The sequence below is a fragment of the Gymnoscopelus microlampas genome, assembly GCF_963454915.1.
Source record: "Gymnoscopelus microlampas genome assembly, chromosome: 5".
NCBI lineage: Eukaryota > Metazoa > Chordata > Actinopteri > Myctophiformes > Myctophidae > Gymnoscopelus > Gymnoscopelus microlampas.
In genome coordinates this window covers 2,953,092-3,025,180 of record NC_139942.1, presented here as the reverse complement: position 1 = coordinate 3,025,180, position 72,089 = coordinate 2,953,092, and the positions used below count along the sequence as shown (strand labels likewise).

Below are 72,089 nucleotides of genomic sequence, written 5' to 3'. Positions count from 1 at the left end.
TAGAATCGTCTCATGTAAGAATTGTGGTCCAAAAGTAAACAAACTGTCTCGGCGATATTGTCAGGGAGGAGGCGCTGTATCGTTTATGATAGTCAGTCACTCATATTTGATACAGTCTGTTTATGGCGAAAATTTAACTAATTTGGCGGAAGTAACATTAGCGTTTTCTCACCGTCAGTTGATGCTTCATATCCATAAGAGTCAAACCGCCGGGGTCATTTGTTTATTTATGTAACACAGTTCTTATTTGACGCGATATTAAACACGTCTATGGGGTTTCAGAACAGGGGGGAAAAAAAACGCGACCCAGGTAGGATGCGTAAATTACGTTAGACTTTGGTGCTCTATACCCTCTCTCTCTCTCTCTCAACAGCAGCATCTATCTAGAAATGCCCACCATCTCTGTGAGTGTGTCTATCTCCTGCATATCTCTAGGACTATCCAACCGATCGACATCAAACCGGCAACCCGAGGGATAGGCTCTATGCACAGCAGCCATATTATCACTTCCTTCACAGGTGTTACCAATGATACTAATGAAGGCTCTGTTCCATTTAGTCTAGCACAGTGGTTTCCACGACCCCAGACCCACTGGTGTAACAGAGTGTTTCCAGTGAGCCAACAAGCACAATATCAGCACCCTGACTCTGTTTGACCAGAATGGAACAGAGCCTTCATTAGTATCATTGGTAACACCTGTGAATGTCTTCATAATATGGCTGCTGTGAATACAGCCTATTGGGAAGGCGGTTGGATCGGTGGTTGTCCGGAACTCGCAAAACCGAGCCTGTGGATCTGCTACTTGTGACGCTTTTGTGTGACGCTGTAGTATGATCGAGTAGAAAGTTAAAGGAATTCATCCAAAAAAAATATATTTGTTCCCATCGATTAGTCACCCCATGGAGACTTGGGGTGACTAATCGATAGAAAAAAAGTCATTGTGGGGGTGAACTACAGTATCCCTTTAATTTACAAAACAAAAACATAAAAAGTTAAAATATGGAGATTAGGAGGTGTCTGCCCGACAACAACGATTATGATCTAAAATGTGAAATCCAGAGGACAGTTTGCCAGATAGCATGAACCCTAACAAGAGTCAGGCATGCAAACAGGCCAATGGTGAAAAAGGTGACAAGTTTTTTAGGGGTACCAAACACGTTTTTAGGGGTACAAAACCCTTCGTGGTGCCCGGTGCTTGAACCCGGTTTGGTGCCCCCCGCCACCGCTTTGTCAACGGGGGGTATTATAATGTGACTCTTTACCTCCCCCTACAGGCTGGTATTATAATGTGACTCTCTACCTCCCCCTACAGGCTGGTATTATAATGTTACTCTCTACCTCCCCCTACAGGCTGGTATTATAATGTTACTCTCTACCTCCCCTACAGGCTTGTATTATAATGTTACTCTCTACCTCCCCCTACAGGATGGTATTATAATGTTACTCTCTACCTCCCCCTACAGGCTGGTATTATAATGTTACTCTCTACCTCCCCCTACAGGCTGGTATTATAATGTTACTCTCTACCTCCCCTACAGGCTAGTATTATAATGTTACTCTCTACCTCCCCCTACAGGATGGTATTATAATGTTACTCTCTACCTCCCCCTACAGGATGGTATTATAATGTTACTCTCTACCTCCCCCTACAGGCTGGTATTATAATGTGACTCTCTACCTCCCCTTACAGGCTGGTATTATAATGTTACTCTCTACCTCCCCTACAGGCTGGTATTATAATGTTACTCTCCACCTCCCCCTACAGGCTGGTATTATAATGTGACTCTCTACCTCCCCTTACAGGCTGGTATTATAATGTTACTCTCTACCTCCCCCTACAGGATGGTATTATAATGTTACTCTCTACCTCCCCCTACAGGCTGGTATTATAATGTTACTCTCTACCTCCCCTTACAGGCTGGTATTATAATGTTACTCTCTACCTCCCCCTACAGGCTGGTATTATAATGTTACTCTCTACCTCCCCTACAGGCTAGTATTATAATGTTACTCTCTACCTCCCCTACAGGCTAGTATTATAATGTTACTCTCTACCTCCCCTTACAGGCTGGTATTATAATGTGACTATCTACCTCCCCTACAGGCTAGTATTATAATGTTACTCTCTACCTCCCCCTACAGGCTGGTATTATAATGTTACTCTCTACCTCCCCTACAGGCTAGTATTATAATGTTACTCTCTACCTCCCCTTACAGGCTGGTATTATAATGTTACTCTCTACCTCCCCTACAGGCTGGTATTATAATGTTACTCTCCACCTCCCCCTACAGGCTGGTATTATAATATGTTACTCTCTACCTCCCCTACAGGCTGGTAGGGCCTGTAAAAGGCCAATCAAAAAGAGGGCCATCAAATAAAACGATGATTGACCTTAAATATAGTAAACATCCATCATTTACACCTAGCTGTGAAATTGGGAAGCACCTGGGGAAACTATAAACAGGGGTTAAAGCAAAAAAGAATCCCAAGACTGAAATTTGTTTTCAGACCATGTCCCAATATGTGATTTTTGATTTTTAAACATGGCACATGGAATCCTCAAGACTGAAATCAGTCCCCAGGACTGAGAACTTTAATCCCTGTATAAAACATTCATTTACACAACAAACTGTTTTTTGCAGGTCAAAGTAAGATCTACACGTCAGGTAGAATGACTGTATCAAAGCTAATTTACCCAGATCTAAAAATGTATATCATACATGTTGGTGATTTGCCAATGGATAAAACCATGTGAATAATTTAGCAAAGACAATGTCTGAAGAATTATTCTAGCCAATGTGTCTAAAATGGTGGCTGTGGGGTAAAATTAACCAAATGCCCCAGGGTAATTGAGCTGAATATCCTAATATTAATCACTATTCATATTTTATATTATTTCTTTGCTACTCAAATTATAATGGATGACATTTAATTTGGATGAATATCTCATTTAAGATAAGTTTGCAATATTATTATAATAATTGAAAATATTAAAAGGTTCAGAATTACAAAACTTTATGTAAGTAGCATTGTATTGTTTAAAAAAAAACGTTAAGATAATAAATAAGACAATTTGCAAGGGAAATGTGTTATTCAATTATTTTTGATAAGTGAAAACATTATTTGTTCAAGTTGTTCAAGTTTAAACTTTTAAAAACTTTTTAGAAGTTGTATCTTTTTAATATTGTTTTTGTCATAGATGCTTACTCATAGTTTCGATTGATAGAAGACATCCTGAAATAAGGTTAAGTGAAAAGTGGCTCAACTTATCCCATTCTCCCCTAGCTGAGGGGGCTGTTAAATAACAACATTAAATCTACACCGTTTCAAAATCAAAGAATACAGTAAAGGTTTGGCAAAGCCTCGCTGAGCGCGCGTGTACGACACGTATGAGCACACGCGCGCGCGCACGCACGCACGCACACACACACACACACACACACATAAGTTTGTAGCTGCACACACAGACACGACGTAAAATAACAACACACTCACCACTGCAACGGATGGTCTAAAGAACGGTATAGTCCACAGTGCATGGTTTTCACGTTGTTAAAACGTTTAGCGGAGTGACTCATAAACTTTTTATCGATTCAAACATCTTCCACAACACCGCAACGAACCATAACAATGGCCCCTAGCCCAGCTGAGCTAATGCAGCTGTTTCGTCAGCTAACGCAGGCTGCAGCTACAACTTCCTGAAGCGGGTTTTCAAAATAAAACTACCGCTGATTAGTATCATGTATCATGATTAGTCAACTGAAGCTTTATTTTGGCGTTCGTCCACGCGTTCGTCTTCCTATATCCAACCTTTGCCAGTCTATATATGTGACTGGCACAGCCTTTACAATCGACACGACACCCCCCCACCTCCCCACACATTTTCTCAACGGATCTGCACGATTCACACAAATGACCTATTTGGATTCAAAACGGCGAATTTCGCCGAAAAGTGACACTTTTGCATGCATGAAGAGTGAAGGCTTATTACTGAGTAACTGGATTTTAAATCACACACACACACACACACACACACACCATAACAGAAAATCTAACAGAAACAACACATGCATTAGTAATCAATACATTAACCCATTAAGACCTGAGGTGATTCTTTCAAATGTTTTCTAAATCTTAACAGTTTTTTGAAAAGAAATCTAAAAAAAAAATGTTTACGATTTTTCAAAAATAGCAGATCTACAAGCTCATAGCGCGGCACTCGGTGCCGCGCTATGAGCTTGTAGATCTGCTATTTTTGAATAGCCAAAGACATCTAAAGTGACACAGATGCGTTCCAGGTCTTAATGGGTAAATAACAGCCCACAACGGCTTGATTATAGTATATTTCAGTGTGATGAGATGTTGTGAAGAAAGTGATGATTGTGAAGATACAGGAGGAGATGACTGTGGAATTCTCGACTGTGGAATTCTCTGCCCACCTAAAACTAGACACTGATGGCAATGTTCTTAATCCATTAAGACGCATCTGTGTCATTTTAAGATTTCTTTAGCTATCCAAAAAATAACAGCTATACAAATCATGAAAATTTGTGCAAATCTTTCAATATACATATGTTTTTAAAGCGAACATTGTTAACTCCAATCTTTGCTTCTGGGGGGTCCCTGGAACAAAAATATTTTGAGATGGGGGTCCGCGGCCAAATACATATCATCGTGGGGGTCCTTGACATGGGAAGAGTTTGAGCACCATTGATATAGCAACCAAACTACACAAATTATATGTATTTGATTGTTGTTCCAGGGACGACTCCCAGAAGCAAAGATTTGAGTTCAAAATGTTCGCTTTAAAAGAATATATATAATCAAAGATTTGCATTTTTTCCCCTAAAAATAGCAGAGCTATAGCTATAGCTGCAATAGCTGTGCCGCGCTATGAGCTTGTAGATCTGCTATTTTTTTATAGCCAAAGTATAACATAATGGTTATAGCTCAAATCTAAAATGACACAGATGCGTTCCCGGTCTTAATGGGTTAACCTAGGACTCAAATTGTGGTTAATTGTGGCGCTAGAACACTTGAGCGATGCATGTGGTCTGGTCCAATGTTTTTGTGATCTCCACGTCAAATAAAATAAACATTCATGATAAAGATGTAATGGAGATACAGAGGAGATACAACGCTCTTTATCCAGACTGACTTACAGTAAACAAGGTAAACACATACATAGAATGCAGAGAGACAGTGTAGTGCATCAGTGAACTAGGATCGCAGGTAAACCAAGGGTAAGAGTGGCTATTTTTTCCCCAAAATATATATATTTGGAAAAAAATAACAAGTAATGCATCGTATACATCAGTGGTTTTCAATCAATCCATATCAAGGTCCATTATTTATTCGGCATTTGAGCCGCGGAACCACCGTTTGATGAGATTTAGACTCTCAGACCCAAGACGTCGAATATTTTGTTGTCGTTGGATGAGATTTTGTCCACAATTCCATGCTGTATTGATGTTGGTACCAATAGGAGAGATAACAGGCCAACGTTGATCAAAATAACAATTCTTCTACATTCTCTAATTGTGTAGACTTCTTGTAAATTAAGTGACGCAGATGTTTAACAATAATTGAACTCTTGAGGGCGTAAAATGAAACCAAATGGACCGGGTCCATTTGGTTTCCTTTTACGCCCTCAAGAGTTAAAAAATCACACCCGGTATGAAGTGAACGGTGTGGTCATCACAGTGGTCATCACAGTGATGGAAGCTCACTTTAAAAAAAAGTGTTTTTTTTTTAAGTGCAGAGTCCTATTTATAGGTTATTAATTTCATCATGTGTCTCGCTAGCCAATCACAGTGCTGAATAGAGTCAGCCAATCACAGTACAGCTAGGGGTGTACTAATGTAGGGGTGTACTAATGTATGAGCCAATCACAGTACAGCGAAGGGTGTACTAATGAGGTGTCCCAACCCCACTTATAGGGGCGGCTACACCGCCCAAAATCTAATAAGAGTCCATTTGGTCACCACCTCTCCATCATTTAGCTGGGGACCACCTGGAACCCCCTCAGGGACCACTGGTTGAGAACCACTGGTATACATGATATGAGAACATCATTGAACGTTCGACAGTTAATGTCTAATATTTCTACAATTGCTACAAATGGCACCAAAACCTGTATTATCAATATCCAATCATTTGGGCCATTAACAAGATGCTGAAGGATACATTTTGATCTGATAATGGTGTTTTTTAAATATATATTTTGGACAAAATAGCCAATTTCACATCGAGGTGCCCACTCTTCATTATAGTGCCCACTCGTCTTGTATCCAAACCAAGAACCAGCTAATAGCAGTCTGTCTCAGAACAGTGGGACATATTTTCATGGGTCACAAATAAATATCCCTTTAATTTTTCATAAGATTATGTTATAATTTAGCCTATTTTTTCTTTTTTTGGGAGATTTTCTTTTTTTTACAAATTCAAATATTTTTCAAATAATAATTTAATAAATAAAATAAAATAATCTAATAATCAAATAAATTCCTTAAAATTAGAAAACAAAATATTTAAGAAGTAGTACAAATAGCAGATCTGCAAAGTGGTGCGCTGTGAGCTTGTAGATCTGCTATTTTCACTAGTGACCCATATATGGGTTTGGTAGTGTGTGTGTGTGTGTGTGTGTGTGTGTGTGTGTGTGTGTGTGTGTGTGTGTGTGTGTGTGTGTGTGTGTGTGTGTGTGTGTGTGTGTGTGTGTGCGTGTGTGCGTGTGCGTGTGTGTCTGTGTGTCTGTGTGTGGAGACTCACTCACCCCCCGGGAGAGAGACGCTTGGTTACCGGGAGATCAGACTCCTCTAGGCCGGGAGGAGCTCCTCTCCTCCCCGCTCTCCTCTCCGCGTCCACCCGCTATAGCTGCGTTGCCAGATTCTGCGAGAGAAACAAGCAGCCGGGTATGTGAAAACAAGGCCAAAAGAAGCGAGAAGAAGGCTATACGGCTATTTTCAGAAAAATAAAAATAATCTCCTGGGGAAAAAAACAAAATAAGGTCATTTTAACAACACAAATCTTGTATGGGGGTCCCTGCCACAACATCTTTTCAGATTAATCTGGGGGTCCTTAAACATGAAAATGTTTAAGACTCACTGGTTTAACATTAGGAAACAAGCCCAAAATAATCAACTACACTTCAAAAACAAGCCCCAAAAAGCCACAACAACCCGCAAACTATCCAAACATTTAAACAGGAAACTCACCAGAAAAACAAGCCCCAGAAGTCGCTTATAACAAACGGACATGGCAACCCCCCCTGAGCATCAGCTAGCCCGTTAGCATGACATTGAACCTGGGTCTTCAGCCCAGAATCCTCCATCCCTTAGTGATGATCACTGTCTCCATGACAACCAGAGGGTTTGTTTGTTTGTTGACACCGCAGGGTGTTGTTGTTTAGAGGCTGGCTGGATGGATGGAGGTGATTGGTCTGATCACAACATCAACAACCACAGCTGATGGTGTTGTTGTGATGGTGGTGGTGATCTGTGTGGGAGCTAACCAGGCTAACTGTGTTAGCATCCTGTCAGCTGATCAGGGGCGTGGTCATGTGACCTGATGATCCCCACTGTGTTTTTTTTTGCCTAGAAAGAGCAGATCTACAAGCTGATACAGCACAAATTGTGTTAATTTGAGGCAAAAGTACACAAGCCTGTAATGATAATAATAACAATAATAATAATAATAATAATGCTTTATTAATATAAAACAATTATATAATATATAATAATAATAATAATTATTGTTTGTATATGTATTATTCAATCTCTATTATTATTATTATTATTATTATTATTATTATTATTATTATTATTATTATTATTATTATTATTATTATTATTTGTATCAGTGGTGGACAAAGTACTCACACGTATAAGTATCAATATGCAATGTAGAAATACTCTGTTTTAAGTAAAAGTCCAGAATAAAAGAATTACTTGAGTAAAAGTACAAAAGTATTGTTATCAAAATGTACTTAAAGTACCAAAAGTAAAAAGTACTCATTATGCAGAATGTCCCATTTCACAAGTTGTATACAAATCTTTTGAAAATAGCAGATCTACAAAGCTCACAATGCGTTGCATCGCAAGTCGCGACACATTGTGAGCTTGTAGATCTGCTATTTTCAAATGGCCGAAATGTATATAGGGCTGAAGTGATTAATGTGTGTTTTGTAATAATAATCAAAATCTAAGTAACTAGTAACTAAAGTTTTCAAATAATTGTAGTGGAGTAAAAGTACAATATTTGCCTCTGAGATGTAGTGGAGTAGAAGTAAAAGTACAGAAAATTGGAAATACTCCAGTAAAGTAAAAGTACCTCAAAATTGTATTTAAGAACAGTACTTGAGTAAATGTACTTGATTACTTTACAACACTGATTAGTATTGGTATGCATTTGTCTCGATAGATAGACAGACAGACAGACAGACAGACAGACAGAATATATGATGAATTGACCACTTCAGCCCTGTTTCAAACATATAGTGAAAATAGCTGATCTGCAAGCTCACAAAGCAAGACAGTGCAACTGCATTGTGAGCTTGTAGATCTACTATTTTCACTATCTCTGAACATCTCTGCATTTTTTTTAAAACATGCTTTTTTTGTTAAACTAGTTTGAGCTTCTATTAGATAAAAGATTGGCAACTTACAAGTCAGTATAAATTATAGGCCTATACCTCTAAGTTACCTCTAGGTGGCAACATTTGATCATGTCTCATGTTAGTGGTAACAGATGGTTGGTATCAGTGTTGCCAAGTCTGCTGATTTATAAGTCACTTTGGGCTTGTTTTTCTGTAAATATTGGTGGTGGTTGGGGGGGGTCTTGTTTCTTAAGTTTAGTGGCTTATTTGGGCTTGATGTTTAATGTTGTTCAAACCATTGGTTCTCAAACATTTTCATGTCAAGGACCCACACAATGAATATGTATTTGTCCGCGGACCCCCATCTGAAAATATTTTGTGGTAGGGACCACCATACAAGATTTGTGTATTTAAATTGTGTCAAAAACATTCCACATTAAAGAATATATATACATCATGATTGCTTTTTAAGAAAAATAGCAGATCTACAAGCTCACAACGCGCCGTTTAGCGACGCGTTGTGAGCTTGTAGATCTGCTTCAATATAGCATAGCCTACTAACTTTCCAGGAATAGAAAGCCTGCGGTTTCTATTAGCTTGGATGCATCGATGATGTCACTGGTAGGCGGATTTCTGAACTCGCTACAGCTCTCCTCTGAGACAGAAAAATATAATATATAATGAACATAGTGATTGAAACGAAGATTGAAAATGGGTGAGGTCGTCCTTTATATTAAGTAGTTAATGTATGGTTTGTTTTGTAATAATAATCAGTGGTGTAAAGTAACTAAGTACATGTACTTAAGAACAATTTTGAGGCACTTTTACTTTAGTATTTGCAATTGTCTATACTTTTACTTCTACTCCACAACATCTCAGAGGCAAATATTGTACTTTTACTCCACTACGATTATTTGAAAACTTTAGTTACTAGTTACTTTGCAGATATAAATTACTATATTATAAAACATACATTAACCAGCCCTATTTTATACCTAGGCTATTTGAAAATAGTAGATCTACAAGCTCACAACGCGTTGCGAGCTTGTAGATCTGCTATTTTCAAACATTTTAGTACTTTTACTTTTTGTACTTTGAGTATATTTTGATGACAATACTTTTGTACTTTTACTCAAGTAACATTTTGAACACGGGCGTTTTACTTGTAACAGAGTATTTCTGTATTGTGGTATTGCTACTTTAACTTACAGTAAGTAAAATATCTGAGTACTTCTTCCACCACTGGTAATAATCTACATTAAACAAAGTAATGTGTAACTAAAGTTGTCAAATAATTGACAGCATTTGATTCTGTGTCAAAAGATATTTGAATATTTCATTATAATACATTATATACTATATTTAATAAAAACTTTTTTTAGCGGTGGTTTCAAATATGTTTTGACACTGAATCAAATGTTTTAAGGTCATGATTCACCAGGAGCCTGGATGGCTTTGGTTCCAGGCTTAAAGGGATATTTCCCTTTAAAAAACACATTGGGTAATGCTATCGTTTAGTCAGCCTTTTGTGAGCCCCCCAGATAGTTTTTAAGTTGCTTGATTCAGTATTTAGATATTTGATATTCATTTTATCAGACACGCCCCCTTCCTATACAAACCCATTGTAACATCAAACTCCATTTTAACCATGTTTAGATTAATCAAAAACACCTGTCCTTGGTTCTGGTGACTGATATTGTCCTTCTAATGCGTGAGGAGACCATGTTTTTTTCAATTACTTTTTTAATGTATTTTTAATATTGTGTTACTTGAGTACTAAAATGTTTGAGCATGTTTGAAATGTTTGAAAATAGCAGATCTACAAGCTCACAAGAAATACTCTGTTACAAGTAAAAGGCCTGTGCTCATAATCGTCACCTTCTTAAACTAATGGCCTAAGTACATTTTTCAGAAAAAAGAAAAAACTGATAAAGAAAAAAACTTAATCATTTCACCCAAAACGTTTATAACAAATTATGACTATTAACATAAGGTTTTGTAACAACTTTAAATAGGTTTAAATTGGATTAGACTTACTGTAGGCCAAATGATTTACAGATTTTTTCCAGACTTGGGCATTTTTTTTGCCCGAAGTCACAAAACCATGTGACTTAGGCAAAAAAAAAACTATTTTGGCCCAAGTCACACTAGGGAGATAGGCCATTATACTAAAAGGGGAGTGAACAGCATGATCCTTTTCAATTAGGAGATTTTACCAGAGGTGGCCAGTGTCATGAGGAGCTGACTTAGGCAAAAATATAAGTTTCCTCAAAAACATGACTTGACCTCTGAGATGTTTTGGAGTAAAAGTAAAAGTATAGACTATTGGAAATACTCCAGTATTTAGTACAAGTACAAGTACCTCAAAATTGTACTTAAGTACAGTACCTTAGAATATGTACTTAGTTACTTTACACCACTGTATATACTGTATGCACACACTCTCTTTTACTTTATTTGTTTATTTAGACAGGACAGAGCATATTAATGAACGTCACATGAACGTAAATACACCGGATTTAGCAAAGATGCTAATTTTCATGCGCAGTCCTCACACAAAACTAAAATCAGAAAAACAGACAGACAAATGGTGGAATACATTTACATAACATTACATAGCCTAAAAATAAACCTAAAACATGATCACAGCTTTGGTTTTCAAGCAACCATCTTTTCACATTTAATTTAAAAGATGGAAATGTAGCACAATCCCGTATACGTAGAGGAAGGCCATTACAGGGGCGTAGCCACGGGTGGGCATAGGTAGGCCTGGGCCCACCCACCTGGCTGTTGTGCCCACCCAAAAAAAAAAAGAAGAAAACATTTTTTCTGCTTGTGAACTGTGCCTGTGCTCTGTGAGTGGAGGCGGACAGCCGCGGACTGCGGACGCGCGGAGGAGGCGGACAACGGGGCATTATTTGCGACCTGTCAATGTTTTCATGAAAATTAAGGCAAAAATAACAATTAAATAACATAATAAACCCGCAAAAGACCCGCAAATTGCGCAAAAAAAGTAAGATTTTAACCGATAATAACCGAAAAAAATCGCGCGCGCTTCGCGCACTGGCGCGCAGTGCCCACCCACAAATCCCCATGCCCAGCTGCTGCCAACTTTCTGGCTACGCCACTGGGCCATTCCATGCTACACAACCCTGTACTGAGAGGACATTTTGACCGAAAGTTGTTTGCCGGTGCGGCACTTCACAATCTCCTCGAGTGGTTGCTCTGGTACTGATTCCTCTTTCAGGCTTCCTTTTAATGAATTCACTTAGGGGGGGGCGGGCACAGACCATGTAGGGTCTTGTATATGACCCCAACCTGTTTGAAAATGTTGAAATTGTCGAGGCTTAAAAAAAAATGTAGCCTCCTGAGTATGTTACAATGATGATAAGAGTGAGGCTTCCTGTCAAACACTCACGTGTACACACACCCACACGCACACGCACACACGCACGCACACACACACACGCTGCTGGGTCATGTTTGTCATTATCTGGCTCGCCCGAGATGGGACGGGACAGCTAATTGGTCAAAGTCCAATGGATGTCATGAGACTTGAGCGATGCACGTGTGTGTGTGTGTGTGTGTGTGTGTGTGTGTGTGTGTGTGTGTGTGTGTGTGTGTGTGTGTGTGTGTGTGTGTGTGTGTGTGTGTGTGTGTGTGTGGGAGTGGGGGGGGTCATGAGATATGCGTTAGTGGACTCTTAACACACACAGACACACAGACATGCAAATGCAGACACACATACACGCGCGCTCGCGCACACACACACACACACACCCCCAACCTCGTGTGAAAAGGATTGCTCAATAACACACAAACTGCAGAAAGTGTGCCATGCTGAAAAAAGAATGTCGTTCATAAGATATGAAATGTGAACCAAGTTGGATTCGCTGACTCATCCCTGCTTCTGTTCAGACTACAGTTGATTTAGTCGACTAAAATATATTTTTTCATTCATTTTTTTCTCCCACCTCATAGCTGACTTGTAATGCATTCATATCCATGTAAACACTTTTTTAAATATTATGTTGGGTTAGGGCTAGGGTTTCATCTTTCAATCTAATTTTCTATTATAAAAATGTTAAAATTCACTCATTAAATTTCCTATAATGAAGGCAATGGATAATGATGTTATATAGCTATAATATAATAATTAAGAATAATAATTAGAACACACTTCCCAAAAAAATGTATACAAAAAATACATGTTTTCGTTTTTTAACTATTTAACTAAAAATAACTTAATATTATTAAAAAATAGTGACAGGATAGGATAACTCCTTTTAACAGGTCGTTCATGAAAGTCCTTGCGGTCTTGTTTCCAATGAGAACCTGTGAGCAATTAGGGGTTAAGAGTCTTGCTCAGGGACAAATTTCATTTCATCGACACATATGCTGACCTGGCCTGGAATCGAACCTGGGGAGGGCCTCTGGCTCCCTAGGCGGACTCACTAACCACTCAGCTATGGCCGCCCCATAACACTCACATGACACTAGAGTTAGGGTCATTTTTGACCCGTATACCATAGAAGGTAAAAAGTCATTTATTTTTCATAAACTGAAACTTTATTTTACTCCTGATAGCAAATGCTAATTGAGGACAAGTCTCTCTCACTTTCAAACATGTAAACATTGAATATTGACAATTTGGGGGAAATTGAGCCACACTTCTCTTCCGGGTCATTTCGGACCCTAACACCACAAGTGTCACTTTTTTTTATAGAGACCATCAGAATTAATTAAACATTATGATGAATAATTTTGTTGTGTTAAAATGGCTATTTCTGAGGATATCATGGCCTCGTTCGAATAAAGAAATGTGAAGGGTACTTTTTACCTATTTAAACTTGAAAACGGGTAAAAAAGGACCCTAACACAACGGAAGGGCTAGGTGAGACATGACCTTTGACACGATCAAAATAAATGTACTAGACTATACCCGTCGAGGGATATGAGCACCCATGTGCGTCATGGTCCGCTTGTTTCACGGATGTGGCAACACCGGCGCTTGTTTCGCGCACATGATTTGGCAACCCAGGAGCCAGCGAACACAAAAACGCTAATAAACCGCTGACATTTGGGGGAAAGCGAAAAACGTTCCGTGCACATGGTAATGGTCAATGGCTGTGTGCAAATGCAGATCAATTGCTCCAGCCACTGAGGAGAACCAGGCAGAAGAGATTTTGGGCACAGACAGCTACAGACAGATTTGTAGAATAGGCTCTATGCACAGCAGCCATATTGGAAAGAAATTGGGCCTCTTCTTACTTCCTTCACAGGTTTTGCCAATGATGAATGAATGAATGAAAATCTTTATTTTGAACATGTTTTAAAAAAATAATAATAATAATAATGCAATAAATTGCAATACAGCCTCTCAGGCAACAACAAAACTATAATTTCACTGAATGATACTAATGAAGGCTTTTACGATGGTTCTCAAACTTTTAATTTCAAGGACCCCCATAACTCTCAGAGTTACACACCTTTTAAAATGCACAATATCAGCACCCTGACTCTGTTTGACCAGAATGGAACAAAGCCTTCCTTAGTATCATTGGTAACACCTGTGAAGGAAGTAAGAAGAGGCCCAATTTCTCTCCAAAATGGCTGCTGTGCATAGAGCCTATTATAGGATGATTAACATACTCTACCGTACAGATTGAACAAAATTACATTTTATTCATTAAAAAAGTGACATAGTGCCGCTTTAATGTTTCCCTGCCTTGAAGAAACTTGTGAAAGTGCAGAAACCTTATTTGACTCAAAATAGTCATGTACAGTATGATCATTGTTTCTCAAAAGTTTCATGTCAAGGACCCCTAAATGAATATGTATTTGTCCGTGGACCCTAATGTGGAAACATTTTGCTTCAGGTACAAGATTTATTTTAGCTGGGGCATCACATTGAGAACCATTGCAGTAACACACACACACGCACGCACGCACGCACGCACGCACGCAGACAGACAGACACACTGACAGACACACTGACAGACAGACAGACAGACAGACAGACAGGTTACATAACGCATTCACATAGATTGGTCGCTCCACTTCTATCACCTGACCACCAGACAGTTAATATAGGAATTCAAAGGAGTGTGCTACGGTCAGCTATTAGCTCCTTACATAAAAACCAGGCCAAGGACCCCTTAGCAGAGAGAGAGAGAGAGAGAGAGAGAGAGAGAGAGAGAGAGAGAGAGAGAGAGAGAGAGAGAGAGAGAGAACAAGCCAATAGAGTGTTGCTTCAGTCCAGCATCACTTTTGTTGACTAAAAACTGTGACGAAAAATGTTCGCCGACCAGTGGTGGAAGAAGTACTCGGATATTTTACTTAAGTAGAAGTAGCAATACCACAATATAAAAATACTCTGTTACAGGTAAAAGGCCCCTGTGTTCAAAATGTTACTTCAGTAAAAGTACAAAAGTACCAAAAGCAAAAGTACTAAAATGTTTGAAAATAGCAGATCTACAAGCTCACAACGCGTCGCCAATTTTCAGTACTTTTACTTCTACTCCACTACATCTCAGAGGCAAATATTGTACTTTCACTCTACTACAATGATTTGAAAACTTTAGTTAGCCTACTAGTTACTTTGCAGATTTTGATGTTGATTACAAAACATACATTAACCACTTCAGCCCTATACACACATTTCGGCCATTTGAAAATAGTAGATCTACAAGCTCACAATGCTTCGCAGCGCGATGCATTGTGAGCTTGTAGATCTACTCTTTTGAAAATATTTTATACATTTTAAAACTTGTGAAATGGGACATCCTGCGTAATGAGTACTACTTTCTACTTTTGGTACTTTAAGGACATTTTGATACCAGCACTTTTGTACTTTTACTCAAGTTCATTTTGAATTCTTTACTTTTACTCGTAACAGAGTATTTCTACATTGCAGTATTGACTTTTACTTAAAGGAGGAGTTCACCCAAAAAAATATTTATTTTCTATCAATTACACACCCCGTAAAGCCTTGATTTCATGGATTTATTTTTGTTTTTGTGGCATTCCTAAGACAATATAAGGATAAGGATAATTCCTTTTAACAGGTCGTTCATGAAAGTCCTTGCGTCTTGTTTCCAATGAGAACCTGTGAGCAATTAGGGGTTAAGAGTCTTGCTTAGGGACAAATTTCATTTCATCGACACATATGCTGGACTGGCCTGGAATCGAACCTGGGGCAACCAGGGCCTCTGGCTCCCTAGGCGGGCTCACTAACCACTCAGCTATGGCCGCCCCTCAATAATTTGATGACCGAGTGTATTTCCAGTAGGAGACACAAATAATCTACTTTGTGTCTCCTACCGGATACATTAGCCGGTAGGAGATGGGAATCAAATTATTAGTTTAAGAATGCGACAAAAACAAAAAATAATGCATGGATTCAAGGCTTCATAGGGTGTGCAATTGATAGAAAATAAGTCATTTTTTGGGTGAACTCTTCCTTTAAGTTGAACATTTGAGTAGACTTTTTCCACCACTGTTGAGTAGATCAACCCGAGTGGTCTTCTAAACAGAAGGGAGTGATAGATTTGTTTAAATAGAGAGGGAGGAATGAACTAGTTGGATGAGGATAAGCATGGAGCGAGCAGCTTTCATCACACATCATCAGACCAGAGCTATTTAAGTCCAGGTCTGGACTTAACCCCACAGATATTGAATATCTCATTGATCCATCCATGTCGGAAATGTTACAGCTGTAGAAACAAATCTGATAAGATGCTAAAGCAAGCTTTTCTTTCCAGTGCAAATGTAGTCATGAACTGCTTCTAAACAGTTCTTTACTTAAGTAAAAGTATCGATACTGCAATATAGAAGTACTCTGTTACAAGTAAAAGTATGGAATTACAAATGTACTCGAGTAAAAGTATAAAGGTATGGTCATCAAAATGTACTTAAAGTACCAAAAGTAAAAGCACTCATTATGCAGAATGTCCCATTTCAAGTTTTCAAAATGCTCAAAATATTTTGAAAATAGCAGATCTACAAGCTCACAATGCGTCGAATCGCGACGAATTGTGAGCTTGTAGATCGGCTATTTTCAAATGGCCTAAATGTATACTGTATAGGGGCTGAAGTGGTTAATGTATGTTTTGTAATAATAACCAAAGTAACTAGTGACTAAAGTTTACAAATAATTGTAGTGGAGAAGTACAAGTACAATATTTGCCTCTGAGATGTAGCGGACCAAAAAGGCACCGAAGAACCAGTATCCTTTACAATCTGTAGGTAGATGTAACACAGAGGAACAAGGAATCTGTTTACCTTTTGCTCTTATGCTAAAAAAAAATCTATATTTGCAAGAATGTGCTTGTGATATCGGAGGAGCTAATCTCTTTAAAAGGCCACGGCTGTCCCATCTAAAGTCCACTAAATGAAAGACATCAGATTATCATGAATTTAGCAGCCTGGGCTAATTTTACTTACTTATTGTACTTAAACTTTCCAAAATAATTACATATTTGTCAGTTTAAACTAAAATTTTGAGTTCTACAAAAACATTGAGTTCTACAAGCTCACCCCCTTGTTGCAATGTTCTAACACAATATTTGTTCTTTAACTTTTTTTAGCCATGAAAATTATGAATATTTGACTTTCTTTCCTTGTCTTCGTTCTAGACCTTTTTTCACCCAGTTGCGAATGCCTAAGCTGTAATCCTGGGCGCTATACTCTCCCTCTGCCAGCCTGGGGAGAGCCCCGAACTGAGCTCATGCCTCCTTCAATGCATGAGAGGAGTGAGCAGGCCGCTTCTTATCACATGACAGGGGGGGAGATTCCCCGGTAGGACGTAGCGCGTGGAAGGAACACGTTATTCCAACCTAGCATGGCCAGACTAATATCACTGCTTATAACACGGCTTGGTTGAATGCTCGATTCTGATTGGTCGATGAGCTCAATAACGGACCACTGTGTAATCAGAGACTCAGAACACCTGCTCATATCAACCTGCGCTGCTTGGTTTTATGCTTTATCCAACATGACAGTCATGTAAACAAACAAACAATGTAATTTACAACTACACATTGCTCTCAAGAATGTTTTTGAAAACATTTGAAGTGAGAAATAGACGATGCAATGACCGAAAACTTCCTTGTGGCGCAACAACGGGGAATATCAAAACACTCGCCCCAAAACACAGTCGCCCCGGGGCAAATCCGGCGGTATTACAGGCAAATCCAGCGGTATATAGAATGTGGGTGAGTGTGTTTTGGGGCGAGTCTTCCCGTTACCTTATGGAAAACTGTCATTTGTTTTCCGAGGCCCAATACTTATGGAATACTTTCATTGCCGTAAGCAAGGAAATACTTCGTTTTGTTGTTACTTTTGAGTCAATGTATTTATTTTTGTATTAAGTAGCCGTGTAATAAGCGGGATAATGTATGGGGAGTTAGTCATTGTTGAAATTTAAAGCCCTTCAGGCTTTAAATTTGTCGGGCTTTAAATTTCAATAATGACTACCTCCCCATACATTATCCCTTGCGTAGATATTCGTCTGGAATCTCTGTGTGGAACCTGCATTTCCGAGGAGCAAATAAAAAAAATGCCTCTGGTGATAAAACCGCCCCATATTTGCATACTGGGCCCTCATTGGTCCCTCACAACTTCGGAGGGAGAGCTATCCGGTCTCTATTGAGAGGGGCCAGACCTAATCTGCCGAGGGCAATTTATTTCTGCAATGGCAGATTCGTCTCGAACCAGGCTAATTCCAACCAGTTCCTTTCCCCTCCATCAGGCGCCCCGGCTGACCAGGGGGAGGCAGTGTAGAGAACCGGATTGCCGCATGTTTTTTGTGAGGGAACATAGGGCATTGGTTCTCAAAGTGGGGTCCAGGGACCCCCAGGGGTCCTTGAGGGAGTTCCAGGGGGTCCCCAGCCAAATGATGGATAGTTAGGAACCAAATTGACCCTTATGGGTCTGTAACTCTGAGAGTGTACAAATGGAACCAAATGGACCCGTTAGGGTCCATTTGGTTCCATTTGTACACTCTCAGAGTTAAATTAACATTGATTTTACAATTTTAATTGGGGTCCTAGACATAGAAATGCCATTAAATGGGGGTCCGTAGCCTAATGCATGTCAAACTGGGGGCCCTTGAAATTAAAATGGTTGAGAATCACTGCTAGAGCCGTAAAAATCTTCTCTTATGGGGGTCCCTGGCATATCTTTTCAAATGGGGGTCCGCGGGCTAAATAAGTGTCAATTTGGGGGTCCTTAACATGAAAAAGTTTGAGAACTACTGACATAGGGGACACAGGGAGAACATGCACAATTCGTTCTACGTCTATTCTTTTCCCCTTTCTTGAAACTGCAATGACGGGAGATTTTTCCACGAAGAACCCACGTTCTTCTTTTCTTTTTACAACCTGTGATTCGACAATAAAGTTAAAGTTAAAGTGAATTAAACATCATGGTCAGTGTCGGAGGGACATGTGTGTCATTTGATTGTGTGTTTGATGGTTCACATTGGGGACACTTATAACAAATGTTCCTACGTGCGCATGACTCCCACACTACCTCCAGAGCGTGCTCTCAATTACCCACATGTGAGCGTCCATTCAGCTCTGCTACTCAATTCAATAATCCTCACACACACACACGCACGCACACGCACACGCACACGAACACGCGCAGGCATGGGCACGCACGCACGCACACACACACGCGCACGCACGCACGCACGCACGCACGCACGCACGCACACACACACACACACACACACACACACACACACACACACACACACACACACACACACACACACACACACAGTGGTGTAAAGTAACTAAGTACATGTAGTAGTGTAGTGTAGTCACGTAGTGTACTGAAGTACAATTTTCAGGATTTTCAGGACACACACACACACACACCGACAGACAGACAGACAGACAGACAGACAGACGTCAGCTGATAACCACAACGCACCCCACTGTTCTCTCACGCTCACACTATAGAGGTCTATCTAGATATAGTATCTCTGTCTGTCTGTCTGTCTGTCTGTCTGTCTGTCTGTCTGTCTTTCTTGTCTTATTTTGTTTTGTGGTGCTTTGTCTTTTACACCCTTTTTCTCCCCAATTTAGTCGTTATGCCAATTGATTCCTCCCCACACACATTGCTGTGTGTTATCACTGCTGTCAGTATCCTACTGACTCACCCAGGAGGACGTAGAGCCTTCGTCCTATACTCCCCCCTGCCGCCCAACACTCCCTGCTGACTGTAGGTGCCGCCCCCCAGCTCGTATAGGAGTTCATGCACTGACAAAATGTCACCCTCCCTGCCAGCCAGGTGACTTTGATTGGCTCTATTCACAGCAGCCATATTATGAAGACATTCACAGGTGTTACCAATGATACTAATGAAGGCTCTGTTCCATTCTGGTCAAACAGTCAGGGTGCTGATATTGTGCATGTTGACTCACTGGAAACACTCTGTTACACCAGTGGGTCTACAGTTGGGGTCCAGGGACCCTCATGGGCTTCCAAATGGCCCCTTACAGGTGTGTAACTATCAGAGTTATGGGGGTCGTGGAAACCACTGTGCTACACTAAATGGAACAGAGCCTTCATTAGTATCATTGGTAACACCTGTGAAGGAAGTGATAATATGGCTGCTGTGCATAGAGCCTATTGCCGGAGATTACAGTTCACAGACTGACACACACGCAATAGATATGAGATCGTTCTGGACCCTGGCACAGTGACCCGCCCCACTGAGGGGTCCCTACCTGCTCTCATGGACTCCTCCTCCGCACGTGTGGGACTATTTATATCTCTGACCCAGCCTTGAAACATGACTGTCATATTAGCATCATGTGAACCATGGCTAATCTCTGACCCAGTCTAGTGCTACCTTTCACACATACAGAATAGCCATGCTTAGGCAAGAGCTAATGGGGATCCATAGTAAAGTAAAGTAAAAGTAAAGTAATGTAGACATATACACACTGTATTCTAGTTTTGAATTTTTCATTCCTTTTTTGATTTTTATTTCAGTTTTAGTTTTCCATTTCAGTTTGGTTTTGATTAGTGTGTAGGCTAAAGCGGGTTTTGATAGAGTTTTAGTTTAGTTTGTATTAGTTAGTTTTAGTTCTTTCTTCTTGTAATATGTCTTAGTGCAAGATTCAACGAGGTCAGAAAAACTGCAAAAATAGCCGACCTACAAACCCACAACGAGTCACGTTACGACGGGTTGTGAGCTTGTAGATCGGCTTTTTTTTGGGCGATTTTCTCTATGATTTTAGTTTTTCCAATTCTAGTTTTTCTTATTTCGTACGTAAGTTACGCGCACACTCACACACACGCACACACGTGCGCGCGCGGGCGCGCACACACACACACACACACACACACACACACACACACACACACACACACACACACACACACACACACACACACACACACACACACACACACACACACACAGCAGAGCAACCCCCCCCCCCCAGGGGCCAAAAACAACTGGCATGTTAAAGCATTTACAAGAAGCATTTACAAGATGCCATTCAGAAAAGAGGCCACAGTGGGATGATTAATGGTGGAGGGCAGGGGTGCAATGCTCACTGGACGGCCTTGCACGCCGTGTCGGAACCTATTTGACCAGGAGCACACGCAGGCACACGCATAGATTTAAAACTACTTTAAATTCGCACCTCAACAAAGTTTTCAAAGGCTCCCGACTCACACCTAGCGAATTAACATAGGAATAAGCCTAGATGCATATCAATTGTCCATTGTGTGACTTGCAGTGTAGGTGTTAAGCGACGTGCGCGTCACGTCATTGAAATAGAGTGCAAGAACATACCAAATGAGCATTGCATGCCTGGTGGAGGGACAGGGTTAGAGGTGACACACACTAAGCTAACATGGTGGACCAAAGGGGGATACAGTGGGAAGCACGGCCCAAACCTTAAGGGTCCTGGTCCTTGACTTGTCTTATGGGCAGTTGGTGGTTTTAAACGTGCTCTACAAATAAGGTTTGATCTGCGTTGAGTAGAGTCATATGATGTGTTTTATATCTATCCTGAGTGGCGGAACTAGAATGCTGCCCGGTATCAGGTCAGCTTGACATGAACACACTATTATGGGATGTGAAACATTCACTGTAGCGCTGTTATGCTGTCATTATAGCAGTCCTGCAGTGGTGGAAGAGGTACCCAGATATTTTACTTAAAGTAAAAGTAGCAATGCCACAATATAAAAAATACTCTGTTACAAGTAAAAGACCGGTATTCAAAATTTGACTTGAGTAAGCCCCAAAAGTAAAAGTACTCGTTATGCAGAATGTTCCATTTCACAAGTTTTCAGATGTAAAGGCTACAATGTACTAAAGATCCTTAGCCAAAGTTTATATCGGGCTGAAGTGGTTAATGGATGTTTTGTAATAATAATCAAAATTGTAGTGGAGTAAAAGTACAATATTTGCCTCTGAGAGTGGAGTATGAGTTTAAGTATTGAAAATTGGAAATACTCCAGTAAAGTAAATGAAAATACCTCACACATTTGAGTAAATGTACATAGTTACTTCCCACCATTGAATGAAGGCTATAACTGATCAATGATGCAGGGTCCTCCCATAGACATTATAGGGAGACTGGGTCAAAAGTAACACTATGTACATTTTCCTTCTTAATTCATAGACTACTTCAAAAATACTAGTCATCTTTTGATATAAGAAATATATATATATATGCCCTAATTAATAATACCATTATAAGCTTTCACTAATAAGGACAAGAGTAAAATATGACTTTTAATACAATAAGTAACTCACAATCGCCCCCTGTTACTTTTGCCCCCAGCCTACTTATCATCTAAGGCTTTAGTGCATATATCTCAGGGTCCACCTACATACTGTATATATGATATATACAGTATGTAGGTATCGTCTCGGCAGTGGTGTAAAGTAACTAAGTACATTTATTCAAGTACTGTATTTAAGTAGAATTTTGAGGTACTTTTACTTTACGGGAGCATTTCCAATTGTCTATACTTTTACTTCTACTCCACTACATCTCAGAGTCAAATATTGTACTTTTACTCCACTACAATTATTTGAAAACTTTAGTTACTAGTTACTTTGCAGATATGAATAATTATATTATAAAACATACATTAACCACTTTAGCCCTATTTTATACCTAGGCTATTTGTGACGCGTTTTGGGTCAGAGATATAAATAGTCCCACTAGTGTGGAGGGGTCCATGAGAGCAGGCAGGGACTCCTCAGTGGGGCGGGTCACTGTGTCAGGGTCCAGAACTATCTCATATCTGTGCATGTGTGTCAGTCTGTGAACTGTTATCTCATTCAAAGTCACCTGGCAGGGATATGTGCTGGGGGGCGGCACCCTGTCAGTAATTTTACGTTTGGAACTCTAAGTACATTTTGATACCAATACTTTTGTACTTTTACCCAAGTAAATTTTGAATTCCAGAAAAGTATGTCCTTTTTTAATTATTATTTAAAAAAAAAAACATTTAAAAATAGTGAAAATAGCCGATCTACAAGCTCACAACGCATCAGTGTGGGACACTGTTGTATGATGAGGTACTGTATAGGGCATTCATTTATGAGAAACAAAGGTATAAGGATAAATGGTATATCAAATAGTGCACTGTTTCCCAAACAGTGGGTCGTGACCCATTTGTAGGCCGAGGCCCCATTTTTATGGGTCATGAGTATACATATCCTTCTCCAAAGATTGAACATTGTGTAAAAGTTCATTTTCTCCTGTAATATAATTCAAAAGGTGAACATTGCATATATACTAGATTCATTGCGCATACAGTTAAATATTCACAATTTATTTTGTTTTAATCTGGATTTTGATGGCATACAGCACATGAAAAGTGGTAGGTGGAGGGGGTCCCCAGTTCAAACATGATTATTTTTGGGGGGGTCACTAGTTAAAATATGATTATTTTGGCCTGAATAAATTGATAACCTTTGGTGTAGTAAGTATTGGGCTTTAAATGTAATAAGAATACTAAAATATAGTTCAAAATAATAATGATAATACATATAAAATACAACATAAAAAAATTGTTCTCAGAAATACCTGGTGCCCACTGTTCAGGTTACCCCGGGGAGACATCACATTTCTCTTTTGGGATAGGCTACAGCAGTGGATTGTCTTCAAATAAAGGGTGCGAGCATGACTCCAACTCTTTTCAACAATACTAAACTTTCTTACCGGGTGCACGGTCGGGAAAAGTAACTTTACAATAAATCTCAGTAAGAGAATACCAGCACTCATGGAACAGTCTTTTTAAGGCATTTTTATTTATATATAGATTTTTTTAATATATATATTTTAAGCATGGTTACGCGTTTCGGCCTTAAGTCCTCATCAGCGTTGTGTGCTGTGGGCAACGGAAGTGTCCCATTTATAGTGTCCGGGTAAGACAACTTCCCCTGTCCATGTACAGATCAACAACTTCCAACCAATTTGTACACAAAAAGCGCAGTCATAATCCAAATACATAAACCAAATACATAAACAACACATCAACTGGTCATTATGGTCAGTCATTACATTACATTATACACAGAGTCCTTGAAGTCTTCGAATACAATAAGTACAGTTAATCTGAGACTGTTCCAATTAAATGTATGGGTCCAAGTAAAGACAAACATGTTAATTCAGAAAAAGAATGCACAAACGGCTGACAAAAAAAATATTATATAGAAATAACCAATGCAAGCTGTAAAGAACAAGATAACGTGCAAAAGTAGCTCCATTCAGGCTCACTCTTTGATAGGAAGACAGGTTAAGACACATACAAACTAGAAAACATAATATTAGGCCTTTTTAGTGTTTAACTATTAAAAAGGGCATGTCCTGACTCCTATAGAGCCTCTCTTCTCAATGAATACTCAGTTTAAGTCTTAAAAGGTTGTCATTTAATGTACACATTAAAGACAATGGGACAAAAATAGCCTACAAGGTTTGTTAGCTCGGGTCCTCGTCATAATATTTAAACTCACATACATCACAAAAAAAACAATTATTAAATACAAGAAAACACATTTAAAGGTCTTTATAAAAGGCTAATAGTGTCCAATCCTCGGACCTTATTCGTCTTCTTCTCTTTTTGGTAAGGATTAGGCATAATGCCTGGATATTCGAGAGTTCACCCCCTGGAGAGTGTACCAATGGAACCAAATGGACCCTTACGGGTCCATTTGGTTCCATTTGTACACTCTCAGAGTTACACACCCGTAAGGGGCCATTTGGAAGCCCATGAGGGTCCCTGGACCCCAACTGTAGACCCACTGGTGTAGCAGAGTGTTTCCAGTGAGCCAACATGCTAGCCTCGCGTGGCCAGACAATATCACACGACACACTGCGTGGATATTAGTCTGGTCCCTATCAACGATAGATTTTTTTCCAAGGGGCGGTTACAAAAAGAGCCAAATAAGGTGATAAGCCCGCCCACATTTGGGTACTGGGCCTTGATTGGTCCCTCACGACTTCGGAGGGAGAGAAATGAAATCTCTATTGAGGGGGGCCAGACCTAATCTGCCGAGGGCTAAAGTGCGATGCAATTTTGCAAAGGCAGATTCGTCTGGAACCAGGCTACCAACATGCACAATATCAGCACCCTGACTCTGTTTGACCAGAATGGAACAGAGCCTTCATTAGTATCATTGGTAACACCTGTGAATGTCTTCATAATATGGCTGCTGTGAATAGAGCCTATTGGAAATACTCCAGTAAAGTTAAATAATTAGTTAATTTACACCACTGCTTAAAAGAACATACGTTGTCACTGTCACTTCACTGTCATATGCCCCCCCCTCCCCTCCAAAACATGTGGGGGGTCCCGACCCACAGGTTGAGACCCATTGGCGTACATATGATACAGTTTAATTGTATGTTAATGAGTTCAGTCCATTCACTAGCATGCGAACGGAGCGTGATGGGGGGCGGGGTAGGGCGGGAACGGGCGTGACGTCAGAGGGGGTGGCTCGACCAATGGGGAAGGCGTGTTTGACAGTCTGTACAGTAAATATACTATGAGGCTGCTTCCCTTAGTTTAGTCTGTCTCACACTGGCTGCTCAGGCGATCACAAACACACACACACGCGCGCACTGACTAGTGGAATAACACACTGCTAGAAACACACGCGCGCACACACACACACACACGGATCAAACATCAAAACGTTGATTCTTCATATTCGAGTCGAAGAAAACGGATCGTGCATTAGAGAGAGATAGAGAGACATATACTGACTGACAGCGAGAGAGAGAGAGAGAGAGAGAGAGAGAGAGAGAGGAAGAAGAAGAAGGGATCGTCGGGGCCCTGTTATATAGGTTCGTCTCGGCACGATCGCAGCTGCATTCCGACGATCCACCGATTTTATTGACTTATCGATTGGCTGTCTGGTCGATCTACCTACCATATCATAAGATCGAGGGGTCCCGGGGTCGGTCGGTCCCCCCCTTGCTGTGCGTATAGCTATAATAACAGCTGTCCTCCTGTGTGTGTGTGTGCGGAGGGACATGCTCAGTGCAGAATGAGCCAGAAGGAAACACTGGTGCATCTGTTTGCAGGAGGGTGAGTATATAATGGAGCTGTCATTACTTTATATAGATCTGTTTTGATTTGTTAGATCTGCAAACTTGCCTATAGCCTTCTGATCAAAGTATTGATGGGATGTGGAGTTGTCTGTCATGTCTGTCTGTCTACTGTATCTATCTTGGACTTATAATTGTGTGTCCATGCATAGTTTTTAATTTCTCATCTCTGGGACCCCAAACTGCTCTGTAAAGTCCTTAGTGTTGTTGTTAATGTGGGTCCATTTGGTTCCATTAGTACACTCTCAAGAGTTACAGACGCGTAAGGGTCCATTTGGTTCCATTAGTACACTCTCAAGAGTTACAGACGCGTAAGGGTCCATTTGGTTCCATATTTACACTAAGAGTTATAGACCTGTAAGATTCCACTTGGTTCCATGTATACACTCTCAGAGTTACAGACCTGTAACTTTCAGTAAGGGTCCATTTGGTTCCATTTGTACACTCTCAGAGTGATAGACCCGTAAGGGTCCATTTGGTTCCATTTGTACACTCTCAGAGTTACAGACCCGTAAGGGTCCATTTGGTTCCATGTGTACACTCTCAGAGCTACAGAACCGTAAGGGTCCATTTGGTTCCTAACGTAGCTGGGGACCCCCTAGCCGGAACCGCCTGTGTCTCAGCGTATCAGCTGTCAGCTAGCTGTGCCCTGGCTATCCTATCACACGCTCACAAATCTATGAATGAACTGGAAAACGGTGCTGATGACGCATGAGCCATTGTTGTGGGCTCAGACATCTGCTGGGGGGATAGAGTTTACACACGTCTAGTGGTTGAGCTACTGTAGCTTCATGTTTGCATGCTTAGTGGAAAGTGATATGTTTTGTGTTCAAATAAGTGTTAAATAGCTCTATATTGTGATAATAACCGTTGACTGTAGTGCATTTTGATGTCAAGGACCCCCACATTAATATGTATTTGGACCGCAGACCTGAACATATTCACTCCACTATCACAATATAGAGCTTCGACTTTTTTTTAACACAAAACATTTTGTGTTGTGTTAAAAATTAATGAAATTATGAGACAGCCCAGTTATCATATCCAAATACATAATTACGTTTGAGACAAAATGTCATTCAGAGGGAGTAGACCTAAACCTAACTTTAACCACTTAAACCCCAGCAAAATAGCCAACCGACAAGCTCACAACGCGACGCAACGCGTTGTGAGCTTGTCGGTTGGCTATTTTCAGCGAAAGCTTTCCCCTACAATAACAGAAAACAGATAAGACACTGGTATTGAGCCCTGAGGGACCCATTTGGGGTTTTAAGTGGTTAATTGCGGTGCTTTCCTTTTGAAGTGAATGTTATGGCATGAACCAGTTAGACTGCAATTGGATTGTGACAAAGGCGGCCTTTGTCTCCGGTTTCTCTCAGTCTTATCAGCCACTAGCCGGTCTTGTCTCTTTCCTCGACCTATAGCCTCCCGTATTCAAACACATTTATCCGAGCAAATACCAGTACAGCGTTTTCTCGCTCTCCGTATGCTCCAAGCAGGTGCCAGGTACACACCAAGACACATTTCGGTGAAGGTTAGAATGGCGATAAGTCCTTTTAATTAGTTTCCTCACTGATACTGATTCAGCCGCAAGTTAGGGTTAGGGTCAGATATACTCGCTGATACCAGCATTTTAGGCAGTATGGGCAGGTTTTTTTCCGATACTGGTAAATTGGCATTGGAACAACTCTTACTTAAAACAGAGCTGAGACCTCTGGCAGGCTCCCTATAGAAGCCACTAGACACTAGACTACACACACACACACACACACACACACACACACACACACACACACACACACACACACACACACATACACATACACATACAGTACACGCCCACATGGGTGGCAGGCGGCATAGTTAGCTGAAAGTAGGCCAAAGGTCGCGCCTGCCTGTTGGAAGGCAGCTGAACGATGCAGAGATCAACTGCAGCACACACACACACACACACACACACACACACACACACACACACACACACACACACACACACACACACACACAAGCACGCCACATTTACATATCCACCGAACTTGACACAACACGGCTAGTTGGCTGACCATGTGAACCCTAGCACCCTTATTCTATAACCAACCTACACGCTCACGTGTCGAGTTTGTAGATTGGCTATTTTCGGCAAAGAGGTTTGGTGTAGATGGAAAAAAAAGTACTTGCATTGTAAATTGGGTTTAAAGGTAGGATAAGTCATGTTTTTGGGTCAAAACAAAACTTTTTTTTTCTTTTTTTCCCACCACTTATCCTACCACTTCAAATGAACTTTACCACTCTGTCTGAGAGACACTTGCTATGTCTGTGCCATTACATTATATTGTCTCTGTCAGGGGAAACCTCATGTGTTCAAAAACTGTTGCTTTTCAGGATTGAAATTCAAAAGTATCAAAAGTAGCAGATCTACAAGCTCGGGGCGCGCTTCGAGCCGCGTTTCGAGCTTACGGATCTGCAACTTTTGACGCTTTTGTGTGACGGGCTGGTAAATTAATATTCGATATTCGAATATATCCTTGAATATGGGGAAACAAATTATATTCAAATATTAAAATGTGTATTCGATTTTATGTTTATTTGACAGGGACAATACACAAAAACAATGTATCCAGTTATAAAAACAAATCTTTTTTTTTTTATTGGATCCGAGCACTTGATACATTGTTTTTTGTATTGTCCTTGTCAAATAAACATTAAAAGAACAATTAAAAATAAAATAGTAATAATAATAATATTCAAATATATTCGGATATCAGCCAATTTTTAAGACCAATATTCAAATTTCATTTCTGAGGGATGTTAACAGCCCTATGATCAAGTAGGGCGTTCATCTACTATAAAAACACAAAAAAGTTAGAATATTGAGATAAGAGGTTTTTGCCCGACAGCAATATGACAGACAGACAGACAGACAGACAGACAGACAGACAGACAGACGTCAAATTGATCGATATTTATGGTTTATGAAACCACATGCTACCTACAGGCAAGAGTAGAGAGATTAGAGAATAAGCATGTGTGTGCGTGTGTGTGTGTGTGTGTGTGTGTGTGTGTGTTAACGTAATGTAAAACAACTCTGATCTGTAATGTTGGCAGTGTGTTTTGTACACTAAACTAAGCCGGCGCACAGCAGGTTAAATGCTGATGTCATCACGATCTTCCAGTCCACCTGGTTTTGGCACTCCATACGCGACACGTGGCCTTATTTACTGTGTGTGTGTGTGTATGTGTATGTGTGTGCGCGCGCTCGCACGTGATACGGTTCGCAGCGTTCGCAGACAGCGGCGCTCACACAGACGGTGACTGTTGTGACTGAAACGGTCAAAGGTCACGGGGGTCGCATGCTAATGAGCCCGTGTCATTGTCCCTACGTGCGCCGCATGCTCGGTCGCATTGAGCGCAGACGGTCTGTGTGTGAAATCAATAGTTAAGGTTAAGAAAGATGGAAACTTTTTCCGTTTCGGAGTTGGGCTGAAGGTAGAGGCTTGTAGATCAGTGATTCTCAACCTGTGGCTCGTGGGTCCCCAGAGGATTTTAGGGGGGTCCCAGATGATTAGCTTAACCCATTAAGACCTGAGGCGATTCTTAATTTTTTTTTCTAAATCCTAACAGTTTTTTTGAAAAAAATCTGGAAAATATTTTTTCAAGATTTTTCAAAAATAGCAGATCGACAAGCTCATAGTGCGGCACTTGGTGCCACGCTATGAGCATACATACAGGGTGTCTGCACATTTCTAAAGTTAAAGGTAGGGTAAGTGATTATTCTTTTGTTAAAAGGATAAAGTACTATATTCTGATAGTAATCATTGCTACAGAGGGTTTGTTCGGTCACAGGGGTCTCTCCAGCTCTTTAGTAAACAGAATATATGTACATTTTTTGGTAGGTGACACAATTTAAGCCAATCAGGAGAGAGCACTGACAATGCATTTTCTGTTTAAAAGAGCAGGAGAGACACTCTATAGCAATGAGCACTATCAGAATATAGAGCTATTTAACACTTATTTTAACAAAAGTAAATCACTTACCCTACCTTTAAGTTAAGGAGTTTTAAGACCTTTTTAATACTGCAAAAAACTAAAACAAAGAGAGTCCAGTGTACAAATGGAACCAAATGGACCCTTACGGGTCCATTTGGTTCCATTTGTACACTCTCAGAGTTACACACCCGTAAGGGGCCATTTGGAAGCCCATGTGGGCCCCTGGACCCCAACTTTAGACCCACTGGTGTAGCAGAGTGTTTCCAGTGAGCCAACATGCAACAATATCAGCACCCTGACTCTGTTTGACCAGAATGGAACAGAGCCTTCATTAGTATCATTGGTAACACCTGTGAATGTCTTCATAATATGGCTGTTGTGAATAGAGCCTATGGGCATCCAAGTGTAAAATTGACTTTGCCCCACGGCTGTGTTCCAGATGTGGGGGTACGGTGGGAGCCATCCTGACCTGTCCGCTGGAGGTGGTGAAGACCCGGCTGCAGTCGTCGACGGTCAACCTCCTCTACTACTCTGAGGTGCACCTCAGCACCGTCAACGGGGCCGGCGTGGCCCGCATGTCCACGCCGGGGCCCCTGCACTGCCTCAAGTGAGTATATGCACTGACCTCGTTTGTTTGTTTGTTTACTTTCCACTTCCAACAGCATTTAAAAATGATGCACCAAGAATCAGTACTTTTTGAGTCAGACCAGCTATTCCTTTTCAATTCCGGTTTAATAGAGAGGCCATATCAAGTAGTACTTAAATGATCTGCCCAGGAAGTAATAATTATGTTATTGATTAGTCCAGGAAGATTACAGGTCTTTTGTCGGTGCGGTAGGAAAGCTACTCAGTCCTGACCTTTGCCCCTGCCACAAATCAATGTGTGAGGTGGAGTGTTATGACGCGTTGTGTTTTTATTATTTAATGATCTTGTTAGTAATACAGTGTTTTTTCACCATCTACATTTCTACTGAACATGACATGCTGGACACTCACTTCCCTTCAGGAAGTACACGCTACGGGACTTTACTGTACTTTATGACATTATTATTGTTGCAACATACAACTGGAACATTTCCATTGATATTATTATGTTTTTACTGTAGAGCCCAGCTGATGCCAGGTTTTTGAGTCGTAGATGACCAATTATATAATATACAATGTAGGCATGTACTGTAGCAGACACTCTTTAACCAGAGCGACATAATGATAATATGTACATTGTTTATTATCAATTAAAAAGTCAAAAAGTGGATACGTTTCTAATACATTTAAAAACGTTTATATCTGAGAAGATATGAACTTATAATCAAACAAAACAAAACACAAGTAACTTTTTATTTGACCAGTTAGACCCTTTTCAAAAAGTGATCTACTATTTTGGAAATGTCTTGAAAACTTGGCTACACAAATCAAATCTGGGCCTATCAGCTGCATAATTGCTGATACCTATGTTTTGTTTTTTTTAAAGTCAATGACCGATATATTGACCAAACGATATATTATGCTCTCTAGTTTACTATCCAGATTTGTCAAGCGCAATCAGTCCTTTCTTTGTATTTTAATAACAGCATAGTGTTTCATTTCACAACGTGACCGTCAACCATTGTTGTGAAGTGCATAATTATGTGTTAGCAAGGTTAATCCTGCCTCTTGACTATTTATATAAATAGATAAACAGGACAATAGAGGGGCAGGGGGGGGGGGTGTGCTTAGAGCTTGGCTGTATTTAGACCCTTTCAAGGGACCGCTGGGGGTCCCCGGGCCCCACTTTGAGAACCACTGGGCCTATAGTATCCATAGTAAGTGGGTCATGGCCAGATGGAGTCTAATTGTGTCAAGGTTGACGCGCATTCTTGCCAGCTCAAAGATCAGACTCTCACCAGTGGGAGAATGATGACTGTTGGCTAGGCTCCCACGTAGCTGTGACCCAATAGTGTCATCGTGTCAACTTCAGCCTCTAACTTATTGTCAAATAACAAGTAAGTAAAGGAGAGCAGGCAGCAATCAAAGATATCTACATACAGTCAGTGGTGGAAAAAGTACTCAAATTTTGTACTTAAGTAAAAATGTATCAATACTGCAAGTGCAATATAGAAATACTCTGTTAAAAGTAAAAGCCCGTAGTTCAAAATTTACTAAAGAACAAAAGTATTGGTGTAAAAATATACTAAAAAGTTTTTGTTTTTTTTTAAATAGCAGATCTACAAGCACACAACGTGTCGCATCGCATTGTAGATCTGCTATTTTCTAATAGCCTAGGTGTAAAATAGGACTAAAGTGGTTAATGTATGTTTTATAATGTAATCATTTATATCCGCAAAGTAACTAGTAACTAAAGGTTTGAAATCATTTTAGTGGAGTAAAAGTACAATATTTGCCTCTGAGATGTAGTGGAGTAGAAGTAAAAATATAGACAATAGGAAATACTCCAGTAAAGTAAAACAACCTCACAATTGTACTTAAGTACAGTACATGAGTAAATGTCCTTAGTTACCTTACACCACTGGATATTTCTAATATGAGTACAGTTAAATACATACAGTATGGTGCATGGTTTACACAACGACAATGGAACGAGGCAGTTACGATTAAATGTTAGCAGACATACTATCAGCCATTACATAAGGTGCATAGTTTAAAGAACGATGGCAATAAAATAGCCACAGATATAGAACATGTGCATATAGTGTCACGTGCAGCTGAGACATCATTTAGCAGCAGATAGGCCTATCACACGTCAGTGTAAACGCCTGCGCACACAGTGAAGCATGTATCCTTCTTCACATGCATTACAGTAAGTAGGACACTTATGACCTTGTACATCAGTGGTTTTCAAACAGTTTCATATCATGGAGCCCCCAAATTAGTAATGTATTTGAACACGGACCCCCGTCTGAATATATATTGTGTCAGGGACCCTCTCCATACAAGATATGTGTCGTTAAAATGTTTCCAAAAATATATATATATTTTGGAAAATAGCAGATCTACAAACTCACAACGTGCCACATCGCAACGCGCTGTGAGCTTGTAGATCAGCTATTTCCAAATGACCAATTTTCAAATGGCCAATGTAGGGTTCATGTCGGTTAAACATGTTTTGATGCTATAAAAACATGTTGCATACAATCTAGGTTTAACATTCTAACATTAAGAATGACTTTTGCTTGATAGTTGACGTCACTGCTCACCTGAGCATCATTAACGTTAATTAGACATTAGGAGCTCCTGATTGTCGCCAAATGACATTTCAGTTGGAGCGTGTGAATGTTGCACGTCACATGGACAGCACAGTATTTAGACCTTCAAGCTCACAACGCGCCGTGTAAAGCGGCATGCGGCACCATCGCGCAACTCCATAAAACAGACACAAGTTTCCCTTCAGTATTTCTACAGAAACCCTGGTTCGATAAACAAAAAAACGTGTCAAGACAAAAGGCAAAGGTTATTATTGTCTCGTCTCCACGAGCAGTTCGCCGATAAAAGGTGACATTTCGGTCACGCCGTCGTCGCCAGTGAACTCGTTTAACGTCACCAGTAAACTCTCTAACGCTAGCGGCAGTACTAGAGTGACTTTGGTCTTTACGACTCCCAGAGACAAATATTAACAGCAACCATAAGCGGCTCGGCTGCACGTGAGGTCTATAGTTTACAGACATACTGTATGTGGTCTGACCTTAATGCTCCCGGGGTCATTTTCTTTACACGTGCCGTGGAAACACGTTTTTCTCACAGCCATGTCACGTTAGCATGACCGCAACGGGCTCTGTGCACGGACAGCAGCCGTGTCGGAAATAAATTGGGCCTCTTCCTTACTTCCTTCACAGGTGTTACCAATTATACTGATTAAGGCTCTGTTCCGTTTAGTGTAGCACAGTGGTTCTCAGACCTTTTAATTTCAAGGACCCCCATGACTTTGAGAGTGTACAAATGGAACCAAATTAATTTGGTTCCATTTGACCCATTTGTACACTCTGGTTCCATTTGTACACTCTCAGAGTTACACACCCGTAAGGGGGCATTTGGAACCCACCTCAAGGAACCATGAGGGTCCCTGGACCACACTTTGAGACCCACTGGTCTTCGGTTAAGGACCCCCAGGAGTTCGGGGAAGAAGAGGAAAGTTACATAATGCAGCTTTAAAGGGATATTTCACTTTCCAAACAAATTTCGGTCATTGTATAGTCTACTCAGGCTTTCGTGGGCACCCCGGACAGTTTTTAAGTTGCTTGATTCAGTATTTAGATATTTGATATTCATTCTATCAGACACGCCCCCTTCCTATACAAACCCATTGTAACTACAAACTCCATTTCTAACATGTTAGAATCATAAAAAACACCCGTCCTTGGTTCCCGTCCTTTTTTTGAAAGTGAAATATCCCTTTAAGAACAATACTCAAGTAAATGTACTTAGTTACTTTTCATGGAGTTCATGGTGGTCACGTGTAGCGCGTGTAGCATGTTGTTGTCACCACGCCCTTCTTCTGACCTGCTTTTACACTAATATTGTCCCTCTACTCTACAATGTACTCTAAGCTTGGCCTCAACCAAACACTTTCTTAGTCCACTAAAGCAAGGGTTCCCAAACTGTTCAGGCAGCGACCCCCCCCACCAAAAAATAATCCTATTTGAACTGGGGACCCCCCACCGTGACAAGCACTTGGAATTGTAGGCATTGCATTTAGTTTGACTCCTTTCCACAGATACATATGGTGAAAATAGCCGAACTACAAGCTCATAACAACGCCTCGCGTTGTGAGCTTGTAGATCTGCTATTTTCACAATGTTTGCCTCTTTCTTGCGTAATATTTGACAATTTGGCCAATTTAGTATAAAACATGTCTTAAAAGTAATTAAATTGTCACTTTAGAAATGTGCAGCTGTATACCCTGTATACACTTATACTGTATGTTGGTTTGTCTACTGAAAACAATGTTGCACATGCTAAGCTAATCTTCTGGGGGAGTGGGGGGAACCACTGTCTTAGTCCCCCAAAGCACTGTCCAGACCAACGCAACGCATTGGAAACGCGCAACGCAACCACTTGGAACTCGCGACCACCTGTAACCTACCACTTGCAACAGAATCCTAAAACTGGGGTTAGCAACTCGACAGCCGATCAACAAGTCCACAACGCGTGCTAATGGTCAAGATTACATTTATCCCCATAGCAAGCAGGCAGGCTCTATTAGCTCAATGGTAAAAACAAAACAAAAGAATCTGCAGTTGCGCAGGAAACCGGATTAAAATCTGGTGTAGAGGAGGAAAATGACATGTGTACTTCAGTACACTACTAAAGCAATTGTGCTTTGTTACTGTTCACCACTGAATGTATTGTTGGACTGTTATGAGAGGAGAGCACATGCCTGCTATAATGACGCAGCAACAGTGAATGTTCCACATCCCATAATAGTGTGTTCATGTCAGGCTGACCCGATACCGGTCAGCATTCTAGTTCCACCACTCAGGATAGATATAAAACACATCATATGACTCGACTCAACACGCAGCTCAAACCTTATTTGTAGAGCACATGTAAAACCACCAAGACGACCCCAGGTGTTGCACATAAAAATACAAATAATTACACTGTAAAAGACAAAGCAGACATGATGTAACATACAGTATGTGAAGTACATAGGGAAAGGGCACAGGTGCACAAACGTATGTATGTAAAATAACAACATATTGACAATTGCAGATCTACAAGCTCACACGTGAGCAACTTTCGCAATGTGTGCACGTTGCAATGGTACAACAAACTATGATACAGTGGTGAGTCAGACTAATTGATTTAGTCTATTATAAGCTCCTGGCAGCACTACTTGTTTGCCTGTAGGTGACCTACCTGACACCATAGCTTTACCTGGGTGCTGCTGCAGCAGTGTGTTTACAGTAAATCAAGACATAGAGAGCATGTAGTACAGTATGTTGCTGCATGCTATGATTCAGTGCTTCTCAAAGTGGGTTCCGGGGACCTTGAGAGGGTCCCAGGGGGTCCCCGGCAAAATGAGGAACAGTTTTAACCTCCCTATTTTATTCTTTGGCTATTTTCAAAACATTTAGAAAAAATCTTTAAGCATACATTTAATTTTGAAGATTTTGAAGATTTTAAGATTCTCATGGGGGTCCCTGGCACATCATATTTTCAGTTGGGGGGCCACGGCCAAATACATACCAATTTGGGGGTCCTTGACCTGAACAAGTTTGAGAACAGCTGGTTTTAATTCATACGCATAATTGGAAAGACAGATTAACGGGAGAAGGCTTGGGCACACTTTACTTTAAAAGTGGGGTCTACAATGCATTATAATCACATTTTTTATGCATTATAATGTGCTGATAAGGCTTCATAAGTTAACACTCGTTATAAATGTTTATAATTATGCATAACAACTTATAACAAGATTTATGACGTATTATAAGTGCTGATCTTAATGCATTATTATGCTCAGTGGAACAGCACATTATAACTACCTTAACTTACAGTAGTTAGTTATAAGTGTCTTTGATATTAGTTGTTATGCATAATTATAAACACTTATAACAAGTGTTATGAAGCCTTACAAGTGAATTGTAATGCACTATAAATGTGATAATTATGCATTATATTCCCAACCTTTCAGTAAAGTGTTACTGAATGTTTGAGTGCAGTGAGTACTTTTACTCAAGTACTGTACCTGAGTACACTTTTGAGGATTTTTGCCTTTACTCGAGTGTCTCCCATTTTCAATGCTTTTACTTCTACTCCACTACATCTCAGAGGCAAATATTATACTTTTACTCCACTACAATTATTTGAAAACTTTAGTTACTAGTTACTTTGCAGATTTAGATTATTATTACATCATTCCGGATTTTCACTTATAACAGAGTATTTCTACATTGCAGTATTGACACTTTTACTTAAGTAAAACATGCAAGTACTTTTTTCCACCACTGTTTGAGTGTGTATACCTGCATTGTAATGTGAGAGTGTTTCTGGATGAGAACATCAATGGAAAGTCAAGTTGAACAACAAGTAGCCTGCAGACTGCAGTAAACACTGTATATGATCTCACCATGTGACATGCAGGACCGCTTAGAGAGGATCACATTACTGCTCACATCAACTATCACATCCTCTCTGCTCTGTCAGGTGGAAACCTTGTATCCAAAAAGACCAAGACCCTTCCTTTTTTATTGTCCTTTTAAAAATGATTTACAATAGTGACAATAGGCTCTATTCACAGCAGCCATATTATGAAGACATTCACAGGTGTTACCAATGATACTAATGAAGGCTCTGTTCCATTCTGGTCAAACAGAGTCAGGGTGCTGATATTGTGTGCATGTTGGCTCACTGGAAACACTCTGCTACACCAGTGGGTCTAAAGTTGGGGTCCAGGGACCCTCATGGGTTTCCAAATGGCCCCTTATGGGTGTGTAACTCTGAGAGTGTACAAATGGAACCAAATGGACTCGTAAGGGTCCATTTGGTTCCATTTGTACACTCAGAGTTATGGGGGTCGTGGAAACCACTGTGCTAGACTAAATGGAACAGAGCCTTCATTAGTATCATTAGTAACACCTGTGAAGGAGGTGATAATATGGCTGCTCTGCATAGAGCCTATAGCCGATGTGCAATCTCACAGAGCGTACGTATAGATCTGCTATTTCCACTGCCTTTGTGTTTGCACTCATATATGATGAAGTAGTGAGTTAAAATGTGAAACTTGGAGATACAAGGTGTCCAAACGTCAGTAAAATAGTAATAGTAAATAGTGCAGTAAGAGTATAAAACGGTATCGCAACATCTACTGAAGGATTCAAAATACAAAACGATTGTTCACTATGAATGACATGTCATCATGTGATGAAGGACGTGGTATCAGGTTGGCATAGACTGACAAACTCGCTGATGTCAATACCAGCATTGTAGGCGGCATTGGCAGCTTTTCCCCATACTGGTATGGCAAAAACAGAACCTGTGTTGAGTGTGTTCCAATGGATCCAATGTAGTTATTATTAAATAATACCTACACATTTTTTTTTGTCTCAAGCTATTGTTAATGCTTTTCAATGGTTCAATATTTATAAAACCTCACAGACTTAAAGCTGCACTAACTTTGCTCTTAATCTTGACCATCAGGTCAACATTCTCCTACAAAATGTCTTCTAAATCCTTTTTTTTTTTAAACTACGTTGCTACGTTTTCATGTCAAGGACCCCCCCCCCAAAATTATATGTATTTGGCCACGGACCCCCATCTCAAAATATTTCGTTCCAGGGACCTCCAGAAGCAAAGAATTGAGTAAAAAAAAAAAATCGCTTTAAAAATATATATATATTCACAAGCTTGTAGATCTGCTATTTTTGAATAGCCAAAGAAATCGAAAATGACACAGATGCGTTCCCGGTCTGAATGGGTTAACATAACTCACCCATACAGATTGGACAAAATTACATTTTATTAATTTGAAAAAAGCTTACATAGTGCGGCTTTAACTACGTTCACTTTGAGGATTCGACAGCAGATCTACAAGCTCAAGCTTTTAGACCGGCTCTTTTCTCGACTCTTGCGCGACAACCCTCGCTCGTCGACGTAGGGCGTTCGCTTACGGACGAGTCGAAACACAAGTGTTACACGGTTATGTGACACATTATGGTGCCAGTGATATCGTATTGAAACCTGGCCAAAAAAACATTGTGTAAGCGCGCTACGGAGACAATGGCATAGTGACAGGTCAATGGAAGACTACATGAAAAGCCCCGGAACGCTCAGGTTACACTGACTACTGACTACCAGTGGTGGAAGAAGTACTCGGATATTTGACTTTAAGTAAAAGTAGCAATATCACAATATAAAAATACTCTGTTGCAAGTAAAAGGCCCCGTGTTCAAAATGTTACTTGAGTAAAAGTACAAAAGTATTGGCATCAAAATATAGTTAAAGTAACAAGAGTAAAAGTACTAATGTTTGAAAATAGCAGATCTACAAGCTAAGCTCACAACGTGTCACGATGCGACGCGTTGTGAGCTAGTAGATCGGCTATTTTCAAATAGCCTAGGTATAAAATAGGGCTAAAGTGGTTAAGGTATGTTTTATGATATAGTAATTTATACCTACAAAGTCACTAGTAACTAAGGTTTTCAAATAATTCTAGTGGAGTAAACGGTACAATATTTGCCTCTGAGATGTAGTGGAGTAGAAGTAAAAGCATTGCAAATTGGAAATACTCTCGTAAAGTAATAAGTAGCTCAAAATTGTACGTAATAACGGTACTCAAGTACATGTACTCAGTTACTTTCCAGCACTGCTGACGACTAGGATCAGATAGAGTTATTACACTGGATGGCATCTTCTCTGAGGCAACGTTGGCAGCAGGCAGTGTTCTAAACATAGTTCTGTTATGTTATTATTATATAACGGTTATTCTCGGCCCTTCTTAAATCCAAAGGACTCCTGCCTGGTGATATGCATCAGGTCACGGTCACCTCCATTTGATAGCGTTATTTATCTCTGGGAACCCAGGCCAATATGCACTGTAAAAAAAAACAGAGAGAGAGAGAGACGGACGCTTGGCACTGATACAACAAGCCAATAGAGTGTTGCTTCAGTCCAGTGTCACTTTTGTTGACTAAAACTGTGACAAAAAATGGCGGGCAACAACCCTTTAAATAAATACTAAACTATGATGACTTACAGTGTGACTAAATATACTGACAACTTCGCCAAAAACTAGACAAAAATGTCTAGGGAGGGACGAGTGGAGAAGAGATGTTGCGCTCCTACAATAGGCTCTATTCACAGCAGCCATATTATGAAGACATTCACAGGTGTTACCAATGATACTAATGAAGGCTCTGTTCCATTCTGGTCAAACAGAGTCAGGGTGCTGATATTGTGCATGTTGGCCCACTGGAAACACTCTGCTACACCAGTGGGTCTACAGTTGGGGTCCAGGGACCCTCATGGGCTTCCAAATGGCCCCTTACAGGTGTGTAACTCTGAGAGTGTACAAATGGAACCAAATGGACCCGTAACACCTTGGTAACACCTGTGAAGGAAGTGATAATATGGCTGCTGTGCATAGAGCCTATAGACAATCTACAAGCACCTTGTAGATTTTTTTGGCAACATTTTTGGGAGTACATTAGTGTAGTGGGAGTGCATTATTATTATTATTATTATGTTACTAATCAATGATTGTCAATTAATGATGAGTTCTTGCCGATGTCTGATAATGAGTGTGTGTGTGTGTGTGTGTGTGTCTGTGTGTGTGCGTGTGTGTTTGTGTCACTGCAGGATGATCATGGAGAGAGAGGGGGCTCGGTCGCTCTTCAGAGGGCTGGGACCCAACCTCGTGGGCGTGGCCCCTTCCAGGTATGTTATGGTTACATATGAACATGTTTATATATATACTGTATGTCACGTCAAGTTAACCCGTTGAGACCCGAGGCCGATTCTACAAAAATACCTTCCAAATCAGTAGTTCTCACACTCAAGATTTTTCCCAAAATGTTCAAAAATAGCAGATTTGCGAGTTTGTGAGCCTCTATTTATTTGTCTTTATTTATTTTTAATAATTGATAATATATATTTTGATTATGACGATTTTCTGCAAACTAATTGCAATTATTTAAAATATTTGTGATTAGGTGATTATATACTGTAATAAACAGGCCTTATACACACAGCTGCAGGTAATATTTGCTCTCGAACTAGCAGCTCGTGTTATGCAATCTCTTCTTAAAATGGTGTTTTCGTCGCTCCTAACCCTTCCCTCGCTCTCTGCACGCCGTGCCAGACCAGGGAACAATCATAATAATGTTAAGCCTTTCACCCAGCAGTGGAATGGAATTCCTATTTCTGCACTGTAACTGGATTTGAGCCGCTATGCAGCGGAAATGAGCCCGCTGTCGTTCACCCAGGAAAACAGCCGTTCTACAAGCTCACAACGCGCCGCGCTGCGACGCGTTGTGAGCTTGTAGATCTGCTGTTTTTCCTGGTGCGCACCTAAGCTAATAACTCAGGCTTTTGGTCTCTGGTCTCGGTCCTAAAACAACAGCAGCGGTCAGACGGACTAGAGCTATTACATTGGATGTGTTGTTCTTGCAGTGGGTGCGTGTGAGTGTGTGTGTGTGTGTGTGTGTGTGTGTGTGTGTGTGTGTGTGTGTGTGTGTGTGTGTGTGTGTGTGTGTGTGTGTGTGTGTGTGTGTGTGTGTGTGTGTGTGTGTGTGTGTGTGTGTGTGTGTGTGTGTGTGTGTGTGTGTGTGTGTGTGTGTCCAGTGCGACTCCAGGCTGAGTCATAGGTCGGGTATTGTTACGTAAGGTGATTATTACAGCTGTGCGTGTTGCGATACAGGAATGTAATAGTTTGGAAAAGCTGCGTGGTGTTTACGTCGTTCAGGGGCTTGCACTCTTTGTATCAACCATATTAAACACATTCCAATCACAATACATTATGTCAACCCATTTAGGACGGTTACATCTATACGTTGTTCTGCCTTTGAAGCCGGGAACACCTCTGTGTCAACTGTTTAGTTGTTGCTACTGTGTGTATATATATATATATATATATATATATATATATATATATATATATATATACGTATAAACCTTTGTTTTATTATTTTTAATACAAATTTGAAGTTTTTCAGAAAACGTTAGAATTTTAGAATCAGTTCCAAGGTATTAGGGTTAATGTAAAATAACTCTCTTTTACCTGGACAAGTGACCTTTGTGCCCTGACAAGCAAATGGTAAATTGCTTGCCTCAAAAAAGTTAATGTCAACCCCTGCAGCATTAGACCAGACCCCCTCCCTTTGATACACCAAGTCCCCGGACCCCCACATTGTGCACGATGTGCATGCGTGTAAATGTACACGCACGTGCACACAGACCACCTTGCACCCGTGTCATCGCTCGGAGCTGGACAGTTACATAAGACAGAATGACTTAACATTCACTACGTGCAGATGTGCATACGGTGCTGTGGATGCATGATGCGTGCGCATGCTGCTAGCTCTGTGCTTCAACACACGCTCTCTGGGGCTCGCTGGTATTAATTCCTCACGGCGGAAGTCTAGATCTGCTGCTAAATCTGGCCATTTTGGGCCACGCGGGATATGGTGGCCACACATGCACTTGAACACACACACACACACACACACACACACACACACACACACACACACACACACACACACACACACACACACACACACACACACACACACACACACTTCAGTGGTGCTTGCGGACCGCCAATAATCGGGGTACAGCAGCACACCCTCTTGTGTAATATTGCTTAATTAACATGCTCTACCATACAGATCGGACAACGTTTTATTTTATTCATGAAGAGAAAGTTACATAGTGCCGCTTTAATGTCATTGACGTTTTAAATGTTTGTATTGAAAAGTATCTGGGCGGTGTACCGATTTAGCACCGGTATTGGATTAAAATCTGCAAACCGATATCCATCTCCAAGCGTAAAAGGTGCGGAATACGATTGTTGAATAACACGTCATCCTTTGTTGTGTTGTGTTGTGTTGTGTTGTCGCAGGGCGATCTACTTCGCGGCCTATTCCACGGCCAAGGAGAAGCTGAACGGGGTGCTGGAGCCCGACTCTACGCAGGTGCACATGCTGTCTGCTGGACTGGCAGGTAATCATCTGTCTGTCTGTCTGTCTGTAGTTCGATTCGTACTTAGTGTCATGCTGTGGTGGAAAAAGTACTCAAATGTTTTACTTATGTACAAAAGTAGCAATACTGCAATGTAGGAATACTACAAATGTACAAATGGAACCAAATGGACCCTTACGGTTTCATTTGGTTCCATTTGTACACTCTCAGAGTTACACACCTGTAAGGGGCCATTTGGAAGGTTTCCAGTGAGCCAACATGCACAATATCAGCACCCTGACTCTTTTTGAGCAGGATGGAACAGAGCCTTCATTAGTATCATTGGTAACACCTGTGAATGTCTTCGTAATATGGCTGCTGTGAATAGACCCTATTTCCACTGACGACAAAAAAGTTCGGTTTATATGAAAGCACACATTTAAGACTTTAACTTGCCTCTGGTGTTCCCGGTTTGGCCGTGACTATAGGTTTACGACCGTCCCTTGGAATAAGGAATTGTCCCTTATTTGTAAACTAAAAGACGTGTCTTTTTCTTGCCGGCCGAGTGTGTGTGTGTGTGTGTGTGTGTGTGTGTGTGTGTGTGTGTGTGTGTGTGTGTGTGTGTGTGTGTGTGTGTGTGTGTGTCCCTTATTTGAATTTCAGTTAGTTGGCAACGCCTAGCCGGGATTTACTTGTCCTGCTGTCAAACCAAAGGCGTTGACAATCATTCAAGTCCCCCCGGTGGTAACGTACCCTGCCATGTTTCACACACCGAAGAGCCCGGGCGCTTGTCTCGTCTTTGTGGTTAAACAAAAAGCAGCATAACGTGCTACAGTCACCTGGCCCCTCTGAGAACACACCCTGCTGACCCAGATAAGTGTCTTGTCATGGTCACGCACAGGGGGCCCCATTTAACTCGACTCAGCATCAGTCAAGACGTTGGTTCCCAGGGGTCCTTGCGGGGAGGGGGGTTCCAAGGGCGTCCACAGCAAAATGTGTCAATATAGCATCATGATAATTTTAACCACTTTAACCTTTTATACTTTGGCTGTTTTTGAAAAATCTTGAACATTTTTGCAAATCTTTGATAATGTTTTTTTTAAGCGAACATTTGTAACTCAAATCTTTGCTTCTGGGGGTCCCTGGAACAACATATTTTGATACGGGGGTCCGCGGCCTAATACAGTATATCATTTTGGGGGTCCTTGACATGAAAACGTTTGAGAACCACTGAGCTAAGATACTGTTTTCCACTGCCTGGTACTGGCTCTACTTGACTCTACTCGCTTTACCATGTTTTCAACACTCTGACAGCTTGTGGATATGGGCAGTTTGAATATTGTATTGACGGATTGTGCGCTTATAGATCTGCTATACTGTAGGGCTGAAGTGGTTAATGTAAGTTTTGTAATAATAATCAAAATCTACAAAGTAACTAGTACCTAAAGTTTTCAAATGATTGTAGTGGAGTAAAAGTACAATATTTCCCTCTGAGATGTAGTGGAGTAGAAGTGCAGAAAATTGGAAATACTCCAGTAAAGTAAAAATACCTCAACTTTTTACTTAAGTACAGTACTAGTCTGTTTATTGAGAATATCGGCCTATATAACGACGTGCCCAAAATAGGCCCCACCAGGGTTAACAGGGTTTATGAACATAAAGCTATATGTTAGCAGTTCATCATGACACGGCATTCTCAGAATGCATATAATATAGGTGAGATAGTTCTGGATTCTGACACAGTGACCTGCCCTACTGAGGGGTCCCTGCCTGCTCTCATGGACCCCTCCACACGTCTGGGACTATTTATATCTCTGACCCAGTCTAGTGCTACCTTTCACCCATACAGAATAGCCATGCTTAGGCAAGTTGAAAGTTCTAATGGGGATCCATAGTAAAGTCATGTACAAGTAAAGTAAAGTACACTCTCTCACACACACACACACACACACACACACACACACACACACACACACACACACACACACACACACACACACACACACACACAAAAAAAACACTGTATTCTAGTTAAGAATTTTTCATTCCTTTTTTATTGTTATTTCAGTTTTAGTTTTCCATTTCAGTTTTTATTAGTTTGTTTTATTTTTTAGGTTTTTTTCTTATAACATGTTTTAGTCCGGGATTCAACGAGGTCAGAAAAACTGCAAAAATAGCCGACCTACAAACTCACAACGAGTCGCGTTGTGACGGGTTGTGAGCTTGTAGATCGGCTATTTTTGGAGATTTTTCTGTATGATTTTAGTATTTTGTAACTTCTAGTTTTTGTTATTTCGTACGCACGCACGCACGCACGCACGCACGCACGCACGCACACACACACACACACACACACACACACACACACACACACACACACACACACACACACACACACACATAGCTAGTTACAGGTATTTATCTAGGCAGATTTCTCCATCACTGTAAAATAGAACTGTGTGCAAAAAAGCAAGCGATTACTCAAGTATTCATAAGTACCAATCGTGAAGTACATTTTCTTTTTAATATCAATGCATAGCTGTATTGAAATTTTGAACATTTCCCCCAAAATGTAAAATAATGGTAAAGATTGCAAGCAGGCAGGCTCTATTAGCTCAATGGTAAAACAATTCAGCACTTGGGCAGAAGAGGACAATTACATAGAGTGCAACTTTTAAGTACAGTACTCAAGTAAAAGTACTCGAATGAGCTGCAAATGCATTGCTAGCTCATTCGTAGTTTTTTTTTGCACAGTCAGCGTGACCTTCAATCTGTTAATGCATACACTCCTTATCCTGGGGAGAGGGGGGGAAGGAGGGGATCCCACCAGCTGACACAAACCGGCTCTCCTTCCAAAAAACAAAAAAAACAAAAACGCTAATCAAACACACATTTCCCTGGCTGAGAATGTAGGTCAAACTGCAGTGGGGAAAACAACGTTAGAATAGAATTGAAGGCCTGTGTGTGTGTGTGTGTGTGTGTGTGTGTGTGTGTGTGTGTGTGTGTGTGTGTGTGTGTGTGTGTGTGTGTGTGTGTGTGTGTGTGTGTGTGTGTGTGTGTGTGTGTGTGTGTGTGTGTGTGTGTGTGTGTGTGTGTGTGTGTGTGTGTGTGTGAGAGCGGGCACACTGCCCTGTCTGTCAGCCCTCCTGCACGTATCGTATATATATATGCAACCACTGCTCTGTCAAGAAGCTTGGCTTCAAGTCCGGAAAGCCCAATGTATAACTATATCAGTGGTCGAAGGAGCAATACCACAATGTAAAAATACCAGCGGTGGAAAAAGTACTCACATTTTTTTACTTAAGTAAAAGTATCAATACTGCTATTTAGAAATACTAAGATCTAAATGTCTCAATAGAAGAGCAGGGAGACGAAATACAACCACCCCAATTGTATAAGTTATATTGTATCAACATACTCTACCCAGTGGTGGAAAGTGACTAAGTACATTTACTTAAGTACTGTACTTAAGGACAATGTTGAGGTATTTGTACTTTACTTGAGTAACCTATTTCCAATACTTTTACTTCTACTCCACTACCGCCTCTCAGAGGCAAATATTATACTTTTACTCCACTACAATTATTTGAAAACTTTAGTTACTAGTTACTTTGTAGATTTGGATTATTATTACAAAACATACATTAACCACTTAAGCGCTATATACACGCAATGCGACGCATTGTGAGCTTGTAGATCTGCTTTTTTCAAAAGATTTGAATAAATTTTAAACACTTGCAAAACTTGTGAAATGGGACATTCCACATAATGAGCACTTTCTACTTTGGTATTTGAAGTACATTTTGATACCAATACTTTTGAACTTTTACTCAAGTCATTTCAGAATGTCTGACTTGAGTATTTCAGTATTGTATTGCAGTATCGATACTTTTACTACTACAAACATTTGAGTACTTTTTCCAAAACTTCATTTTATTCATCAAAAACCAAGCTTTAACCACAGTACTTCAGTAAAAGTACTTATAGTTCCACTACTGCAGGCGGCAGCATGCAGCCATGCACCCAATGCTCTCGTGAAAGCTCTGGGCTTGGAGCCCACATAACCAATGGACTCTATGACTTCTATAGCTCTTCCCTTATGCTCTCCGGAGGAGCGGGCCCAGGCAGTCAGCCAGCCAGACATACAGTCCCGTTTGCATTTAGAGGTCATGTTTAGGAGAATAGCACCCAGCCCTTAAACTAGGCCATGCTCCGCTTTTAACTCCCGGTGACTTATCTTGTGCAAAAAGGATCACGTTTCAAGAGGCCCCCACACGCTCACGTTTTCAACGTGCAGCCCCGCTGGCTACCAGCGTTGCCAGATCTCTGCGAGAGAGAGAGAAAAAACAAGCAGCCAGGGTCTATACGAAAACGAGCCCCCAAAAAAAAGAAGCGACCAGTTTTTTTGTTGTACATCTATTTGAAAATACAAGATCCACAAGCTCACAGCGCGTTGTTGGTGCGTTGTGAGCTTGTAGATCTGCTATTTTCAAAAGAAGTCTTGGAGAGAGAAAAAAAATCACGTTTTTAATATTTTTTGAAACATTTCAACAACACAAATCTTGTATTTTTGGGGGGGTCCCTGGTACAAAATATTGTCAGATGGGGGTCCGTGGACAAATACATATGAATTTGGGGGGGTCCTTGACATGAAAATGTATGAGAACTACTGGTTTAAACAACGTTAGGAAGCGAGCCCCAAAAAACTGAACCCGCAAATGCCAATATTTTCAAGCAACTTTACAGAAAAAACAAGCCCAAAGTCGCTTATAGCAGACATGGCAACCCTGCTTGCTACACTGAATAGAGATATTGGTGCGACGAACTTCGGAAGTAGGTTAACGGGTTAGCTGTTTTGACCCACATACATTAGTTGTACCAGTTAACTCTCTCAGTGCCAGACCCCGAGTTATCCCGAGTTTTTAATGAATACCCTCCCTGTCAGAACGAAAAATCCCGAGTTTAAAAAAAAAAAAAATGTTTTTTTGTTTTGTTTTTTTTAAAGTGTTCAGAACCCAAGATATCATTATCTGAAGATTTGCAGCTCCATCCACTCCTTGTTACAACTGAAAAAGGCTGTATCTCGCTTCCTAAGCACTTTTTTTTTACTTTGAAAAAAACTAAAAAAAATCTTGGCACAGTTCGCAATAATTTTTTTATTTCATTGGCACTGAGAGAGTTAAAGTCGTTGCTGTATTCAATTTTAAGTACGAGCATTGTTATTGCATAACTGTGCCTATAGATATTCACTGCCAGTAACAACCATACAGGTGCAAGTCAAAACATGTGAATATCGTGAGGAAAGAGTTTGTGTGCGTGTGAGGAATATGTACCCCAAGGAATGTGATACAACTTAATCCAAGAAAACATACTTTTGTTCAACAATGTATATTATGGTTATTGCTGTTATTGCAATTTAATTGACATTTATTCATTACAGGTAGACTTTAGAGACATTTTGAGATAACGGATGTCGAGATAAAAAAAAAGGCTTGGATATTTCACTTTTGTGTCATGAATCTAGAATATTTGAATGTTTCACTTTTTGAATGACATTGTGGGGAAAAATAAACTTTTCCACAATATTACATTTTTTGCTTGTTACCAATGTCTTCCGTACCCATATTTCATCACATTTTTCCATTGCTTAACCCATTAATACCTGGAACGCATCTTTGTCACTTTAGATTTCTTTGGCTATTCAAAAATAGCAATAGCAAATAGCAAAAAATATACAAGCTCATAGCGCGGCACCGAGTGCCGCGCTATGAGCTTGTATGTAGATCTGCTATTTTTGAAAAATCTTGATTTTTGTTTTGTTTTTAAATGTTAGGATTTATAAAACATTTTTAAGAATGGCCTCAGGTCTTAATGGGTTAAATAACTGATGTGCAGAAGGACAAGGTTAGAATTCCCCTGCAGGCTGTGTATACGTATTATGTTATGTGACAATATCCCTTTTCATTTAATTTGCCTCTTTTGTTGTTTTGTAAATGATATATTGATGAGCTGTAGCCTCTCATTGTACGAACACCGCAAATATCACCTCTCTGTCATTTGGTTCATGTAGCCTAGATTTAAGAGAATTTTCCACATTTTATTCTGCCCTATATCTGAAAATTGTATTTTTGCCCTACATTTTGAACGTAGACGTTTATTTTTTTTTTGCCCTATATTTAGAATGTACACATTTATATTGGCCCACATTTTTTAATTTACACTTTTTATTTTAGCATTTTCCACCTTCTGGTGAGACGGTGCCACATTTAGCAGCTGTGTTTGGGTTTGGGTCAGGCTCTGTGGCCCACATGTTTACAGTGGACTGAGGGAGAGGGGTATTGGGGGGGGAATTAAGAAGAATGTGTGAGATGGGAATGACATTTACAATTGTGGAAAAGGTTTTATTTCCAGCATTTATTAGTTATTAGTTTTTTGTTGTTTTTTTTGGCGGGGGGGGGGGGGGGGTCTTAACTTAGAGCGGCACTATGCAACATTGTTTCCCCCTTTTTTATGAATACAATATTTTTTTTCCCAATCTGTATGGTAGAGTATGTTAACATACCCCAATATAACTTATATAATGGGGGTGGTTGTATTTTGTCTCCCTGCTCTTCTATTGAGACATTTAGATCGTGTCAAAGGTCATGTCTCACCTACAGACACAGGCTCTGACACAAATTTTGACCTGACGGTCAAGATTCAATTTATCCCCTGAGCAAGCAGGCCGGCTCTATTAGCTCAATGGTAAAAAAAAAAAGAAAATGTCAACACTTGCGCAGCTAAACCGGGTTCAAATCCGGGCTAGAAGAGGAAAGTTAGGCAACATAGTGCAGTTTTAAGATTATTCTTATTTTGGTGGGTTTGGGGGTGGTGTGTGGTTGTGACTGCTGCTTGTGTGACTGTGGTACAGAGGGGAGAAAAAAAGCCTGTGTCTAATTTTAGGGCTTTTTAGGGGTAAAGTTTGCACCCCTGCGTGATTGGGTGGGAGACCCCGACCCCTCCCCACCCGGTGGAGGAGGGGCTGGCTCCCTCGTGAGTACACTGCCATAGAGGCTACTTCCTTTCTCCTTCACTTCCTCTTCCTCTCTTTTCTGACAGAGCTGTGTCGTCCTCTGTTCTCCACGCACTTGTCTTTTGCGTAGGGCTGTTGTTGCCAGTGGTGTAAAGTAACTAAGTACATTTACTCAAGCACAATTTTTAGGTACTTTTACTTTACCGGAGTATTTCCAATTGTCAGTCCTTTTACTTCTACTCCACATCTCTGAGGCAAATATTGTACTTCACTACAATTATTTGAAAACTTTATTACTATTTACTTAGCAGATATACATATATTACATTATAAAACATACATTAACCACTTTAGCCCTATGTTATACCTAGGCTGTTTGAAGATAGCAGATCTACAAGCTCACAACGCGTCGCATGGCGACGCGTTGTGAGCGATTTTTTGTAAGTGATTTACTTTGGTTAAAATAACCTAAATATCTTACAGTTGACTTTGGTCCAATGCCATCTCCTCTGCAAAATACTGTAAACGTATTCATCTTATGAAGCGATATTTCAGAGGTGATTAGGACTCTGTTTTGCCAAGATGTAAAGGACACTCAACATTATTTGTACACACACACGCACGCGCGCGCGCGCGCGCGCGCACACACACACACACACACACACACACACACACACACACACACACACACACACACACACACACACACACACACACACACACACACACACACACACACACACACACACACACACACACACACACACACACACACACACCTAAATATGATGTTATACATGTTTACATGTCCTGCCCCTGTGATGGTATTAAGCCTGATGAGTATCGCAATGCTAACGTTCTGTTACGCAAGCACGCACGCACACACACATTTACGTAAATCTTTGCTGCATTGATTAGGATTGAATTATAGATTGACCTGTATTTAAAACTTAAGCTAATCGGAACATTGTGAAAGACAGGCAGAAACCTCCATATGTTTTTTTTTTGGTGTTTTTTCGTAAATTAACACCCTACCTGATCACACTACAGCGTCACACAAAAGCATCAAAAGTGGCAGATCTACAAGCTTGTAGATCTGCTATTTTCAAACATTTTAGTACTTTTGGTACTTTAAGTACATTTTGATACCAATACTTTTGTACTTGTACTCAAGTAAATGTTCAATTCCGGACTTTTACTTGTAACAGAGTACTTTTATATTGCAGTATTGATACTTTTACTCAAGTAAAACATTTGAGTCCTTTTTCCACCACTGCTTGTTGGGTGAAGTGCCGCCTTCCTATTAGTGTTGTCATACGTAGCTCATAAGAGCGCACGTTGGCTCGACTGTAGTCCTGCTCGCTGTGTCTGACCCTCTTAAAATGCATTTCCCAGGGTTCACTGCCATCACGGTCACCAATCCCATTTGGCTGATCAAGACCCGCCTACAGCTGGACGCCAGGTGAGAGAACAACATGAGACCCTTAGTACTGCTGACCATTATTATACACAAATAGGTAGATGTCTCTCATTGGCCAGTGGGGCCACACGTCAGCCCCACCCCCCGCATTATGCGGGGCAGCTTGCCCACAACTCCAGCGCAAGAGAAATATACTTGAGTTGTAACCATTACTGCAGGTAGTAGCAATACCACAATATGTGAAAATACTCTGTTGCAGGCAAAAAGGTGCTCAAAATGTTACTTGAGTAAAAAAGTGTAAAAGTGTTTGTATCAAAATGTACTTAAAGAACCAAAAGTAAAAGTACTAAAATGTTTGAAAATAGCCGATCTACAAGCTCACAACGCGTCGCGATGCGACGCGTTGTGAGCTTGTAGATCGGCTATTTTCAAATAGCCTACAGTGGGTGACCATTGACTTTGTCGCTTTTCATAAGAGAATCACTTCACTCATTTGCCTCACCCGCTTTGCAGTAAATTTAAGTTCCAAATACTACCACAAGGTGCCGCTTTGGAGTCACTTTTTTTGTGACAGAGAGACAGACAGACAGACATACATACAGACAGACAGACAGACAGACAGACAGATAGATGTCTTATATTAATAATAATAATAATAATAATAATAATAACTAGCAATAATTACGTGTGCTTAGAGCGTTTAAATTGGGTTTTCTGTTCAGCGTCGGGCAGTCAGGAACGCATCTCTGTCATTTTAGAAATGTTCAGACACACATTGGTTTCTGTCTGTCTGTCTGTCTGTCTGTCTGTCTGTCTGTCTGTCTGTCTGTCTGTCTCAAAAGTCCGTGGAGAGAGAGAGAGAGAGAGACAGACAGACAGACGTCTTATATGTTTTTTTTTCTCGCATCAATTTCTGTATAGTATGATTTTACCTCTTTCCTCTGTAAATGAAATAGTCTAGTTAGTGTAGCGGTTAAAACTGATGTCGCGTGATTTTACGACCCGGGTTCGAATCCCACGCTATAAGCATGCTGATCTGCTATTTTTACTTTTACTTCTACTCCACTACATCTCAGAGGAAAATATTGTACTTTTACTCCACTACCATTATTTGAACGCTTTAGTTACTAGTTACTTTGCAGATATAAATCATTACATTATAAAACATACATTATTTGCCCTATTTCACATAGTCTATTTGAAAATGGCCGATCTACAAGCTCACAACGCATTGCGACGCATTGTGAGCTTGTAGATCAGCTATTTTCAAATATTTCAGTACTTTAAGTATATTTGCCAATACTTTTGTACTTTTACTTTGATTGAACTCAAGTAACATTTTGAGTTCATCCATGACCGTAACAGACGACCGTCATGTGATCCATGGCCAACAGCGAGGCGTTTGTTTTCATTCTTATAAAACCGCGTGGCTCATTTATATGCACGTGAAAGTAACTAAGCGGAAAGTAACTAAGTACATTTACTCCATGTCCACTTGTTGCTGACGGTGCGTGGTAGTGTAGGAGCAGCGCTGTAAAAGCCCCAAGCGTCATCGGTGCAGGAAAGATGCGTATTTGGTTGTACACACGGAGACGCAAGGGTGGCGTTTTCAGTCGGAATTCAAATCATGATGCAACACTTTGTGAGCTTTTATGGGACACTGTTGTACAACAAAGTAGAATTCATTTGTGAAGAAAGAAAAACCCATTAACAGTTGAAAATAGCCTACACCCTACACCATTTCTGCCCATCCCTCTAACTTCATGTAGGCGCATTAAAAATATCAAAATTGGCCGCTCTGAATTTGTATCTGAACAAATACTTTGATAGAAGAGATAGGCCTACAGAGGTACTGTAGGGGGGAGGGGGAACCTGATAGCAGAGTTCCTCACTTGGCTTATTTGGAATAGGCTGCATACATTAACATAACCGGTTTGGCAAGAGACTGGGCCAGTGTTGTAGGCTAGTGCTAATTTTGGAAGTGGGGGAGCGCGGTTCTTGAGCGGATTGGAGTTTTTTTTGTTACTTTATTTCGGTTTTAGGGTTAAGCTCTGATCCACCCGTCCCCCCCTCCCACGAAAGCCCCCCGACCCCCCGCACGCAACCACTCCGCCGCGCTGCGCCAGGCCGCGCTGCGCTAAAACGCACTGTCTGTGCCTGTGGTGGCCAACTGAAAGCTATAATAACATAGTAGTATGACAAGGGTGCCATTATATTCAATGATATTCAATTGTTTTGTGGAAAACACATGGCTCATCATGCTTAATTAAAGAGAGACTCACTTGCCTTTTCTAAGTGCTTTTCATTGTTTGGACAGAAGAAATTGTAAACATTTAGCCAATATTCGATCATCATTAAATAACAGACAGTGAACTGGTAAACTGGTGACAGCATGTCATGGATAGCACATTAATTCTTAAACAATATTGAGGAGGAAATAATTATAAACGAGGAAATAAAATAAAACAAACCAAAAAGACGCCAATAACCCCTGTCTTATAAAAACTGCCAAAGTGGCTCGGGGTTATCTGACATGACAGGCTGTGCCACTTTGGTTTTTGTGCTTTCTGCCGTGCGATGTGCTCGCAGCCAAGTCTTGACATAAGGCTCTGGATTCCAGGACCTGAGCGGAGGTCCATGCTGTCTAATAAACATCAGAGCCGACACACGTTCTGTATGCAGTCGCGAACGGAGTGATGTTATTATGAGGTTCAATGTTCATCAAACTAAAGAGAGAGAGAGAGAGAGAGAGAGAGCAGTGTCCCATAAAGTAGTAGTGGAAATAGCCGATCTACAAGCTCACAAAGTGTTGCACCATGATGCTTTGCGAGCTTGTAGATCTGCTATGTTTTAAAATAAAAGTCTGTCTGTTGGTTTTATGAATATTAATCCATTATACATACATTATATATATATAACGCACTGGCCAATACAAACTAATAGACGAGAACGAATAATTTGTATGCTCATCGCGTGGGATTCGAACACGGCTCGAAAAATCACCGGACATCAGTTTTAACCGCTACACTAGCTGGGCTGTTTCATTTATAGAGGAAAATGTTGGAATATTACTACACAACAATTGATGCGAGAAAAAAAAAACATATAAGACGTCTGTCTGTCTGTCTCTCTCTCTCTCTCCACAGACTTTTGAGACAGACAGACAGAAACCAATGTGTGTCTGAACATTTCTAAAATGACAGAGATGCGTTCCTGACTGCCCGACGCTGAACAGAAAACCCAATCTATTGGCAAGAGAAAAAAATACGTTTATTTTCCCGTCTCGTTTTATCAATTAAGACGTTAAAATTAAACTAATGTTAAGCGCAGCATCATGCTATCTAACTTTATTTGCTTAATATTTTGCTTAATATAAATGTCACATCTTGTACTGTAAGCAACATACAGGATCTTTCTCTGTCTTTCTAGGAAAAACAGTGCCTAAAAACCCCAAAACAAACAATTTTGCTATTCAAATGAGCTATTGGCATGATAAAACATACGTTTACATTTTCCAAAGCAAGTGTCAAAACATAATACAAAAGTGTAAAGTAATGTATGTACAGTTTGGAGAGGATATACAGTAACTAGTAACAAATATATTCTTGCTGTCTGCTGTGGGCTGTAGGCAGTAGACCGCTGCTGCCCCTAGTGGCACAGAGTGGAAATCATACATGCCCTGCATGAAACGCATGAGAAGAATGAAAAAAAACGACAAAGTCAATGGTCACCCACTGTAGGTATAAAATAGGGCTAAAGTGGTTAATGTATGTATTATAATGTATATCTGCAAAGTAACAAGTAACTAAAGTTTTCAAATAATTGTAGTGGAGTAAAAGTACAATATTTGCCTCTGAGATGTAGTAGAAGTAAAAGTATAGACAATGGGAAATACTCCAGTAAACCAACTGGTACTGTATTTTATATGTTTGATGTTAAGTCACCTTTTACAACGGGTATAACTTGTAAGAGCCCAGATCGCCCCAATATATTTCTGTTGCTAATCACTCTCGATTTGAGACAGGTGCACTCCATCATAAGTAATCAACAAATCAACTAAGAAAGTGGCAAACATTTAGCAAATAGCCGATGGCGTTGAGAGCTTGTAGATCTGCTATTTTCACAATATTTATCTGTGGAACCGAGTCAAACTAAATGCAATGCCTCAACTCCTACAATTCCAAGTGCTTGTCAGGGTGGGGGGTCCCCAGTTCAAATATGGTTATTTTCGGGGGGGTCACAGCCTTAAAAGGTTGAGAACCACTGTCCTAGGATACCATTAGTGTATCATTTCATACTGTCGGAGAGACGTGGGATTGATTATCTTGGGAACATGTTGACCACGTTCGCACGGCTACAATGACATTCAACTTCCTGCTAGGACAGGAAGCCAGCAGGACACCAATTGTGCTTCATGTTAGAAACACAAACACATTTAGGTGATGTACAACGTGCAAGAGCCTGACACCTGCTGGTGAAATATATGTGTACATTTATGTACTTAAAGTACAGTACCAAAAGCAAAAGTGCTAAGATGTGTAAAAATAGCAGATCTACAAGCTCGCAGCGCGTCGCATCGCGGAGGCAAATATTGTACTTTTACTCCACTACAATTATTTGAAAGATATAAATTATTACATTATAAATCATACATTAACCACTTTAGCCCTATTTTACACCTAGGCTATTTTAAAATAGACGATCTACAAGGTCACACAACTGCGACGCGTTGTGAGCTTGTAGATCTGCTATTTTTGAAAAATCTTGAAAAAATATTTTTCACATTTAAAAAAAAAAAAAACTGTTAGGATTTAGAAAACATTTTTAAGAAACGCCTCAGGTCTTAATGGGTTAAGTAAAACGTTTACTTAATTTATTATTAAATTATTATTATCATTATTTAGTACTTTTTCCACCACTGTGAATGAGAACCAGCGCAAACCAAACCCGCTAACGGTGCCAAAACCTTTCCTTCAACTCCCCTCTTCTTGCAGGAACCGCGGTGAGCGGCGCATGAACGCGCTGGAGTGCGTGCAGCGCGTGTACCAGGCGGACGGCGTGCGGGGCTTCTACCGCGGCATGTCGGCCTCGTACGCCGGCATCTCCGAGACGGTCATCCACTTCGTCATCTACGAGAGCATCAAGCGGCGGCTGCGGGAGGCCAAGGCCAACGCCGCCATGGTGGACCACGGCGAGGACGAGGCCGGCGTCAAGGACGCCTCGGACTTCGTGGGCATGATGCTGGCCGCCGCCACCTCCAAGACCTGCGCCACCTCCATAGCCTACCCACACGGTATGTGTATCCAGCGTTGTTGCCAGATTCTGTGAGAAAAACAAGCGACCGGTTCTAGGAAAGCCCAGCCCAAAAGAAGCGACTATGGTGCCACGTGAGCTCTTTAACATATACAACGGCTATTTGAAAATAGCAGATCTACAAGCTCACAACGCGTCGCGATGCGACGCGTTGTGAGCTTGTAGATCGGCTGTTTTCAAATAGAATATGGCGGGGAAATGATGATAAGCAGATCTGGCAACCCTGCATGTATCTGTCGTCATTATACTCGGTGGTGGACGGTAAACTGAGGATATTTACTCAAGTATTGGATTTTTAACCCATTAAGACCAGGAAAGTACCCGTCATTCTTTGATTTTAACCACTTTAACCATTATCTTATACTTTGGCTATTCAAAAATAGCAGATCTACAAGCTCATAGCGCGGCAAAGCGTGCACTGTTAAAATAAGAATAAATAAAAAATTGCTAATCTTTTTTTAAAGCGAACACGTGTGACTCAAATCTTTGTTTCTGGGGATTCACAAATGTACCCAAAAAAATATGTTGTTCCATCAAATTATTGACATAGGAATGTGACAAAAAAAATAATATTTTTTTTTGGGTGAACCATCCCTTTAATGGATTGACTGAACTTTAGTCTTAAGACTAAAATAACATTCAGGATATGAACAGGATATGAACGTGTAATAACCATTGTTCTCTCCTTCCTCCCCCTTTGGCAGAGGTGATCCGCACGCGGCTACGAGAGGAGGGCAGTCGCTACCGCTCCTTCTGGCGGACGCTGGTGACCGTGCCGAGGGAGGAGGGCTACCGGGCGCTCTACCGCGGCCTGACCACCCACCTGGTCCGACAGATCCCCAACACCGCCATTATGATGTCCACGTACGAACTGGTGGTCTACCTGCTTCACCGCTAAAGTGGGGTCAAAGTGGGGGGGGTGGGGTCCTCGAAGAGGGCCTCCCCCCCAGCTTAAACGATTGCTAGTTAGAAAGAACCAAGCGGGGGCCCTTTACGGGGGGGGGCGGTAACTCTGAGAGCGTTGCAAACGGAACAGAAAGGGTTCGGTTTCCGATAGGCTCCATGCACAGCAGCCATATTGTGAAGACATTCACAGGTGTTACCAATGACGCTAATGGAGGCTCTGTTCTATTCTGGTCAAACAGAGTCAGAGTGCTGATAGTGTCAACACTCTGTTCCTTAAGGGGTTTCCAAATGTCCCCTTACGGGTGTGTAACTCTGAGAGTGTACAAATGTAACCAAATGGACCCGTAATGGTCCATTTGGTTCCATTTGTACACTCTCAGAGTTAAGGGGGTCGTGGAAATTTAAAATTCTGAGAGCCACTGCGCTACACTAAATGGAGCAGAGCCTTCATTAGTATCATTGGTAACACCTGTGAAGGAAGTGATAATAGGGATGCCGTGCATAGAGCCCATTTGCACACTCTCCCCCGCACTTCCTGTTTTGGAGAAGCGAAGCAGGAAGCGGCTAAGGGACTGACGGACGAACGGCTCCCAACGGGGAAGCAGAGGACGCCTGCGAAAATGAAGACCAAAGGAAATGACTCTGAAAAGATAACCGTGGAGGACTAGAAGATGCATTTAAAAAGAACCATAGACTTCTTGATGGGAGACGTTGGTGTTGGCTCTGAGACGCGCTGATGATGACGAGGAGAAAAGAGAGAGAGAGAGAGAGAGGGAGAGAGAGAGAGACATTAGCTAAAACCCAATACTCAAGTTCGGAAATCCCGGAAAACATTGGCGTCCCAAATGCTGTTTTCCAACAAAAACAAATCTGGGGAAAACAAATTGAGAACATTTTGAATGTTTTTGAAACATTTTAACAACCGAAATCTTGTATGGGGGGGTACCTGGCTCAAAGTATTTTCTGATGGGGGCGGGGTCCGCGGCCAAATACATGTTAATTTGGGGGTCCTTGACGTGAAAATGTTTGAGAACCACTGGTTTAAAGCAAACCCGATCGAGTTCTGCTTCCACACCTGTACTCCGCGACTCCTTACCTGGGAGGCAGTGTTAAGGTGCGAGGAAAGGGGGCGAGTGGAGGACGTGAGGACGGAAGTTTGAGTATTGGGATCTGGCTACAGAGAGAGAGAGAGGGAGTGAACTGAGCAGAAGGAAAGGTTGTTTGGTCTTTTATACAGAGTCTGTTAAAACAGAAGTATGTGTGAAAGAGCAACTTTAAAACAAAGAACAATGCAGTGGCCTTATAAAAAAGATAACTTGAGTCCGAGAACCACCACCCCTAGCCTCGCTCTGTTGTGATTCGCTGCCCGTACATAGACCATAATGCCTAGCGGCGCTGTGCTGGTATCGGGAGAAGGTTCTGGGTGTAGCGTTCACAAACATTGCTGCTGTCAGGCAGAAACATTTAAATGTTATTATGTTTTTGTTTTCATTAGAAATGAATGCCCTACTCGTGCAACAGTGCTTATAAACGGCAAGTTGTGAAAATAGCCGATCTACCAGTCGCAATGCGACGCAATGTTTGTGGTCAATATGTTGTATTGAATGTTCTATCATCCAACAGTTCAAGCGGCATTTAAAGAGAAAGTCCATATTATTTTGAAAAACGGAAATATATGGAATAATTATGAGAAGTTTTACCACGTAAATCTCTCTCTTATGGGGGTCCCTAGCACTAAATGATTTCAGATGGGGGGGGCGGGGTCCACGGCTGAAATAACTCACAATTTTGGGGTTCCTTGACCTGAAAGTCTTTGCCAGTTGCTTTTTGTTAATAAACACATCTTGTAATGTATTCTTAATTACATACAGGATATCACGTTGCTAAGCATCATGGTCTATAAGAAACTCGGGTGACTACGGTCAAACCATATGGGGTTGAAGGGGTCATCACTGACGGTGTTTACAATCTCCTTCACAAGTGTTTCGCAGTAAACCTTCCCAAGGAAAGCTGACCGCTCCAGCATGCCGGGAACGCCACGGGAGAGCGTGTTGTGAGCAAGTGGTGGACAAAGTACTCAACTCCGGTACATAGATACTCCTGGTCAAATAATACTCAACGACAAGTGAAAGTTGCTCAGTCAAGTACATAAGTGTTTGCTTTTAAAAACACTTACGTATTCAAAAAGTTCATGTGCTTAGGTATTAGGTGCACTATCATGTTTAAGATGTTCCAGAAATGTCCCAAAAAAGTAGCATAGTAGTATAAATAGTAGATTTACAAGGTCACATCGCGTTGAACTTGCGATGTAGCGCGTTGTGAGCTTGAAGATCTGCTATTTTGGCTATATTTAAAATAGAGCTCAAGTGGCTAATTCATAATGTACGTTTTCCCCCCCAAAAAAGAGTCCAAAGTACAATATTTCTCTTTGAAATGTAGTGGAGGGAAAGTCATTACTGTCCACCACTTTGGCCAGAGGGTAACGGGAGATGGTTGTTGTGAGTAACACGATCCTCTCAGGAATGTCGAATCATCACCCAGGTGATCGGGAAGAAAGCTAGCGCTGGTTATTTTAAGAAGTTGCACTTGAGAGGAAGACACCCAGAGTTCAAAGCAGGACCACCCCGGAGTCAGTTTTCAACCCTTTTTTTGCACATTTGTACTTTTATGTCTGTTTGTTATTTTTTTCTCTCTGAGCCTCAAACTGCTGCTATTGCAAAACCAAGAATGACTATAACCTGCTCTCACGAAAACGCGTCTTTCAGCCGAGAATGGTTTATTTCTTTCATTGTCATGCAATGATGCATGCATATGGCTTTATTTTTTAACTGATGTCCCTTTTCCTAAAAGTGGCTTTCAACAGTTGTTCTAACTCAATGGTTCTCAAGCTCCTTTTTTTTTTCAAGGACCCGCATAACTCTTGAGAGTGTACAAACGGAACCGGTTCCAAGCGGTTCCGTTTGTACACTCTCAGAGTTACCGACCCGCGAGGGTCCATTTGGAACCCCCATCTCGGAACCCTGAGGGTCCCTGGACCGCAGTTTGAGAACCACTGCTCTACCATGCACTTTGAAGGCGTGTGTGTCTGTTCTTAGCATTTCCCTGTAGGCCTACGGACAATTTAAAAACCTGGGGGGAAAAAAATTGTATTATCCTACTGTATGATAAAAAGGTATTTTGCGCAACATTTCTGATATATTGTGCAGATAAGAGAGTGCTCGGTTAGTCGTGATGGATGTGAATATGCGTGTGTGTGTATATAATACAATAATGCATATGTTCTTTTTAGGTTTTTTTATGATTATAGTGATTTTTCAATTTGCAAATTGTTTTGCGTTCGTGTTCAGTTATACCTCCGACAGGGTGTGTTGGCACGTACAATCTTTTATGTTTAGCCCTGTTGGGTTCTAAAAACCCAATACGTGATTTTTCCGACGTCGGAACATGTGTTCGGAAAGAGAGCTGAGAAAACTCCATTTTGATGCAATTCAGATTTTTTTCCGGACGCTCTTTCGCCTCTTTTTGTTTTCTTTTCTTTTACACTTTAATGCTAGCACAGGAGCTGGAGGACTGTTTTCATCGATTCAGATTTTATTTTTCAGTTTATTTTATTTGTTTCGTTTTCTTTGCGTTCATACTGTCATACTGTGTAACATCCATTTTTGTAGTCTTTTTTTGGATTCGCCACTGGTACTGTAGCTCCGTTGTCTGTTAGAACTGCCATTCCCAGAATTCAGTTCGAAACGAAACCCATGGCAGTGCCGCTCCAAAACCTGTGCTGCAGGGTTCTCGTGCCGAGGATATTTTATTTTCGGTATGTATTCAAAATACATAAATAAATACGTTTCAGTTACCGGCGTCATTTTGGTGCGAGTGTCGGGGGCACACACGATTAAAAACGTTTTTTTTTTTAGATGTTGAATGGTTATCGTGATGAAATATACCAGTGAAAGATTATATAACAAATTACTTCAGTATAATAGAAAATGCTACACAGTAATGACAGTCTATCACCATGGATGTTTACATTGTTTGTCAGCCATTTAAATTCACAACATCAAGGTTGGGTTACTAAAATGCATCAAAGTTCAAGAAATGTTCAAAGTTCTGAAACAATATCTTACACACATACTTATGTTGATGAACGGTTGTCCTCCTTATAGACAATAAGGGTTCCTCCTTGTTGACAGTTTCATTAACTTCTATATTTCATTGAGGTGCCTGAGATATCATTGATATTGTCTTTAAGTAAAGATAATAGACCACACACATCTCCATAGGCTCACAGTGTGAATGCCTGTCCCCTCAACTATTTAAGCCATATTTCATAAATACCGAAAATAGCAGATCCAGAGTTAAAATCTCAATGTGATGCGTTATGAGCTTAGGTCAATTCGGTATCGTCAAGCAACATAATACCATGCCGCTTGGCGATACATAATTGATCTACAAGCTCATAATGCATCGCGTTGAGAGACAAACATATGATATTTGGTAGCCTAATTTCCTGCCAAATAGAAAGTGCAACCCAGGTAAAGAAAAGGCCAGCGACACAACATCCTTTTCTTGAACTTTGCCGTTTCTGTTCTTTCATTTATGCGTTTATAAAGTCGATTTCCGACCCTGTGTTGTAACTCTTAAATAGTTTATTGATTCGTGGCCTCAGAGGAAAAGCCGACCATTAGTTTCTGGAAGAAGAAATACAAATACAAAAACTTGCTGACTCATGGCGATATCCATGGTCTTCCCGTATACACTGCTGTTTTTAATTTGTTTTCGGTTGTTTTTTTCTCTCTTTTTCAATCTCTAGCTCTGACTCGAGGTCAGATTTGTTTTGACCATGTTGTGAGCAAGAGCATTGAACTAGAGCAGAAGCAAACATTTCAGCGAGACATTTCCAATGTGAATGTGTAGCTGGATCTAATTACGTTATACACAAACTTTGTGAAAATAGCCGATCTACAAGCTTGTAGATCTGCTATTTTCACTATTTTTGTAGTTATTTTAGAGTATATTTTTATGCTATATACACCATATCATTCAGTCTGTCTTTATGGACAGGTTGTCTACTGCTCTTAAACCTGTTTGCCTAGCGGTTGTATCGTTGTTTGTTTGTTTTTCTTTTGTACAAAACTCAATAAAACAATTTGCAAGAATATATGCGTGTTTATGTCAATATATATATATATATATATATATGTATATATATATATATATATATATATATATATATATATATATATATATATATAGATACATGTCATCGCTGTGGGGCAGAAACCTTGCATCTCCATTATTTTCACCTTTCCATTATTTCACCACGTTTTTTTCCCGTTCATTTATACCCTACTTTGTCTTACAAACGTGTCATGTAAAGGTAGCAAAAATAGGCTCTATGGCACAGCAGCCATATTGGCAAGAAATTGGGCCGCTTCCTTACTTCCTTCACAGGTGTAACCAATGATACTAATGAAGGCTCTGTTCCATTTAGTGGTTCTCAAACCTTTTTAATTTCAAGGACACCCATAACTCTGAGAGTGTACAAATGGAACCAAATGGACCCTTACGGGTCCATTTGGTTCCATTTTCTTTACAATATGGCCCACTTTCTTTACAATATGGCTGCTGTGCATAGAGCCTATTGGCGATCTACAAGCTCACAATGCGTCCCATAGCTATGCGTTGTGAGCTTGTAGATCGGCTATTTTTGCTTTTTGGACGAATGTACTTGAGTAAAAAAGTGCAAAAGCATTGCCATCAAAATTAATCAGGAGGGGCGAAATCCCTAAAAGTACTCATTAGTGAGAATGTCCTATTTCAAGTTTTTAAATGTATACAATTATTTTGAAAATAGCAGATCTACAAGCTCACACAGTGAGCTTGTAGATCTGCTATTTTCAAATGGTCTAAATGTATATAGGGCTGAAGTGGTTAATGTGTGTTTTGTGATAACAATCAAAATCTGCATAGTAACTAGTAGCTAAAGTTTTCAAATAAATGTAGTGGAGTAAAAGTACAATATTTGGATCCGTGATGTAGTGGAGTAGACGTAAAAGTATTGGATATACGAAATAATCAAGTAAAGTACAAATACCTCAAAATTGTACTACAGTACTAAAAGTAAATGTACTTGTTTACTTTCTGCCACTGGTTTTGAGTGCTGGAAAACATTCTCATTGTGATATGGACATGTTTTCTATGCATTTTGGATGCATTAGTAGTAGTGGGGTAAAACAAAATATTTAGCTATAATTTAACACAAACTTTTAGAACATCTATTTATTTATTTCATAAATGTTATTGTATATATATTTCTATCAGATGAACAAAATTCAATCAACTAAATTGGAGTGTGTTTTTGGTGTTACAATGTCTTGTGATTGTTTAAAAAAAATCGCACCCTGTGTGAAGGAAGCGGTGCCTTTGATGAGTGGCCTCCTGGTGGCGCTATAATAGGGCGGGCGGGGCTTCAGCAATTAATGCTCGTCCCTATTGGTGGTGTAAGTCCACATACCAAAGTTGGACTTGGTGGCATGCTGCAAACTGGAGTTATAGCTGTTTAAAGCCAGTGGCCTCCTGGTGGCGCTATAATAGGGTGGGGCGGGGCTTCAGCAGTCAATGCTCGTCCCTATTGGTGGTGTAAGTCCACATACCAAATTTGGACTTGCTGGCATGCTGCGATCTGGAGTTATAGCTGTTTAAAGCCCGTGCTCAAACGGACATAACGGACAAACGGACAAACGGACAAACCGACATACGGACGGACATAGTCAAGTGTAGAGCGGCTGGCACCGCTAAAAACACTTAAAGTTGTTAAAGTCAGAGCAAAACAACAAAAATGGGCAACAGCAGAGCAGAGTGTAGTTCAGTATTATCTCCACCAGGTGGAGACGAATACCTAACTAAGAAGGGGAGGGCGCAGAAGTCAGGTCAGTTGAGGTCAAGTTGTCTCTCTGAGATAAATCCTCAATAGGCTCTATGCACAGCAGCCATATTATCACTTCCTTCACAAGTGTTACCAATGATACTAATGCAGGCTCAATTCCATTTAGTGTCGCACAGCAGTTCTCAGACTTTAATTTCCACGACCCCCATAACTCTCAGAGCTACACACCTTAAGGGGTTCCCTGAACCCCAATGTTAGACCCACTGGTGTAGCAGAGTGTTTCCAGTGAGTCAGCATGGACAATATCAGCACCCTGACTCTGTTTGACCAGAATGGAACAGAGCCTTCATTAGTATCATTGGTAACACCTGTACATTTCTTCACAATATGGTTGCTGTGCATAGAGCCTATTGTCTCTGTTGGGTGGAAACCTCATACGTCCAAAACTGTTACATCTTTTTTCTCAAACTCAGGATCCAAATTCAAAGATAGCAAATAAAATAGCAGATCTACAAGTTCAAAACAAGTCGCTTTCTCCGCGTTTCAAGCGCAATATTTGTGAATAATATTTTTGGGGGAAAATGAAAAAAAAAATACAATAAAAAATAATAAAATAAATGAAAAAAGTAATAAAAAAAAAACACGGCCCCCTCGCGTATTAGGAGGGCAGGATGAGTCACCATGAACCAAGGACGGGTGTTTTCGATGAATCTAAAATGGAGTTTGAAGTTATAATGGGTATGTATTAGGAAGGGGGCGTGTCGGATAAAATGAATATCAAATATCTAGATACTTAAAGAGGTAGTGCCATGGTTTTGCACTTTTTCAGTTTTTCATGTGTCTGTTGAGGTTGATAGAACTTCTTTAAGCCCCCTGGTGGTGTTTTTATGGTGTTTTACATAGATATAGAAACCTAGATACCTCATTGGCCTCTGCAGTTCGTTGGAGCAACCTGTTTGGTATGGTGGCCGCCATATTTCCGGGGGGATCGGGCACTGGCCAACCACAGTGCGTCTTTTCAAGGACTTGTCAGAATGTAGTTGTCCCGCCCCCACCTGCCTCTGATTGGCCTACTGAACGCGGTCTTCTGTGACGCACACGGAAGTTTCCAGCTGCCCCCCCAGAAGCAGAAGCGCGTCCGCCTACAGACGCTTCAGAGCCAGAGGAGGCGTCTACCTTTATATGTCTATGGTGTTTTATGTCTTCTCTGATTATTTTGAGTTTCTTCCTGGAGGCTGAAACCTTGAGGGTCAAACCAATAGAGAAACAGCACTTTAATGACACAGTAAAATTATACCCTCCCCCTCATATCATAACACAACAGGTGTGGGCATGTGGCGGAGGAGGGACTAGGACAGGTGGGTGGTGCTAAGGTGGTGGAGGAGGTGCTAAAGTGAGAACCAGGTATACTTAATGAACTGGAGGCGTGTCCACATAAAAACATAATTTTAACAAGTTCTGTACACTTTTTTGAAAAAAATCTTCCTCCTAGTATAACCATAATACCTGATGATTATGTTTTAGGGGGGGGGGGGGGGTCACTGAAAATCACGGCACCCCGTCTTTAAAAAAAAAAAGAAGCTAAATATCCCTTTAACAAGAAAACCTGTGTTTTGTTGTTGTTGTTTTGTTTTTTTTTGGGTGGGGGGGGGGGGGGGGGGGGTTACCTCTTTTTATCTCCAATTTAGTCGTTACGCTAATGAATTCCTCCCCACATTTCTGTGTTGTCACTGCTGTCGTATCCTACTGACTCACCTGCCAGTGAGGAGCCCCCACCAGGAGGACGTAGAGCCTTCCTCCTACTCCTACTGGAGTATTTCCAGTACTTCAGTATTTTTACTTCTACTCTAATACATCTCAGAGGCAAATATTATACTTTTACTCCACTACAATTATTTGACAACTTTAGTTACTGGTTACTTTAAAGATTTTGATTATTATTACAAAAAAAAGCATTAACCACTTCAGCTCTGTGTACATTTAGGCTATTTGAAAATAACAGATCTACAAGCTCACAGAGAGAGGGAGAGGGTGAGGAAGAGGGAGGGAGGGAGGGGGAGAGAGGGAGAGGGTGAGGGTGAGGGAGAGGGACAGACAGAGAGAGGGAGAGAGAGAGAGAGAGGGGGGGAGACTGTGTGTACTTTATTTGCATGTGCATGACTGGGTGTGTTTAAGTGTGTGTGTGTGCGTGTGCGTGTGCGTGTGCGTGCGCGTGTGCATGCGCGTGTGCGTGTGCATGTGCATGCATGTGTGTGTGCTTGTGCGTGCGCGTGTTTGTGTGTATGCGTGCCTGTGTGCCTGTGTGCCTGTGTGCGTGTGTGTGCGTGTGCGTGTGTGTGTGTGTGTGTGCGCGCGCATGTAAAGGAGGCATGGTCAGGGTCCTTAGGGAAGGAAGGGACCAGGTGCCACTTCCAGCCTCTTTGCATTTGAGTTCCCATTATGAGGCAGAATGGGGTCCCAATAATGATTGTGTGTGTGTGTGTGTGTGTGTGTGTGTGTGTGTGTGTGTGTGTGTGTGTGTGTGTGTGTGTGTGTGTGTGTGTGTGTGTGTGTGTGTGTGTGTGTGTGAGAGAGAGAGAGAGAGAGACAGGGATGAATAGGTGGGTAGCTGATGGATGTCCCATCAGGAGGAGGAGGGGGGAGGGCATCGTCATGACAGCAGGTCATTTATCTGTCTCTCATTCTCTCTTCTCTCTCTCTCTCTCTCTCTCTCTCTCTCTCTCTCTCTCTCTCTCTCTCTCTCTCTCTCTCTCTCTCTTTCTTTCTTTCTCTCTCTCTCTCTCTCTCTCTCTCTTTCTTTCTCTCTCTCTTTCTCTCTCTCCTTTCTTTGACTCTCTCTCTCTCTCATTCAGCTCTCTCTCTCGCTCTCCTTTTCTCTCCCTTCATATCTGCCCTCCCTTCCTACATCCTCTGCTTTTTACCGTCCGTCCCTATCCTCCGCGGGATTCACTTTTTTAATCAGAAAAACAACGACTATATTTTCAGCAAAGATATTTAAAGTAGAGCGAAAAGTGAAAAAATGAGCCACAAGTATACAGCCCTGAGGGACTCCGGTTAACCAAGTATGGGGTTTAAGTGGTTAAAGTGTGCCTCTGTCCTCCGTGCCTCCAGGGGGGGACGTGACGAGAGGAGAGACACATACAGGCTTCGTCGACAGATGGGGACTCAATGTTAAACGGGACAAATTAAGGCCCTGTGCCTTTGGGACATGAAATAACTGTCACACTGTCACACTGCTAGACAACCTGGCCATTACCCATTTTTTATGTTGTTGCCATGTCTGCTTATTATAGGCGACTTTGGGCTCATTGTTCTGTAAAGTCACTTGTACATATTGGTGGTTGAGGCTTGTTTGTTAAGTGTAGTTGCTTATTTGGGCTTGCTTCCAATTATTTATTTTTTTCCATTGTTGTTTTGTCTGTTTTAACCAGTCGTCTAATATGCATTAGACCACGCCCCCAAGCTCAGAGGCCATGCCCCCAGCTTCAAACCACACACCCCTAGCCGATAGGACAAGCACACTGCTTTAAACCACAATCCAGGGTGATAAGCCACGCCCAAAGCTTCAAACCACACCCCCAGGGTGACGCGCAACGCCCAAAGCTTCAAACCACGCCGCAAAGCCGATATACCACGCCCCCAACTTCAAACCACACACCCCTAGCCGATAGGACAAGCACACTGCTTTAAACCACAATCCAAGGCCACGCCCAGAGCTTCAAAACACCCCCCAGGGTGATGGGCCACGCCCCCAGCTTCTAACCACGACCCTAAGGTGATAATCCACGCCCCCAGCCTCAAACCACACCCCCGTAGCCAATAGGACAAGCAAACTGCTTTAAACCACAATTCAAGGTGATAAACCACGCCCAAAGCTTCAAACCACACCCCCCAAGGTAATAGGCCACACCCCCAGCTTCAAATCACACCCCCAAGGTGATAGGCCACGCCCCCAGCTTCAAACAACCCCCACCTAGCCGATAGGACAAGCACACGGCTTTAAACCACAATCCAAGGTTATAGGCCACGCCCACAGCTTCACACCACACCCCCTCAGGTGACAGACCAAGCCCACCGCTTCAAACCACGCCCCAAAGCTGATACACCACAACCCCAGCTTCAAACCACACCCCCCTGGCCGATAGGACACGCACAGGGCTTAAAACCACAATCCAAGGTGATAGGCCACGCCCACAGCTTCAAACCACACCCCCAAGGTAATAAGCAACGCCCGCAGCTTCAAAGGGGTGAGGGGTTCAAGTATTCAATCAAGTCCATTAGTCAGAACGGTGGAAGATGGGGTTTTGCCCGGCTCTCCACGTGGCCCCGGGGAGCCTCCCGCCCCCACCGGGGTGCCCAGCTAAACCCTCTACCCGGCTCTCCATCCGAACCCGGGGACCCACTTTTAAGCACCAAGTGTCTTTTTGGGGGGGATTTTTTTTTCTCTTTTATTTTTTTTTCTGTTTACCAGAGTGGTGAAAGCTGCTAAAACACACATGTGACAACAAGACATTGGAAACAGAAGTGCATTATCTCTATCTGATCAAACTGAGGTGAGTTTCTGCAGGTGACTTAGCTTAACTAATTAGCGGCTTAGCATTAAAGGAATTGATTGAATTTGGGTGTTTAATTTCACTTTTATTTTACTTGGTAAAGCAACAACTAGTCAGGATGAAGCATTGTTGTGTTGTGTGATGTGAAGTGAATATGTTGCATTGTTGAGCTGTGTTTGATTGTGATGCTAAGACAGGCTATGCAGGCCTAGACAGTGGTGTAAAGTAACTAAGTACATGTACTCAAGTACTGTACAATTTTGAGGAGCTTTTACTTTACTGGAGTATTTTAAATTTTCAATACTTTTACTTCTACTCCACTACATACCAGAGACAAATATTTTACTCCACTACAATAATTTAAAAACTTTGGTTACAAGTTACTTTGTAGATTTGGATTATTATTACAAAACATACCACTTCAGCCCTATAGCCAGTTAGGCTATTTGAAAATAGCCGATCTACAAACAACGCGTCACATCATTTGTGCATAATGAGTACTTTTACTTCTGAGTACTTTTACTTGTAGTAGAGTATTTCAAAATTGCTGTATTGGTACTTTTACTCAAGTAAAGATTTTGAGTGCTTATTGCACCACTAGGCCTAGTAAATCACTTCACACATTCATCAGGATCCTGGATGGCTTGGTTCCAGGCTTAACATAATTTATAAAAAATATTTTCGGAAATCTCCATGGGAAAAATGAATGGGTTTTCTATCTACCACAAAATGGCCGCCACTGCTATGCCTATAAGTGTATACAGGGTATTTGCACATGTATAAAGTTACAATTTAATGACTTTTAATACTAAATTGGCCAAATGGTCAAATATTACGTAAGAAAGAGGCAAACATTGTGACAATAATATGCTGTGACAGGATACAGTATACATTTACTAGGCTGTGAATGTTATGTTGTGACAGGATACAGTATACGTATATGTGGCTCTTGGTTACTTGAATTAATCTTTATTTATTTCTTTCTTTCAGATACTCAAGGCTGGCAGAGGTGTTGGAGGGGACACACCCCCCTCCCCCCTCCTCTTCATTATAAGCGTGGACTATGAAGACAGGCCATCAGTGGAGGAGGGGAGCAAGAACTGGGCTTCACTACTACAACTAGGAGGTCTAGATGACTCTCTAATGTAGTCTTTTTTGGGGCGGTGTAACCGCCCCCTATAAGTGAGTTTTGGACACTGACCAATGCTGCACCGTGATTGGCCAATAGTCTACAACGCAGTCTACACCCCTAACCCTTCCACAGTCAATGCAAATCTATACTTTTGCAAAGTCAGCCAATCACATTACAGCTAGTGTCATCACCACGTACTGTAAAGTGATTGGCTGACTTTGCAAATTCAGGACTGTGATTGGCTAGCGAAACACATGACACATGTGCAGCCCTATGAATAGCAGTATGGACTTTAAAAAAAGTCGTTTATCCTTTTTTTAAAGTGAGTCATGTTGTGATGACCACACACCGCCCACTTCACACTGGGTGTGATTTTTGGGGCGGTGTAGCCGCCCCCTATAAGTGAGTTTTGGACACCGACCAAAAAATGTGTGTACCCCCTAACCCTTCCATTGTTAATGCAAATCGATACTTTTTTCATATCAGCCAATCACATTACAGCTAGTGTCATCACCACTAACTGTAATGTGATTGGCTGACTTTGCAAATTCAGGACTGTGATTGGCTAGCGAAACACATGACACATGTGCAGCCCTATGAATAGCAGTATGGACTTTAAAAAAAGTCATTTATCCTTTTTTTAAAGTGAGTCATGTTGTGATGACCACACACCGCCCACTTCACACTGGGTGTGATTTTTTATAAACACACACACAAACACACCCCACACACACCCCCACACACATACTGTACATATGACGATGCAGATGATATCTGCATCGTAGATGCCCAGAAGACTGAGGTTCTCACCTACAGTGGAACACCCTCCCAGACTATCCACCTCTAATAAAGTACTGGTGAAGTTAACCAGAGAGATGTAAAGTACTGGTGAAGCCAACCAGATGTACGGAGGATGGAGATGTAAAGTACTGGTGAAGCCAACCAGATGTACGGAGAATGGAGATAGCAGGAGACGCCCGCTGGAAGGCTCATCCGAGGATGCCCTGCCCTAGAGAACGAGATCTGGAGATCTCTCTCTATCCATGGGTTTGTCTGCATGGGAGATTCCTCTGACGACTTGGTCCGCACGGTCGAACGGCCGAAGACCTTGTCCTTCTCGGGGGTTTCCCCTGAAGACGGCTGATGAAGACGACTCAAAGTAGGAACCTCTTTAGGACTGTCACGATTATGACGTTTTACTTGACGATTAATTGTCGCTCAAATAATTGCGATGAACTAGGCCGAATTAATTAATTATTGCGTTGTATGCTGAACATTGTAACATTATTAATAAAAATGTGTCTGTCTTCGTAAACAAAAGGTGCACGGGTCAGATATGACAAATAACTTGCATAACTCAATAACTTTATACGTGGAAATAGCAGTCTGCTATTTCCACTATTTTTGAAAATGTTTGAAAACATATGAACATTTTTCAACATGGAAATGATTATGATGATTAACCGAAAAAGTATTGCGATTATCTGAAATACTTGCGATCAGGTGATTATGTAATAATTGTGACATACCTAATTTTTCCTTTTCCTTTGCTGGATGATGCTGCTGCTGCTGCAGGTGCAGTTTGTGTTGTATGATGTTTGTTGTTGTATGCTGTTCGTGTTTGATGCTGTTTGTGTCATGTGCTGATGTGGTTCAAGATGTACAGTAGCTCTGTTGCTGTCATGTTGGGGCCCGGTGTGGCAGTGAAACATGTTCAGTGACTGTTGGTTTGTGGCTCTGGGTGGCTCTGTGATGGAGACAATTTGCATGACATTTTTTTTAGACATAGTCCTCTGTAAATCCGGGCCATTTGAAAAGGTCACTTTTTTCTAGTGGTGCACCTACTGGCTCCAATACAGGTCTCCGCCAGGTCAGGTAGGTTATTGTGGCCTCGATCCTGGTGGCGCTATAATAGGCCAATGTGAAAAGGGTGCCATTTCTTCTTAGGCCTTTCAATCGGACATTGCATTCATGATTTGAGGCATTTTGTTCCAAAAATGTGCTTTGCAAAATTAGACCTGATGGTGGCGCTATAACAGGCCAATGTTAAAAGGGTGGCATTTGTTCCTCAA

The 72,089-nt window shown here is 41.1% G+C and overlaps 2 protein-coding genes across 3 annotated transcripts in view; one reads left to right on the top strand and one right to left on the bottom strand.

Annotated features, from left to right (window-relative positions):
* LOC311045844 (E3 ubiquitin-protein ligase MARCHF2-like) overlaps positions 1-7,340 on the bottom strand; it is a 14,972-nt gene extending 7,632 nt beyond the window's left edge. For both annotated transcript variants that reach the window (XM_084057902.1, XM_084057901.1), the window contains exons 1-2: positions 7,216-7,340; positions 6,774-6,889 (exon numbers count right to left, since the gene is read on the bottom strand). The gene's annotated coding sequence lies outside the window, so the exon portion shown is untranslated. The remainder of the gene's footprint in view (positions 1-6,773; positions 6,890-7,215) is intronic.
* An 18,329-nt stretch (positions 7,341-25,669) lies between these two features.
* Positions 25,670-57,732, top strand: LOC311046408 (solute carrier family 25 member 36-A-like). Its single transcript, XM_084058684.1, has 7 exons — positions 25,670-26,173; positions 30,620-30,787; positions 40,474-40,551; positions 42,737-42,837; positions 51,203-51,269; positions 56,222-56,520; positions 57,245-57,732. Exons 1-7 carry the CDS (start codon positions 26,133-26,135, stop codon positions 57,436-57,438), a joined length of 948 nt encoding a protein of 315 aa, XP_083914810.1. The 5' UTR covers positions 25,670-26,132; the 3' UTR covers positions 57,439-57,732.
* Positions 57,733-72,089: the final 14,357 nt, after the last annotated feature.

Bases quoted from the DNA above. Each gene is read 5' to 3' on its own strand.
- LOC311046408 (XM_084058684.1), top strand. From the start codon at position 26,133: ATGAGCCAGAAGGAAACACTGGTGCATCTGTTTGCAGGAGG. The intron at 40,552-42,736 runs GTATGTTATGGT...GTGTTGTCGCAG, and splicing joins GTGGGCGTGGCCCCTTCCAG to GGCGATCTACTTCGCGGCCT. The intron at 56,521-57,244 runs GTATGTGTATCC...CCCCTTTGGCAG, and splicing joins CTCCATAGCCTACCCACACG to AGGTGATCCGCACGCGGCTA.